The sequence below is a fragment of the Pagrus pagrus genome (genome assembly GCF_965226575.1).
Source record: "Pagrus pagrus genome assembly, contig: HAP1_SCAFFOLD_36, whole genome shotgun sequence".
Taxonomy (NCBI): domain Eukaryota; kingdom Metazoa; phylum Chordata; class Actinopteri; order Spariformes; family Sparidae; genus Pagrus; species Pagrus pagrus.
The window spans coordinates 365,372-437,460 of record NW_028175427.1 but is presented as its reverse complement, the minus strand read 5'-3'; the positions used below and the strand labels follow the sequence as shown (position 1 = coordinate 437,460).

The 72,089-nt window shown below is 41.2% G+C and overlaps 1 protein-coding gene and 1 long non-coding RNA gene across 3 annotated transcripts; both read left to right on the top strand.

The window, feature by feature from the left end:
- Positions 1 to 2,353: 2,353 nt before the first annotated feature.
- On the top strand, positions 2,354 to 5,856 carry LOC311253710. Its single transcript, XR_014621826.1, has 3 exons — positions 2,354 to 2,403; positions 3,886 to 3,994; positions 5,715 to 5,856. It is a non-coding gene; the product is annotated as an uncharacterized lncRNA (long non-coding RNA).
- Positions 5,857 to 40,509: 34,653 nt separating this feature from the next.
- On the top strand, positions 40,510 to 52,668 carry LOC311253714 (uncharacterized protein). 2 transcript variants are annotated; one of them, XM_084384200.1, is made up of 6 exons: positions 40,510 to 45,978; positions 46,516 to 47,632; positions 47,713 to 47,801; positions 48,840 to 50,907; positions 51,503 to 52,113; positions 52,200 to 52,668. In XM_084384200.1, exons 5-6 carry the CDS (start codon positions 52,086 to 52,088, stop codon positions 52,553 to 52,555), a joined length of 384 nt encoding a protein of 127 aa, XP_084240326.1. In that variant the 5' UTR covers positions 40,510 to 45,978; positions 46,516 to 47,632; positions 47,713 to 47,801; positions 48,840 to 50,907; positions 51,503 to 52,085; the 3' UTR covers positions 52,556 to 52,668. The 2 variants fall into 2 exon arrangements, 1 of the variants encoding a protein (XP_084240326.1); XR_014621829.1 differs by lacking the exons at positions 48,840 to 50,907; positions 51,503 to 52,113; positions 52,200 to 52,668 and having other exon boundaries at positions 45,765 to 46,145; positions 47,713 to 48,272.
- The last annotated feature ends 19,421 nt before the right edge of the window (positions 52,669 to 72,089 follow it).

Below are 72,089 nucleotides of genomic sequence, written 5' to 3'. Positions count from 1 at the left end.
TAAAGTTTTATGTCATTTGTTCATAAAATATGTGTTTTTCCTGTCATAACTTAGTTTTTGTCAACACCGTTAGACACAATAGAAAATTAATCATTTCTATTTGTTTGGTCTGCTATAGATTTAACCCTTGTGTCTTCACACATGTTAAATGTTGAATATTCCTTTTTATTCAATTTTTATGCTGTGTCACATTTGCTCTTTGAAAACTCTTATGTCACAAAAGTCTTATCATTTGCATTTAATACAAAGAATAAAAGTTCTGGACATAAAAGAACACATTATTTCATTTAAAGAAACAACTACATTAATAATTTGGCTGTTTTAGAGAAACAGTTTGAAAGTATTCAAAAACACATACAAAATACTAAAGATTTTCTCCACTCAAATACATTTAACTTTGCTCATCCACTTAATTAAACAATTTGGTACAACAAATAACTTATCATGTAAATTTTACTTTCTCTCACCACTGTCAGACAGAGAAAATGATGGTGTTGACAAAAACAACAAACCTATAGGAACTTTTTTGACCTTTTTATTTTAGCAGATGTGAAGAGTTGTAGGGGGGTCGTCAGGAATATAGCTGACTATGTATTTGTCTGATTTTACTGCTAAATTATAAATGGCTTTTTCCTGTGACGCTAGTTTGGATGCCTCTTTCCTTTTATTTTATTCCAGGCTGTTAAGGACAAACGCCTAAAGACATATTCGCCATAACAAACCCCTGCTTATGGTAAATATACCATATTTCAATATATTTCCATTGCACAGTCGTGTAGATGTCAGAGTTAGATGTTAATTACTATCTGATATTATTTTGCTTCTGGATTCTTTCTCTTCAGAAAAATTGGTCAGAGATTATCAAGGCCACGTTGCAGGTGCCAACCCCACAAAGAAAATGCTGGAGAACGCTAAACAGCGTGCAATGCACATCATTCAGTTTTTGCGGTTCATGGCCAACTCAAAAATCCCAAATGTGGATTTACTCTTTCTGAAGAATTATGGAAGAGTTTGAGAGTAAGACTACACACTTTTTAAAGATTTATCTCTTGGAATTAATGTGTAATTAAAATAAAAGACATGAACTTGAAAAAAATGTTCACCAAGGTTTGTGGCTGAACTCAAAGGGCATGGATTCAAACCGAAAACACAGAAAATTTACCTCACTGATGTGAGGTGAGGTGTGATTGGATAAAAGTCTACAGTAACTGAAGGAACTTACAGCACCATGAGTGAGGAGGACTTTGCTGTCCTTCAAGACAGTATTGAGGGCAAAATAGCTCCCCTGGAAGTCAAAAGATGTCATGATCATGATAATGATATATAGGAAACATTAAGGATAGATGAAAAAAGACTTGACTTTATTGATCCCTTTGAGATGACTTCCTCAGGAAAATTGAATTTCCAGCTGCTTACAAAGTAAGGAAGCAGCACACAAGGCAGTTTGCAAACAACAACAACAACTACTCGCAAACGGGTGTATAAATATATATATACATATAAAAATAAGAAAAAAAAATGAACAATAAACTCTTAGCTAAAAATAAACAATAAACAATAAATTCTTGGTTAAAAATAGAAAGCAGAGATAAGAAGAAAATGAAAATAAATATAGAGGACTGTATATGGCATTGTGTTATTGTACAGTGGATAAATACAAGATACAGTTCAGTCACCAAACACGCTTAATTTTGTGGATTGTTACTCTTCATCTTGTGCCCTGATCAGGTTAATTAATAAGAAAGACAGATGATAAAGCTAAGATTCAACTATAATTCTCCTTGAGCATTAACATTCCAGGTCTGTCCTAATGTATACTTGTTAATTGATAGTATCAAGGATCAGGTAATACTGTATGTACTTTGCATGTACTTTGTCTGAGAGAATGTGGTAAAATGAATCCTTTGTATTTTGTTTTTTGATCTTTTGTTTGTTTCAACTCACGCTTATGCACATAAATATGTTGGATGTTTTCCTCTTATATATAAAAAATATACAAAAAAAGAAACATTTTCAGTAATGGGGGAAAGCTGAAAATTCGGTATACAACAACTGTTGCCTGGGTTCTTCATCAGTCAAAGCTTTATTGTAGAGTGGCAAAGAGAAAACCACTGTTGAAGAAAGCTCATTAAATCTCAATAGTGTTCACCCAAAGGCATGCGGGTCAACTGGAAGAAGTTTCTTTGAATACAAAAATAATATTCATTTAATTTGCTGAGTAGCACGTTACCTTTCCTTCGTTAAATCGCCATTACATTGTGACTTCCGCCGGTATGCTTTTAATGTGAAATCTGACCGGAAGTTGGCTGTCATACAACCGCCAGCGTAACAACTCCGAGCCACAGCAACAGCTCCGTGCCACCGCTGAAGTCGATGAAACAGGGTAAACAAGCTGCGTGTTCAGTAAGTATTCAGTATTTTCTTGAGATATACAGTAGCGTAATGCCATGACAGTTTGATGCGTTGTGTAGCCATTTATTTATTTACTAAAACTGTCGGCTTTCTTGTTTAAGGGTCGCTAGCCGAACACAGGTGTATCACTAATTAGCACTTGCTAGAGTTAACAGTCAGCTAATTAAGACAGTTATCAGAGTTTTCGGGTACCATGGTGGACTGACTCGTTAAAATTAAGGTCATTTGCATGTTCGGGTGTCAGTTATCTTATTTATTTTTCTTTTTTATCTGTGCCAGGGTAGGAGTATAGCGGCCATATTCATCGAGTCCATCACACCTGGTGTGGGGGGATGGGTGATTGGTTTCGCAGCACAATGCACTTGACTCAATCCAAATTTAACCTGAAGTCATGCTTATGTGGGCGACGATAATCCAACCATGTTGAAGCAGGCAGAGTTTTTAGAGCCATGCTTTTCAGACAAGGCGCAGTTAATTTCGAACGATTTTAATGTTGGTTGGTTATAGTTATTAAGCAGTGTAGCAAGCCAGGTTTTGCTTGGAATATTACTTAAAAACGTAGTGGACGTGTAACCTAAATCATGCCAGTGGAAATTAAATTCAGAGAATATATATCTTTATATCATAGAAGAAAATAATAAACGAGCAATATGTTAAATGAAGGATTTAGGGAACCTACTGTTGGAGCCATATTGCTCATATATGAAATGTTTCTGTTTGAATACTGGTATTTATGCGTTTTATTTTTATGTTTAGAATTATTATATTATTGTAGGCTACATATTTTCATGAAACAGTGTTATGCCTTGGTTAGTTGAAATGATTGTTCCCCCTATGGTTTGCTTATGGTATCATCTGTGGCTTGATGATTAATTGTCAGGTGTGTTTAAACGGGAAAGCAGGAAGTGATTTCCCTTGGACATGGACGGGGTGATCATACAGTTTTTTAACCACCGAATACCATCAGTTTACTTTCAGTTTCGTTTCATTTGTTGATTATCCATTGGTTGATCGTTTGGAATTGTGCATCCTGATTTATGGAGTTCGTTTGGGATCGCAATAAATTGCTTTGGATTAATTAAGATAGACTACTGGGCGATTGTTGGAAGGTGCGTCTGAAAAGGTTTACCCTGATCTAGACTCGACTGTACTGATTGATTTCATTACACAATAAACTCAATATTTCACAACTAAGTTTAGGCTGGATTTAACAGAAATTGAGTTGGCATAGCACAATAAAAAGAACAGAAGACCAAGTACTCTGTTGTTTGAGTCTCGTCATCAGTTTAAATGCTTCAAAAGTGGCAGGTGGAGAGAGATGGTAAAAACTGAATGTTTGCACTTCCTGTTTCTCAGTTTGCTAAGGGGAAGAGTCCATATGTTACTCAGGTAACATATTGTTTAAAACCCTGTAATCTAATTTAACTAGAAGTGATGCCTAAGCTATCTCATTTTTTATTAATTTCTTTGCAGTTTGAAATGCCACCAAGGATCAGTCTTCTTAAAGATGCCTGTCACCATGTTGTTTTAAAGACTGACAAAACATGGAGATTGGAGGTGAAGTACATCAATGCAGTGAAAGGTAAGATGGTGTTAGATTAGATTAGATTAGATTAGATTGTACTTTATTTATCCCTTGGGAAGGTTCCCTCAGGGAAATTGAGGTTCCAGCAGCATCACAAACACCGACAGTACAGTAAAAAAGTAAAAAGAAAAGAAAAGCACACAGAGTTCAAATAGACAAAAAGTAGAAGTAAAAGCACAAAAAGAGCACAGTTGTGTGTAGGACAGGTACAGTGCAAGTATAAATATATAAATACAAAAATATAATAAATATAATAATATAAGAAAAATGGTACATTGCACAGTGGATATTGCACAGTTATTGTTGTTATTGCACAGATATTGTACAGTTATTGTAGTTACTGCACATTTACAGCACTACAGATCTAGGTGTTCAGGTCATGTTGAATGCACCTTCCCCACTCCCACTCTCCTGTTACTCCTCCCCCTCCCACCAAGTGCAGAGTTATAGAGTTTGATGGCTCGTGGGATAAAGGAGTTTTTGAGTCTGTTTGTTTTGCACTTAGGGAGGAGCAGCCTGTTGCTGAGAATAAATGTTATTGTTGTTAGTGTTAAATGTGTTATTGTTTATCTGGCTGTCTATCTAGATGTATAGATGGACAAGTGGTGATAAGTTTCTTATCAGTACATATACTCCTTATCAGTTCTTTTGCTTACTATTTTGTTTTTCCAAGAATAGATTCAGAAACAGATGATGATCATTTTTTATTCATTTTTATGTTACATTATGTTGTTTCTAGAGCAGCAAAAGTAAAGCTAACAGCAGGAAAAACCACTATATAAACTAATATATCACTAGAAATTAGTCAAAATGTCGGTAAAATAAATACATATTCTTGAAATCGTAATATTGAGTAAAGTTTAGAAAGGATACAGAATACAGACGTCATACAGTAACAGCCATTCATCCTGTCCTCCCTCTGCTGAGGTGATGCACTGCCTGCATGTATCACCTCAGCAGCAGCTGCGTGGCTGAACCGTATACCAGCAGGGTCACCTTAATAGCTGGCAGTTGGCAGCACATCTCAATCATGCAGCCATAAAAGAGAACTTAAATGTTGAAAAGGGAAAAAGCAGGAAGTGGAAGATAAAAATGATAAAAATGGATTTAAAATCCTTTATTCAAAACATGGCAAGGTACAGGAATGTGTTCTTGTGATGGATATAATAATGGATGCAATTTAATGTTTGGGTATTTCTTATAAGTGTAGGATGTACAGGAAGAACATGTGGGGGAGGTGTGTCGTCTTAAACGTGACTTGTATTGGGATGTCCTGATGTCAGCCTCCTGTATTCACCAGAGGTGGGAATTGTGGAGTCATCAATTCATCTCCATGCCATGTATTTGTTCTGCTCAGTCACTGAACCAGGTGCATTCACTAATTAGCTCACCTTCCTGGCTAAAGAGCTGTGCTGATTGGACTCAGCTGGTTTAATGCATGAAAAGAACACATACATGGCATGGAGATGATGTGATGACTCCACAATTCCCACCTCTGGTATTCACTCAGTCAGGGTTAGGTGGCCCCCCTTACCAAGGTTATAAACATTTTTGCCCTCTGTTCACCATTTTGTACCCTGATGAATGCCTTTTAGGTTGAAACAGGGCAGTGTTTTATCGTTCCATAAGTAGCCATTTTTTGAACAAAGACAGGGCATGAGCACACCACTACCACTTTTTCATAAATTCAAATTAGACATTAATTTTTTTCTTACAGGACGTGGTTCATTCACCCGAGTTTCATTCTGCAAAGGATACTTTGTGGTTGAATACAGGGGAGATTTGATTGATGATGACGAAGCCCAGAGGAGAAGAAGCTCTTACCACCCCTCATGCTCTACATTTTTGTTTGCATTCAAGTGGAGAGGGAAAGCATGGTGGTAAGAGTTTAAGTTACTGTACTGCTTTATAGTTATATACATTGTTAAATTTTTTCTTCAACAATATCTTTATTAGATTTTTTAACAACCATAGAGCTGAATGAAAGGGCAATGTACAACAATATGACAAATAGGTACCAGATCGGCCCATCCCCACAGGTCCGACCATACATTCCTACAGAGTGTGTACCAAGTCAGATTAGTAAGAATAAATACAAGCCTTCAGTATATCATAAAAGAAAGAAAGAAAGAAAGAAACAAACATATATAGCCTAAAACAAAACTGTTGCAGAGAGGGATTAAATGGCAGGGAGAGGTAGAAAAAAAAATTAAGACAAATAAAAATAAAGCACCAAATGATGAATAAGCATGTTTAACAATCGCATGACATTGTTTAAATATAAGAGGATTACTGTATTGTGGACTCCGTGTCCACATATGGTAGAAAACCACCCCAGATCTTTTGGAACTCTCCAGGTTTACCCTTCAAATTATACATAGTCTTTTCACCTGGTATGCATGATTCTAATACATCTTTCCAATGCATAGCTATACATTTGTTGGCTGTAATAAGGGCAATTCTAATAAATTTGAGTTGGTTTTTATTGACTTTCAACATAGATGTGTCACCCAGGAGAATTACTCTTGGCTCTGCGGGGATGGTTAGTCCTGTAATATCATTAAGCACTTTGAGTATAGACATTTTATGTAGTCTGTCAGGGGTATAGTATGTTCTATGAATAAGATTGTATTGTGTAATTTTATGTCTAGAGTTAAAAGAAAAACACTGACTACTAGTACACAATGATCCCCTTCTTCAAAATTACACTCCAGGTCTTCTTCCTGTTTACATTTCACTCTTAGCTCTTCCCAACCTCTAATCTGAGAAATTCCTGAGTAAGAGTAGTATATTTACGCTGCCTGTGACGCATACCGGGACTTCTGTGAGATCGAAAGCTGTTGTTTACTGTGTCTCTCTCTTTCTCTATCCATCTTAGCTGTTTTTCTTCGATTTCTGAGTATTTCATAGTCAAACTGGTTTTGTACTGCAGCTAACGTTAGACTTTATAACTTGTACGTACTTTGTCGAACCGCTTTTCTGTTACTGGGTAGTCTGTTACTGCCCGGTTAGCTTCCTCAGCTTAGCCTAGCTCACTGCTTTTTGCCTTTCACCGCAGTCGACACAGCCTCGACAAACAAGTGTTACGATGGCTTGTGCTGACTGTTCTGCAGTTGCAGATAGGGTGTCTCTATTAGAGAGACGTGTCCGTGAGCTAGAACAGCTTCTCTCAGTTAGAAACACGGGCACTGCAGATAGTGTTAGCCCCAGGCCTGATAGCAGGCCTGCTAGCCTTAGCACTAGCTCAGTCTCGTCGGCAGCTGCTGTGGAATTTGTCCCTGCTCGGTCGCGGCGTGGAAGGCGCGGGAGCAAGCCACTGGTTGTGTGGTCTGAGAGCAGATGGCCTTCATCCTACTGGAGTCGGCGCTGCTGCTTTGTCTAGCAATATAGACAGGTGTTTGATGCAGGTTTGACATCAGGGATGTAGCATTCGGCAGGTCACAGGTGACTAGAGAGCCTGCTAGCGATACAGTCAATGCTGGTGTGGAGTCTAGTTAACATGGTATTGTAGTGCAGAGTACCAGACTGATACCCTAGTTTGCAACATTGAGACTGTCACCTTCCCTCGCCACTCTCTCATTGAATCATGCTCCAAATATGTAAACCACTAGGGGTGTCAACGTTTACAATTTTTTCTATACGTGTACATGGGGCTTCTAACCGACGTGTACCCGGTTACACGTCTGAGATTTATGATCTCTTTCTATCGCAGTTGCCTCCATTCAACCGCCTCCTAATCCCATTAAATCAAAGCCATTCCAGTAGTTATCAGACAAAAACGTTTATTCAACGTTATTCTTGTAGACCTATTTCAAATAGGTATTAAATTAAAGCCAACATAACAGATAAATCACAGAGCTTCATTTAACATTTTAAGGCTTAGGCCTACTTATGACAGAAAGTAAAATGAGTTGAAAATAAAATCTATCATTTTGACAGACAAGAAAACGTGAGTGAAAGCTGAAAAAAGGTTTTACCTTCTTTTTTAATCATTGTTTTAACTATTTCTCACAGTTGTACAATTTGTTTTTAAACTTATAGTTCAAACTGCATCCCTCTCTCGCAACGGGAGCTGCGTCTGAATTTTAATACGTCTCATAGTAAAAGTAATCTGGAATTGGCGATAGAAAGAAACTAAAAAAGAAGCCAAAGTGTGCTGAAGTGAGAGGAAAAAACTTCACCTTTATATCCACAAAGCTAAAAAAGTAGAGGGGGGATCTCACAATTATTCACTAAAACTGAAAAAAAATGTTTTTTTTCCTCCTCTGTAGACGCGAGGATATGTGATCAGGTCGTAAAAAGCCGACACAGAACACCAACCAACAATATAATGTATACAACAACACGTAACAATAAAGGCTAAAATAACAAGCCATTACAGTTTTTTTCGATTGCTAAGAAGCATTGGTTGAAACTGAAGCGACATGTTCAAAACTCTTAACACAGTCTGCATTTCCATCTTGCAGCTCAGCTCAACAGTTAATCTCATGCCCAAAAGTGTGTCTCACCAACAAAGCGCTTCATACTTGTCTCAAGAGAAGCTCGTTCAACAAAACACTAGCACATTGTCTCACTTTGGAAACGCACACAATCGCTCTTAACAAACGGAACGACAAAATACTAACAACAAAGAACATTACATCAAATACATCTTATATTTCAAGTTTGAATGATTTGTCAGGTAAATCAGTATTTTATATAGGATCTTTTGCACTTTAATGGTTCTAAATTATAGTATATGCTGTAATATATTGCAACAACACTGAATCAGGAATGCAGAGATTTATTCAAGAACATTTGTGCTTTTGCATAAGTACTTCAGGACCATACAAAAAATAAAGATTACCTAAACAGAATAATGCAGAATCTCAGAATTCCAGGGGTAGAATACAAATTATAGTAAGAGATAAAACTAAACTCCTTCCTCTCCTTGCTGCTCTTCTCTCTCTACCAACTTCGCCCGCTGCTCTTTGATCCATACTTGCACAGGAAAAAGAATCAGAAGCCACTCCTTTTGTATATGCTGTTATGGCTACTCTTGCATTCAAAAAAGGTCAAATATAATATATAATATATATATCCTGAATAGTCATCCTTATCATTAGCATTATTTTATACCATTACCATATACCATTTTCCAAATAATTAATACAAAGAATCAATAGGCTCCAACATCCCGGCCCCTAATTGTTGGCTTTAGCAAAACAATTACATAAATAGGATTCAAAAGGAGCCAAAATAGAACAATTACACAAGGGAAATTAATTATGCTCTTTAAATTCAAAGTCCATTCAGTTACTTGATGATGACTATCTGTCTTCTCAAAGTTCATAATCGTGTCAGAATATCTGAAACAGTCCATAGTGAAGGCTGGAAAATCACGGCCTCTCTCCATTTATCCTGCTGCCTCCATTAGAAGACAGAGCTTATCTATTGGCCGTATAATCACACTGCTTTTGGTTTTAACCATAACACTTCTCACAAAGCCCTTGGCATCTGGAAATGTCTTTACAACACGGCCCATAATCCATGAGTTCCTTGGTGCTGTGTTATCAACAATGATGACCAGATCTCCAGGACTCAAGTTCCTTTTTATGCTCTTCCACTTGCTTCTTTCTTGCATGAGCGGAAGATACTCTTTTATCCACCGTCTCCAGAAGAGATCTGCAGGGTACTGTGCTTGTCTCCACCTCTTCCTTGAATAATGATCTTTTTTTTCCAAAGACTCCTGGTGGCATAGTTGTTTTCGCTTTCAGTTGGAGCAAATGGTTTGGGGTTAGTGGTTCCAAATCATTGGGTTCACTTGACACTGTAGTTATCGGTTGGTCATTCAGGATGGCTTCTACCTCACACAGTGCTGTTGATAGAGTTTCATCGTCCAGCGTTTGTTGTTTTAGAACAGATGTGAGGATCTTTTTGACTAGTCTGATCAGTCTTTCCCAGACTCCGCCGTGGTGGGCTCCCAAAGGAGGGTTAAAAGTCCATTTTACTCCCTCTGTTAAAAGGGTGTTTTGAATCTTCTGATGATTCAGTTCTTTCAAAGCTTCTTGTAGTTCCCTTTGGGCCCCGACAAAGTTTGTCCCACAGTCCGTCCTGATACTTATAACTGCTCCTCTCCTGCAGATGAATCTGCGTATAGCATTTATGCATGAGTCTGTGGTTAGGAAGTTTGCCATCTCCAGGTGGATAGCTCGACTCACCAGGCAGGTGAAGATGACCCCCCACCGTTTCACCTGAGCGCGGCCCCTCTTCACTTCAATGGGACCAAAGTAGTCAATGCCAACGTGACTAAAAGGAGGAAGGTCTGGATACAAACGATCCTCAGGAAGAGCTGCCATTTTCTGTTCTCCAGGTCTTGCCTGCATGCGTCTGCAAAATACAGTTTCTGATGATTTTCCTGGCTAAGGAGTTTGCATGAGGGAGCCAAAACCTTTGACCAAGCCTGGAAAGCATATGGCTTCTTCCTGAGTGCCCAACTTGATGATGGATATGTTGTAGGATGAGGCTAGATATGTGAGAACCTTTAGGGAGAATAATTTGATTTTTCTGGTGCACTGGCATTGCACTTTTGTTTATTCTACCTCCTACTCTCAAGATGCCATTATCAAGAATTGGATCCAGTTTGCGGATGGTGCTTCTTGAAAGGACGGTTTTGCCATGTTCCAGGTAAGTAAATTCATGGCTGAGGTAGCGTCTTTCCTCAAAACGAATGATAGCCCTCTCTGCCTCTTGCATATCCTTCACTGATAGGTTTTGCGTTCCGTGCTCATCTTTCAGTTTTTTGTTCCTCTCTGAAGATACGTGTGTCTGACTCCTTCTTAGCTGACTTAGCAGTTTAAGTAGTTTTTTCACCTTCAATATCCAGGCTACAGACCTCTGAAGTCGGTTACATGATGAGTGATACTTGATTAATGTGCATATCGGATGTTGGTTTTCAATCCTCACACTGTTAACTGTGATCTCCTTTTCCACACTGTTAACTGTGACCTCCTTTTTCACCTCAGGGTCATTTGCTGATATCTCTCCTAGACCTTGTGTGATCTTTGGCCATGTCTTTTTTTTCTCTGACCAGGTATTCAGGACCTCTCAGCCATCTTGATCTTAAGAAAGATTCCACGTGCAATCCTCGTGATGCGTCGTCGGCTGGATTGTCTCTTGAATTTATGTATCTCCACTGGCTTGTGTGAGAGAGATCATGGATCATTCCAACTCTGTTGGATACAAATGTATGAAATCTCTTTGTTTGATTGTGAATATACTTCAATACAGATGTACTATCTGTCCAGAAAGTTGAATCTGTGAGTGGTAAATGCAGCTCCTTCCTCAGCATCCGATCCACTTTTACAGCCAATGTTGCTGCAGTGAGTTCAAGCCTGGGTATGGTGATCTGCTTGAGAGGTGAGACTCTGGCTTTTCCAAATATGAAGGAGATATGGATTTTGCCTTGGTGATTTGTTAGTCTAAGGTAGCTTACTGTAACATAACCTGACTCGCTTGCATCGCAGAAGTGATGCAGCTCCGCGGTCGCCACTGGGTCGTAGTTCTCAGGCTTTATACATCTTGCTGCTTGAAACCCACGTAACTGAATTAATTCCCCGATCCATCTCTGCCAGGGCATTGCAAATTCCTGTGGAATAACTTGATCCCATCCATACCTGGATTTGCAGAGCTCTTGCAGTAGTTGTTTGGCTTTCAGGATGAAAGGAGAGAGAAAACCTAATGGGTCATAAACTGAACTTACTGTGGAGAGTATACCTCTTCTGGTTGCAGGCCGGCTGTTGACAGTTACTTTAAAGCTGAAGGTGTCACTGTGGGTGTTCCAGTGGATTCCAAGTGCAGGCTCGACTGTGATTTGTTCTTTCAGCTTTTCTTTATCCAGGTCCAGTTCCTTGACTGCCTTTGCTCTGTGATGCTCAGGAATGCTTGCTAACACCTCACAGTTATTGCTGACCCGTTTTGTCAATGTGAAACCTCCCTGATCGCAGGCTTTAGTGAGATCTTTGACGAGCTTTATAGCTCGGTCTGCTGTTGCCACAGATCGGAGGCAATCATCCACATAAAAGTTAGTTTTGATGGTTTTCATAACTTCATCAGAGTAATGCTTCTGGTTGTCATCAGCAGTTTGACGCAGGGCAAAATTAGCAATGCTCGGGGAGGATACAGCGCCAAAGAGGTGAACTTTCATCCTGTAAACATCAAGCGGTTTGCTGATATCACCCTCTGGCCACCACACAAACCTCAGAAAGTCTCTGTCCTTTTCATCAACATGTACTTGATAAAACATTGCCTCAATGTCTGCCGCAACTGCAATTTGTTTTTGGCGAAACCTTAATAGCACTCCGATGAGGGTGTTTGTTAAGTCTGGACCTTGGAGGAGCTCCTTATTCAGAGACTTTCCTTGAGATGAGGATGTACAGTCAAACACCACCCTCAGTTTGAGTTTTCGCTTGTGGTAGACGCCATGATGTGGGATATACCAGACCCGTCCATCCCCTCTGCGAAGCTGCTGAGGTGGAACCTTCTCTGCATAACCCTTTTTGAGAATGTCCTCCATGAAGGAGGTGTATTCCTCGGCATACGTCTTATCCTTCTTAAATTTTTTCATAAGGTGCAGTGTGCGTTCCTTTACCATATTATAGTTATCAGGCATGACCTTGTCTTTATCCCGGAAAGGCAGTAGTAAATGATAGTGGCCATCTTTAAGGAATGCTGAACTGGAAGCAATCTCCATAAAACGTTTATCCTCAACTGACATCTCAATTTTCTCCTCATACATGTTCTCAGAGAAATCCTGGTTATATTGTCTGATGAGTAGATCCTTCAACTCAACAACAGAGATTCTGTTACTTGACACTGCAATGGGCCCAGCATGTTCTGCAGGACTACTAACACTGAGTGGTCCAGTTACCACCCATCCCAGTAAGGTTTGGACTGCATATGGTCCATTATCATGACTGTTTATTATTTTCCATGGCTCCATTGCTCGAGGAACATCAGTCCCAATGAGGAGTTCAATGTCTGCCTCAATTTCCTTTAACTGGATGCCACTGAGATAAGGCCACCCCTCCAAATCAGCTTCTGTGATTATGTTTTCCTTTGAGACAGGGATTTTGTTCCTCCAGTCCTCTGACCTCATGGGTCCCTGCAGGGTTTTCCTGTCCCATTGTTCGCAAAAGTATCTCTGTTTTGCCTCCTTTCACATTCAACAGGTTCATTAGATTTTCTGTGCAAAATGTTGCTGTGCTGCCTGGATCGAGGAAGGCATAGGTCTGAATATACCTGCTCCCTTTTGCCACCTTAACTCTGACTGGAACAATCGCAAGTGCACAGTCTCTCCCGGCCCCAGTTGCATCACCTGCTGAAACGAGAGCACTGCTTATGGGGTTATCTTCTGTCTCAGCAGTGGCTTTTGGTTGATTTTCCTGTTTTGGGCCTTTTGCACTTTGAATATGAAGTACAGTAGGATGTTTCATTTGACACACTTGACACATTAATCTTATTTTTTCAATTGTTGCTTAGATGACCTTTTAGTAGGCAACCAAAGCAGTATCCATGGCTTCTTAAGAATTCAACCTTGTTGTCATGTGACTGTGTTTTGAATTGTGGGCGGTCGATCAGAGTGTGTTTTACAGTGCATCCTGCTTTCTCTGTATTCACTGCTACTGAAGTAGCGAAGCTGCTGTTTTTGCCTCTTATTAATTTTGGTTCACTTTTGCTTCTTGGGATAGACTTTTTTGTTGTCATTTGGTCTTGAATGTCCCCGAACAACGGATCCAAAAGCATCTTAGCATGTTTTTCCACAAAATCCACAAGGTGCTGAAATCTGATTCTCCTGCCAGTTCTCTGTTGTGTCTCATAGGCTGTGGTTCGCCACCTTTCCCGGAGTTTGTAGGGTAGTTTGGATGCTATTCGCCTTAGGTTTGATGGGATCTCGAGTTCCTCTAAATACTGTAAATCTTGCATTACATTACAACATGCTCTCAAATACATTGCATATGCATGCAGCGTTTTCCCATCCTCGGCTTTAATCGCTGTCCAGTTCAAGGCTTTTTCCAGGTAAGCTCCAGAAACTTTCATTTCATTCCCAAAGTGCTCTTTTAAGAGGTGTCTTGCTTCACTATAGCCCCTGCTCCCATCCATGTGCAAACAGCTGCGAACCAAGTCTCTTGGTAAACCAGAGGTAAACTGCTCAAGATAGTAGAGTCTGTCCCGATTATTTTTAGTCTTGTCTTCAATCAAGTGTTCAAATGCATGGATAAAAAACTGATATGCCAATGGGTTACCATCAAACACAGAAATCTCTCTTGCAGGTAACAGACAGGTTTTGCTGTGAGACAATGAGTTCTGCTATGTCATTTTGCTTTGAATAACCACATCCAAGTTATCATGAGCAGCATTAGTTATGGTGCGATTATGATTTGCAGTTTCATTTTTATGTTTTTCATTCAAATTCTTGTTTTGAGGTTTATTTTCTGGTGTTTTGGTACCCCTTGTAGGCGGAGGTCTTAAGATGGTTTGGTGAAGTGGAGTTTTTGGTATTCCACCTAACTGTGCAAATTCCACATTGCTCTCCATTGTTTCTGGTTCATGGTGAGAGTCGTAATACTCCTTCATGCCATCACCCAGAGCTTCCTGATCCACCTCATCACTTTGAAGGATTTTTATTTTAGCAGTTGATGCTGTGAGGTCTGCTTCTAGCTCCATTTGCTCCATCTTTGATTTCAGTTTTGTTTCCTCCAGTTGCAAAGTGTGTTTTTCTTTCAATGCAGCAGCTTGTTCCGCTTTGGCCTTTTTTAACTCTGAGGAGACTGAGGAAGATCTGGAGGTTGATGATCCAGTGGAAGTGGAAGACTTTGATTTGTGTGACACATTTGATATGCTGTCCAGTGGTCCAACTTTTGATTGTGCAATTTCTCTTTTCCATGTTTCAACATCTTTCATGAAATAATTCAGGTTAGTTATTCTGGGTTCATACCAGTCATAATAATCATTTTCCTTTTCCTCCTCTGATAAGAGCTCTTGCACAGATTTGTGAGCATTTTTAAATTCATCCACAGCTCCTTTAAACGCTTCAAATGTGTCATTGACTTTATCAACATTTCCAACGTCAGTCATCGAAGCCTTTATTTCATTTGTCCTCCTCGTGCATGCTCCCAATCTGCCTCTGCGCGAAGCAATGCGCGATTTCAACATGTCCTCAGACTCAGTTGCGGTCTCAGGTGTGTCAGACATCATCACTAATAACCACACAAATTCCTTTAATTTCCGTTAAGTTCATTCTTAAACATCATTCCAACGTCCCCGTTTTATTGCAATCCACAATCCACAACTTTGCCTGCCATAGTGTTCGATTGTTTCTTTGTAGCGCAACGGCGCATTCGTTCATAGAGTCGATCAGCTGATTTTAGTCACGGCCCGCCGGCTGCTTTCTTCATCTGTTGGCGAGTGATCCGCCGACTTTCCACTTTCCTTCCTTGCATTCAAAAAAGGTCAAAAAACTTCAGAGTAGTTTCTGAGGAGGAGGTCCACGACTCACTTAATAATAAGCACTCGCGGAGATGTTTCCAGTTTCAACAAAAAGTTTTGAATTTATTTACATAAACAGAAATATTCTCCGGGTTGACTTCAGACAATGAGCAAATAAAAAACGTAATTTAGTGGTTGATAAACTGTTTCACTCCTCACTCCTTCAACACAAAAAACAGACAAAAGCACAAACCAGCTGTCCTCTCTCCCTAATCACAGGAGGAGGATGGCCTGACTAGGAGGAGGGACCTGAGCAGCAAAACGATCATAAATAATAGTTCATGTACAATATATATCCTGAATAGTCATCCTTATCATTAGCATTATTTTATACCATTACCATATACCATTTTCCAAATAATTAATACAAAGAATCAATAGGCTCCAACATATGCTTTCTAATGAGGCCAAACGCAGATCACCTGAATCAGTTTTCAGCTGAAAACTACCATCAGCTGTTTGGAATTGCATCTTCGTTTTATTTAATTTTATTGTCAATATTTTGATATCATTTTCAATAGATTTCAATGTGGCTGCAGCAGAAATTCCTGGTGTTTTTTCCCCTATCATTCTGCTTTGAGTGTGTTTTTAACTGTTTTGAACAAAGTGTGTTAGCATTTGAAAAATGTGCTGTTAAAGCATAGTGTTTTGCAGGTGTGAACTAGTGAATGAGAAAAGATTTCATCCATTTTGGTGACTGTGGTCACTGAATGCACTTCGTCTGAAAGCAATGAAAAGTGAGACACAGTTAAGCCCACATGCATTTCTGTTTTGCAGACTGTTAAGAGTTTTGAACATGTCGCTTCAGTTTCGACCAATGCGTCTTAGCAATCGAAAAAAACTAACAGTTTTTGTTTTCAGCAGGACGACATTTGCACATGGAGAAGATGGGCGCCGCGCTCTTCTCAAGTCCTCCGCAGCCTATTCTACACAGCAGCTGTCTTGCCTTTAAGTGGTCTCGCTGGTCTGAAAAACACAAATGGCTGTGGCCACGGGTTTTTTTATATATCAACGTAACATTGTGCCCTATGCATCTATTATGTATGCGGATAACTGCACTAGTGGGAACATTTAATTGTATAGTTAGTTAATGTTTTTATCTGAAGCTTTTAGGCAACATTATCACCCCTAAAAATACTATAGGCCTATATATTGGTGAGAAATAAACGAGGAGGAAAAATGACGTGTTAACTTTTCTAAACGGTTATGATTTATTATCCGCGTACCCGTTTACACGTGTAGATGTTGACACCCCTAGAAACCACAATAATTTAATCTCGATCTCCACCTCTGACAGTGGGGAAATGTCTTAGCAAGCACCTTACACAGTCTTGCATAATAAAATACCAAAGCTAATCACAATGGCATCCCGGCATCCCGTCATCCCTACCTGCATAGGCAGCCAAATCTAACTACTAAAAGGTACCTTGTTCCAATTCCTTGGCTTTATTAATATTAGATCACTGTCAACCAAAGCCTTACTGATTAATGATTTGATTACTGATCATAAGCTGGACATGATTGGCTTATGTGAAACATGGCTGAAATCTAATACTTTTCTGCCATTAAATGAAGCCTCCCCTCCTGATTATAACTATGCCCATGTTGCTCGGGCCTCTAAACAGGGAGGAGGCGTTGCTCTAATCTACATCTATCTATTTTCAGTTTAAGCTCCAACCAGGAAATTAAATTTACTTCTTTTGAGGCCCTGGTGTTAAAACCATCTCCATCAAGTAGTAACGGCCTTGTCCAGGGAACAGGCTTTCCCCTGGTGGTAATCTACAGACCTCCAGGGCCTTATTCCCAGTTCCTAGAAGCATTCGGTGAATTTATTGCAGATCTTGTAACTAGTTCAGATAAGATCCTAATTATTGGGGATTTCAATATCCACTTAAATAAGCCTTCTGACTCTCCTAGTCAGTACTTCTCAAATGGTGGGGGGCGCGGTGAGGTGTCAGGGGGGGCGTGAGAGGCAGGACAGGACTTTCATTTCATTTTCATTTTTCACTGTCATTATTAGTAGCCCCATTCACACTGCTGTTTGCATGCGGGGATCCTGCGCCAATTCTCCCCATCTGCCTCTGTGTGAAAGTTTCAGATGCGGCGAGGGGTGAAATTTCCCTCCGCCTCTGATGCTGCTACGGAGGTATCAGAGGCACAGTATTGGCGAACCGAACCAGTGTGAGCAGATAAGCCGACGGTGGGGAGCGGGGGGTTGTCGATCTGATGGTGTTCACTGTGTGATAACTAAACAGGTCTGACACTCAATAAAATATAGAGAAATGTCCCACAAAGCAATGTTACAGGACCAAACAACAGTAACGTGGTAACTGGTTGTGTCTTTGGCAACTTATGAGGAAAAAAATACAGCAATTATATGTGGAAAAGTGTCTGTCAGCCTGTCGGTCCAACCGACTCTTCGTCACATTGCTGCCCGAAAAACAGCGTCTGTCCCCGGCAAAAAACTTTAACTCGGCAAGTGTTTGTCGCGGTGAAAAAAATCACTGCTAAGTCAGCCCTACTGACCGAGACTTCAGTGATCTTTCCTCCATAAAACAGCCTCCCTCCCTGCGAGTGACAGTCAGACAGCATCCCGTTTACTGATGGTGATTATGTAATTAAGAGAAAAATGTAACTTTGTCATTTTCCAGGATGTTTGGTGGGACAGGATCCCAATCACAACACATTAACTGCATCCATATGATGAAAAGTGTGTACATGTTTAGATTTGTCAGTGCGTAGTAAAATAACGTTTAAAAAAAAAGCAATATTGTTGCAAATTTTGCACAAAAAAAATTAAAAAGTCCTTTTTGAAAAGGAATAAGCTGATGAAGCTGACAAGTGACCAATGTTTACAGTTTAAAGTTTTGAATGTTACTGTGTTAAGTCTATAAAAATGCACATCCCAGTGAATCATTTGCGCTTTTTTCTCTGTTTTGAGAATCACACAGTCTTGTTTAAATGTTAATAATTGAGTTAATAAACTAAACTTGGAAATTGTTTTAAGTTGTTGCAGATGTTAACTCGGCTCATTTTTTTAATCTATTTTGATAATCAGGTGATTGTATGCAGAATGCTGGTGCCAGCAACTCATACAGTGGTTTATACAGATAAATGAATAAATATTATCAGGTTCTCAATAATATTTCAATTCAGGGGGGGCGTGAAAACATTTCTGTCCTCTAGGGGAGGGATGACAGAAAATAGTTGAGAACCACTGCTCTAAGTAAAGCTTTTTTGGGTCTGCTCGATATTTCTAGCTTTACTCAGCTCGTTCATGAACCTACTCATTCCAGTGGTAACACTCTGGATTTGATCCTTTCCCATGGATTAGATGTGTCAGCCCTGAATGTTGCTTCCGTCTCCTCTGCTTTTTTGGACCACTCTCTTATTACATTTGAAGCGTCATTAGCCTGTCCCTGTATCAATGACACAAATGTTTCCACCTCTCGTCATATCAGCCCGGCAATCATAGCGACACTCGGTGATAAATTGGCTGGGGTCCTGGCCCCTTTTGCGATTGCGACAAAGCCTGTGGAAAAATTCACCAATTAAGTTAACCCGGTAATCGTTTCTCTCCTCGATTCTGTGGCACCGGTCTCTACCAAGACAAGACGACCAAAGAAATCTTCTCCCTGGTTTACTGATGAAACCCGAGATCTCAAACAGGCCTGCAGGAAAATGGAACGTGCATGGCGAAAATCTAAATTAGTTGTTTTTCATCTTGCATGGCGTCATAGTGTACTTAATTACAAGCGTGCTCTTAATGCCACTAGAACAGCATATTTATCTGGCCTAATAAACAGTAATAAACACAATCCTATTTTTCTCTTTGACACTGTGGCTAAACTTACTCAGAAACCACAGTCTGTGAGCTGTACATCCTTTAATGCAAATGATTTCTTAGATTTCTTTTGCAATAAAATTGATGATATAAGAGCCAAAATTAATTCATCATCTCTGGCTTCCTCGTCAAAGTTGATTATAAAACAGCCTTCTGCCGATTCTCAGTTAGCCCCGGCTCTAAACAATTTTGAAAATATCTCCCCTGAGATATTGTCTAAAATTGTCTCATCCTCAAAGCCAACTACCTGCATCCTGGACCCCCTTCTGGCAAAACTGTTTAAGGATCTATGGCCAGCACTGGGACCTACAATGTTAAATATTGTTAACTTATCGCTCATGAACGGTGTTGTCCCTGCTAGTTTTAAGTCTGCTGTGGTTAAGCCTCTACTTAAGAAACCCCACCTTGACCCAGGATCTCTAAATAACATAATTTAGGCCAGTATCCAACCTTCCCTTCTTCTCCAAAATCTTAGAAAGAGTTGTGTCCCAGCAACTTTCAGGCTACCTAACTAATAACAATCTCCTGAAACCTTTTCAATCAGCTTTCAGAGCCTGTCACTCCACCGAAACTGCCCTTACTAAAGTGGTAAAGGACATCTGACTCTACCTCAGTGCTTCTGTTACTAGATCTCAGTGCTGCATTTGACACCACAGATCACGGCATATTGTTAGACCGAGAACACAATGTGTTTCTTATAAAAGTACTACATCAATATTTACTGATGTGAAGTATGGCGTTCCATACTGGGAGTTTGGGAATACGGAGTTAAGGAATACATTTCCACTGCTATGTGGACGACACAGCGACAGCTGTATGTGCCCATCAAAGCTGATGATAAATCTCAAATCGCCAAATTGGAGACCTGCCTGTGTGCCGTGAAGAGCTGGATGTCAGAAAATTTCCTGCTCCTAAATTCGGATAAAACTGAGATGCTGGTCATTGCTCCCCCTCGACAGAGACACCCCTTTGAGAAATAACACAATTGTCGAGAGTTACTGTCACGTGATCAAAGTTCAACTGTTAAGAATTTAGGTGTTACTTTTGACTCTAGCCTTTCTTTCCATCAGCACATAAAAGAAATTACCAAGATCGCTTTTTACCACCTGCGCAATATGGCCAAAATTAGGTCCTTCCTGTCCACGGCCTTTGTTTCGTCTAGGCTGGATTACTGCAATGCCTTGTTTTCGGGTCTTCCACATGGGAGCACTGAAAGTCTTCAGATGGTTCAAAATGCTGCAGCTAGAGTCTTAACACGTACAAGAAAATGTGATTATATTACACCAATCTTAGCCTCACTGCACTGGCTCCCAATACATATAAGATCAGACTTTAAGGTGCTGCTGATGACATATAAAACTGTCTTATTATACTGTATTCTCCAACTCGTGCATTACGCTCTCAAAATTCAGGGCTCCTGATGGTTCCCAGGGTTAAGAAGAAGTCAGCTGGCTGCAGGGCTTTCTCCTATCGGGCCCCCTTCCTCTGGAATAACCTCCCAGCTGATATTAGACAATCTGGCTCTATTGACGCCTTTAAATCTAAACTCAAAACTCACTTTTTCTGACTTGGCCTTTAATTAGTCCTTGACATCGACTGCTAGCTTCTTCTGTGGGTCAACTCAGTCTCAGTGAGTAAGCTATAGTATTAGACGCCACATTGTCCTGCCGACGAGTAATAATCTGCTTATTCTGATTAACATTGCATTTCTATAACCTTGTTTTTCTTTCTGTTCCCACAAGGTGCAAGCTGTGTCACTTTCTCCCCCTCTTTCTCCTCCTACTCTCTTTTCATTCAGGCTCCCTTCTGATGAACTCAGGCCCCAGAGACCATCTACCTCTCCTGGCTCCTACAGCCCCACATACTGTCAGATCTGGATTGTCACACCCGGGCTCCGTTGGATCGTTCCTCTCCTTGTTTCGCTATCTCCTTATAACTGTATTCCTGTAAATTTTGAGGCCATCTCATTCTGATCTCTCTCTCTACTACTAATTATCCTGTGTGGCCTGCCCTCTTCCAGGTAACCACGGTGGACAGGAGGTCGTGTGGCTCGGGCACCCCCTGACGATGCCTTGTCCTGCTCAGTCGTCTCCTGGATCCACATACTTTACATATATAATTTTTATCAGATTTTCTGTCAATGCAACCTGTAAACTGTGAGTGCTGTTCTTTCTGTACATGCGACATCTATTGCATGACTGTCCGTCCTGGAAGAGGGATCCCTCCTCTGTGGCTCTCCCTGAGGTTTCTTCCGTCGTCTTTTTTTTCCCGGTTAAAAGGGTCTTTTTTTTTTTTTTTTTTCTCCCATCAAGATGGCAAGTTTTTCCTCACTCGAATCGAGGGTCTAAGGACAGAGGATGTCGTTCACTTTACAGACTGTAAAGCCCATTGAGGCAATGTGATAACTTGGAACAAAACTTAATAGAATATGAACAGGTTATAGATCCGGAACATAATCTTTTTAAAAACAAACACCAGTTGCTGTTATTATACAGAAAACAGTTTAACAATATTACTGTTGAACATGGGATAAATATTATTCATTTTAACAGTAGAATTTATATGCAAACTTCCAAAGTATAAAAGAATATCTAATGCAGTTCAAAAAGCCTTTTAACATTATAGCCATCTTGGAAACATGGCTTAACGAAGAGAGAGGTACAGATTTTGATTTGCAGGGATAGGAACTTAATTGCATTAATAGAGGGAGCAAAACTGGAGGAGACGTGGCTCTATTTGTTGACAAAGGCCTCACACGGTTGTGGACAATATGTCAGTAATCATGGATGATGTAATGGAGTGTGTTACTATTGAAATATGTATTGGGGGAAAAAAAATGTCATTGTCAGTTGTGTGTATAGGAAACCTGGTTCAAACATTGAAATCTTTATAGAAAATATGGAAAGGGTATTCGCTAAAGAAAAGCAAAAAAGTCAATTATGTCTGTGGGGATTTTAACATAGCCTTGTTGAATCCCAACAACCATAAAATGACGGATGCATTTGTGGAAGCAATGTATAGTATGAGTTTATTTCCAACGATTACAAAACCAACCAGAATAACATCTCACTGTGCCACTCTGACAATATTTTTACAAACAATATGGAGAGTAGTACTGTAAGTGCATTATTATTTAATGACATTAGTGATCACCTGCCTGTCTTTGCGATTCATGAATGTAACTACAATAGGAACTGGGGGTGTAATGAAGTTAAATACAGGAGAGTAAGATCTGAGGAAACTATAGTTGCATTTAGGAATGATTTAATTAATTATGATTGGAAAGTTTGTGAAGACACTGATAATTATTTTTAGACATATTCAAAAATGAGTATGACAAAAGCTGTCATATGTATATATATATGCAAACAATGTAACAAGAATAAGTATTCTGAAAACCCCTGGATGACTAAGGGACTGCAAAATGCCTGTAAGAAAAAGAATACTCTGTATAGGCACTTCATAAAATATAGAACAAAAGAGGCGGAGATTAAATATAAGAAATACAAAAAGGCATTAACTAATATTATGAGAGTATGTAAGAAGGGTTATTATAATAAAATATTAGAGAATAATAAAAACAATGTAAAAAGTATATGGAATATATTAAAGGTATAGTTGGTAATCCTGTTCAGAAACACTTTTTGTTATACTGGGTGAAATGGCCTTTCCATCCTGAGAGTAGTCCATACATAATGTGTTCAGAAAAATAAACAAAATAAATCATACCTCTGTGGCAGCTGCAGGCCTGTAAAATCTCTGACCAATCCCTCCCTCTCAGTCAGAGTTTAAAGAACCGTTGCCGGATATATTCAACACAGTCCACATGAGCTGTGTCCAAATTCAGGGGCAGCATCCTTCAAAGTGCGGATTTGAAGGCCAATCACAACGCTGCGCGAAGGATGTCCAAATTCGAAGGCTCCTCCAAATGCAGCCCACAAATGCAGCCTGCTTCTCCCGCTTTTTGGAGGACGGACCGCTACTATCCTTCGCGGCCTCCCATATCCCAAGATCCTTTGTGCGCCGCTGCTCAGTCACGAAAAAGAAGAGGGAAAACTGAACAATGGCGACATCAAGTGGCGCGGACTTGACATTTAAATGTAAGTTCTGGGTTTATACTCGGTTTTTACTCATTTGATCATCCATTGCCAGATATGTTAAACTTCAGCGGACTTTCAGTTAAAATACGTGACCCTGGTAATGCATTAGCATACGGCATAAATTAGCATTATGCCGTTGGAAGTAAAGCTATAAAAGCCTTCGCTTTCAAAATGTTAGACGTTCAGAAAACCATAAAATCCATTCAGTCAAAACTCTTTCGCGGGCCTGGGCGGCATCAATCATGACATAACCGTAAGGGCGGGAACATCTGGTGACGCAAACCAGGAAATACGCCGAAGGCTGGACCGTCCAATTTAACTATGGTTGACGCAACCGTCAAAGGACTCTCCGAAGGACCCGGCCTTCGAAGGATGCGGCCCCTGAATTTGGACACAGCTATGGAGTTAGCAGGAGATCCACACTCCAGTTCAGAAGGTGGCGGTAATGCACACCTAAAGTTGTTTGCCAACAGCCATAAAACAGCAGCAGAAGAAGAAGCAGCAGAGTTACCAAGAGAGAACAATGGCAGAGAAAATGCAGCCAAAAGTAGCACTTCCAGAAGTGATGCAGAGGTTGCTGTCTTTCTGTTGGACAGGTAATTAGTTGTTTTGCTTCGGGGATTTGTTATTTTCATGAAATATGTAACGTTAGCCAAATTAGCTACTTTTGTCGCTTGTCTTAGCCCAATGCTAATGGCTCTCCTCTGCCCTGCTGATGGACTGGACAACTATTCCCTTAAATAATATAATTAGAAAAAGACAAACCAAACCAGATTACCCTGAATTGTTTACGGACAATGGCATAACAATTACTGATAGGAATGAAGTGGTTGACAAATTTAACAGTTTTTTTGTTAATGGATGGGTCCTAATCTGGCCAAAGAAATAAATCCGAGAAGAAATGTGTTGAGGAAAAATGTGTGGAGAGAAATCCAAATTCAGTCATATTGGGAACTGAAAAGTAAGGAAATTATTGATATTGTAAATAAGTGTATAAGTAAAACGTCAAAAGATTAGAATGATATCGATATGAGTCTTCTAAAGAAAATAATAAATGGAATTGTGGGTCTGTTAACACATATATGTAATTTATCATTCATAACGGGAACATTTCCAGATAAAATTAAAGTTGCTAAAGTAATTGTATAAAGATGGTGATAAACACCTTTTCACCAACTATAGACCTGTATCCTTGCTTTCTCAGTTCTCAAAAATTATTGAAAAACTTTTTGTTACAAGACTGGATAATTTCATTAAAAAAAATAATATATTCATGGACAGTCAGTATGGGTTCAGATCAGGCAGATTAACTTCTATATATTTGTTGACCTAAAAAAAGCATTCGACACAATTGATCATGGGATGCTACTTAAAAAACTGGAGAGGTATGGCATCAGAGGGGTTGCATTGGATTGGATAAAGAGTTACATTAAAAACAGGCTTCAATTTGTGCAGATGGGTCTTCACAAGTCAAAGAACCTGAACATTACCTGTGGTGTCCCACAGGGGTCAGTCTTGGGGCCGAAGCTAGTTATTTTGTACATTAATGACATTTGTAGAGTTTCAAATGTACTGAAGTTTGTTGTCTTTGCGGATGACACAAATATTTTTTGTTCTGGGGAAGACTTGCAGCAGCTCTTGGAAGTGGTCACGGAAGAAATGTATAAATTAAAAAGTTGGTTTGATATAAATAAATTATCATTGAACCCAGGGCCGCCCCTGGCAAAATTGGGGCCCTAAGCAGAATTTTATTTTGAGGCCCCCCCCCCCTTTACAAAATGACTGTATCACGGAATGCCATTTAGGTTTACAACCTTTTATAAGTAGGAACAAATCAAATGAACAGCCTCTTTCAACAATGGAACAAGCCTTTTACAGATGCAGGCTGCTTCAGTAGACATGGTGCCTGATGGCCCTTGTGACATACTGGGTGCTGGCTCCGTGTCACCCTTAGTAACAAACTTCAGCATTGACCCTGTTATGACAAGAAATCCACCATACAAGCAGATTATTAATTTTTGTTTTGGTCTTAATGGTAAATTACACAATGAAATTAATGTAAATACTAGCCTCACAAAGATTAAAATGCAATTAATGCAAATATGACTACAGCTAATAATATTCATTATGATTTGATTTGATGATATTTCTATATCTAAATATTTTTAAATACTTATTTTTACATTTAGTGCTTAGGTTCTATATTCCTACACTGCTGTTTGCTGCTGTAACGCTTTACATTTCTCCATTGTGGGTCAAGGATTATCTTAATTTTTCTTATTTAATCTTATATGACTGTTATAAATTAAATTCACCAAGAGATGGCGACATTTTACCTCCATAAAAATAGCCCAAAACTTCTATTGATAGCATAGATTGATAGGCTATAAACCTGAGCCAACATACGACCACCAACTGGTCAATTAACCGCTCCTTTTTCAACAGAGCTGAATGTATATGCAGTTAACAAGACATTCAATAAATGATAATCAGGGCCGCTGGAAAATTTCATCTCCAGTCCACATCTAGACAGAATTATCCTCTCTCCTGTCTCATGATTAGCATGCTAGCAGCTGGGGTGTTTATGCCACAAAGTTTTCTTTTTTATTTCAACAACATACCCACCTTCAAGTGAAGCACGAGCCTCCTCTTGTTTAGACTTTGTCTTTCTTTTGCTTGCTCCCGATTCATATTGCCGTTGGGAGGCCATCTCTCCACCTGCATCCAACTGCCTGTCGGCGCATCTGACCGCTGATTGGTCAGATGCTGCGTGCTGTCAATCATTGCGGCAACGTGTGCGGCGTCAGATTACTCGTCTCTTTTTTTTTCTCTCCTGCCTTTGGCTGACTTGGTGCTCTAAGCGTGCCTCACGGCAGCGATGCGCATCCTTTGCGCATTTGCGGAGAATGCGTCCCCTTGTGCAAAATGGGGCCCCCCACGGATCGTGGGGCCCTACGCACAGCGCGTGTTCTGCGTCTAAGGAGGGGCAGCGCTGATTGAACCTGAACAAAACTAAATTTATAAATTTTGGACATCGTAAAATGAATGAAGATGTTCACGTAGAAATGAATAATGTTGCAATAGAAAGAGTTTATGAAAACAAATTTTGGAGTGTTTTAATTTTTAATTTATTAATTTAGTTTTGCTGGAAGGCCCACATTAAGTATCTGTGTACTAAGATGGCAAAGAGCATTGGAGTGCTGAGTACATGTAGATATATCTTGAATCAAGCAACACTACACTTTCTGTACTGTGCACTCATTACAATATCTTTTTTTTTTTTTTTTTTATTATATCTTTATTTGGAATGGACATAAATACACCAGCATATCAACATTGGTAAGAGTGAAAACAAGTGTCCTTCCGGTTTTGTTTGTTTGAGTCCAGGAAAAACGCATCACCAGCCGTCCAGGCATGCGAGTCCAAAAAAGGTATAGTCATGGGTCGTGGATTAAATTACGTTCGGCCTTTGTAGTACCCACTTTCCTCTAATAACTTAAATTACACAGCAATTGTAATGGAATAATATCAGTGGATACAGGTTATCCTCTTAAAAGACAGTACTGATAATTTGCGTGAGGTACACAAAGCCAGATGAGATTTACATGCTCACTTAGAGAGAACTCTGGTACAACTTACTTGTAGATCTCATCTCTCATCTCACAGTTTAAATGGAACTATGTACAGGAACCAGGGTGGTCGCCCGCTGCTGCTGTCATAGAAATAATTAACAATAACCAGTCAGAAATTAAGTAAGTAATCTAGGAAGTAATATTACCAGTGAGATCAAATGAAATCTGCTCTCGTGGGGGTTATGAATGAAATCCAGTTGTTCCAGATTTGGTAAAATTTGTCCTTTTGGATTCTTAATTGATAGCTCAATTTTTCCATCCTAAATATCTCTAGGGTAATTCCAATCCAATCATCCAGGGTAGGCTGAATCGGGCTTAACCATCTCCTTGTAATTGTTTTCTTACTAGCCACCAAAAGTAATTGCAGCAGCTTTATCTCGGTCCTGCATTTCAAAAAAGAGACAAGACCCAGGTACAGAACATCAAAAACCAGAGGTATTTGAGTGTTAAAAAACGTGCTTAAGGAAGCCTGGATACCCCTCCAGAAATCATTTAACTTGGGACAATCCCAGAAGATATGATAGTGCTTAGCAACAGTTGAACCACATTGTCTCCAGCATGCCATATGTGTGGAAAAATTCTGATTCACGTTCTGTAAGGTCGGTCAATTTACATTCATAAGCAATATATGATCGTAATTGCAGGTATCTATGAAATTTGTTTCGTGCCAAGCCGTGATTATCCCGCAAGGTCTCAAAGCTGTGCACAGGCTTTCTTCGAGTAAGTGAAAGGAGTGTTGTGAGACCATACAATGTCCATGATTTAAAACTAGAGTTGTGCCTATTGGGAATAAAATCTGAGTCATAGGCAAACCATCTGAAAATTCTCAACATTCTATGCATCTCACAAATATTAATTACCTTCTGCCAGACTCTGAGTGTGTGGGATACCCAGGGGTTCGCCGACTTTTCCAAATGAGACGTTAGACCTTATCCGCTATTACACATATTACCATATCTGATCTATTGTGTTGAAATCTGGGGTAATACTTACAAGAGTACCTTAAAAAGGATATGCACATTGCAAAAAAGAGCAGTAAGGATAATAAATCATGCTGGGTATCTTGATCATACGAATCCTCTATTTTTTAAATTACAGACTTTGAAATTTATGGACTTAGTGAAAGTTAGAACAGCAATAATAATGTTTAAAGCAAGAAATAATGCACTGCCTGAAAACATTTAAAAAAATGTTTCAAGATAGAGAAGGTAAATATCATCTAAGAGGAAAATTAAATTTTAAAAAACCTTGTGTACGTACTGCTTTTAAAAGCATGTGCATATCAGTCTATGGGGTAACATTGTGGAATGGTCTTGAAGAAGAAATCAAAGTACTAGCTCTATACAGTTTAAAAACAGATACAAGAAAGCAATTCTTGACAAATATAATAAAAAAATAAGACCTCAAAACTATCTATTTTCTGGATGTAATTATTCTATTACATTTCTGTTCCTTATACGAAGCAATATGTATAATATAAATATAACTAATTGCAATCACGGCTGGGTTATGGAATACAGTACTTCACTTTGGTGGTATATGGGGAGTGACTGGGGAATTAACTTTTTCGAGTTTAGGATATTGTAGGAGGCTAGTTTAAGTATGCCTTGATTTTTTGTTAATTGTTTTGTTGTATTTATCATTTTGTCATTACTTTGTATTTTACTTTTATATATTTCTTTTTTGTTGTATTTATTTTATGATGTGAGGAAGTTGTGAAGAAGGGACAGGACTAAATAAGCTTTCTGCTTCCTCCTGTTCCCTCTCGAACAGATTATTTTGTTTGTCTGACATATCATTTTGATGGCTACTTGTTGTTCAAGATAAAATGAAGAATAAAGAATGAATTGTGATTTTGGGCTATATAAATAAAATTTGATTTGATTTGATTTGATAAACCCCCCCCCCCCCCACTCCCTGTTTACTACGCACAAGTTTATCTAGAGGCTGCTCTTTTAATGGTTGAAGATGGCCACCCTGTTCGGAGATAACAAAGTGCCTAACCTGGAGGTATTTGAAATAATGGGTGTGGAGTAGTCCATACTGAGATGAGAGCTCTTCAAAAGTCTGAAGGGTTCCATCTTTGAACAAATTCCCAAAAGTTGTAATACCTCTTGTAAACCATAGGTTTGTAATACCATCTCTAAGGGCTTTAGGTAAAGAGGGATTGGAGTGGAAAGGGGATTTGTCATAAATAGGTTGAATACAGCCCGTTTTCTTCCAAATTTGCTGCCATATCTTATAAGTATGGACAATAACTGGGTTTGTTGTTGTAACCAAAAGAGAGCTAAGCGAGCTGTTATATTGAACTGATTCCAGTTTGAACTCTGTTAAATGGTTCTGTTCAATTTGTTTCCACTTAGGTGAATGGGATTTGCACTGTTTGCCAGACCCACATTGCTGTAATTTGTGCTGCCCAATAGAAATGCTCAAAATTGGGGACTTTTCAGTCCACCTTTTTCTAGAGGGTTTTGCAATATTAACATCTTTATCCTGGGTGGTTTGTTTCTCCATATAAACTGTGTGATGCAAAGGTTGAGTTGTTGAAAAAATTGCTTTGGGACCAGAACTGGTAACATCTGGAAACCTGTACGCCTACAGGTGAGAGATTGACCATTTGGTGACCTGGTGCAGCCAGAACAACCTGGAGCTTAATGCTCTAAAGACAGTGGAGATAGTAGTGGACTTCAGAAAGAACCCAGCCCCACCCGCCTCCTTCAACCTGTGTGGCTCCCCAGTCAACTCTGTGGAGTCCTGCCGTTTCCTGGGCACCATTATCACCCAGGACCTAAAATGGGAGCCGAACATCAGATCCCTCACCATAAAAGCCTGGAATGGGAAATTGCATTACTATACCATTTTTATTCATTATGTCGTCTTACATTGTCTTCACTTTGTTCTTCCCACATCCTCGAATGTTTGTACTGTCAGCACAAAGAGAGATATGTGCTTCTTGTTATGGGAACGGAGCCTGGTACAGACATGAGAAGGACACAGGGCATTCCTTTCCTTTAACAAAAAGGGTTCTCAACTGTCTCATCTTGTTCTTCTTTCTGCAGACCGCATGCCACTCTGTTGATTGATGAACCTTTTTTATAAAGAATAAAATCCTTAAAAGACAACTGGTATTTCTTACAAGTTTGTTTCAGATATCTCACAAATAAGACAAATTTCCACAACAATTTGGTGTCAGAAGTGGGATTCCTTGTGTGACAGGATCTGGAGCCTGCAGCGGACTGTGACCGGCCAGCCTGGAGGAAAACTTCGTCCAGCCTCTACCTCGAGAAAAAATCTTAAGAGACGAGAGGACTGACCGCTGCGGCCCCGGACCGTCATCACTGGAATCCTTATTGAGGGAAAAAGGACCACGTTGCTTAACAAACGGTGAGATACTGAAAGAAACGAAACTTCTTTAAGAGGGAAAATAAATGAATAAATAATTATAATTATGTTTTGGAAAAAAAATAAATAAATTAAGTAAATTAGTAATTTTTGCTGGATTTCTGTTGATCATTGTGATAGTTGGGCGACTCGAACCAATTCAGGGCAGAGTAATACCGGGTTCTGGGAACACCGGCGCTAATAGGAAGAAAAGGTGTTTATCCTATTAAGCTGTTTTACCGCTGGATTGGGGGCCAAATCAGGGCCGAGTGAAACCAAGCAGAGACAAGGGGTCTCTTAAGGTTATCACCGCTGGTTGGCTGCTTTTTTTCAGAATTTGTAGCGTAATTAAACTGAATTCATGGTAATGACCGGGTCTTAAGGATAAATATAAAGTGCACTGGGACAAGTGACAAGTAGAACAATGGGAGGCAAATCCAGCAAAAAAACAGGAAGCTGGCGTAGGACCAGACCTGGCTGCCCCAAACATAAATTACATAAAGGTTAATGATGGTAATGAGGCTATAGAGCCTTTACATGTCTGGGTGAGAGAGTTTGGTTTTCCCTGCGGAGGGACATTCAGCATGAGACAGCTGAATCTGTTGGAGGAGAAGATTCATTTTAGAATAAAAGAGATAAAAGCAAAAAGAAAAGTGTCACATAAAAAAACTTGGGGAGGTTGAAAGGCATTTGAAAGCCTTTAGGATGTGGAAAGTGGATGCAGGGAGAGACGTAAATGTGCTAGTCAAAATGAGAAGGAAAAGAAGAGTGCAAGTGATGAGAAAAGAACAGAGTTGTCTTCTCAGAATCGGGTTTCTTCTCTGTATCCCCCACTTCCAGGTCCTATGCCTCAGTGTCTCAGAGTGGACTATGACCTCGACGCGTCCCTCCTGTTCAACCCATAGCACCGCCGAGACCACCACCGCCACTACGGTCTCCAGCACCACCGCCATACCCGGACGACCAGAAACCGTCATCGTCTGCTTCCCAACCAGATATGAGCGCAGCGGGACACAAACAAGGGGATGCGAAGCTCAGTGCCAACAAAGGACAGCTAACCAAAACCACATCTGTTGCTGCAAACTTTGGAGAACATTCCCCTCTTACTCCTCGACCTTACACCAGAAGCAAGGCCAACAAGGAAGATAATACAGGAGCCACCGGCACCTATCCCATGGTGGAGGTGGCAGGAGCCCGGGGCGTCCAAATGGTTTTCCGCCCCAGGTCTGATACTGATGTGAAAGAGGCCATGGCACACCTGCCACAGCCGAGTACATGTGGAAAGAAATTTGATGAGGACTTAGAACTTTTCTGTCGAGAATTCAGCCCAACCCTTCCTGAACTGAAACGCCTGCTAATCCTGAAAATGGGAGCAGCAGATTGGTCAAAGCTTTCAGAAAAGTTTCCAAGTGGCGACACGTGCTGCTCACATCATGACTGGGACGACGTGGAAAATGAAGACTATAGACATGCTGTTACCGCGCTGTATACAGTAATTACAGCTGCCTTCCCACCTCGGATGAACTCTGCTAAGATCTCTGACTGCGTACAGGCGAAAGGTGAAACTGAGGCTGCATATCGAGGACGAGGTCACAGAGGATACGGTGACTGGAGACGCTCTTATTGTGATCCAGAAGTGTGTCTCCGATGTGAACAAAAAGGACATTGGGCCAAGGATTGCACCAAGACTCTAGCTGCGACCTCCAGCCAGGCGGACTGAGAGAAGGGAAGGGGGGTGCGGCCGGACAGCTCATTCTCCACTCTGACTCACCCGACGCATCTGGAGCCTGGTAACACACCCACATCGCACACTACAGATCACACGTTTGAATTGTTATGTGATGCAATAACCTTCCTTGAAACAAAATGTTCACCTCCAGCTGGTACATATGTGAAATATGAAAACAATGCCTTTAAGAAAATGCCAACATATTCTCTATCTGTGAATGACAGAATGGTTTCTTTCCTTGTTGTCTCTGGTGCCACACACTCAGTGATCAAAGGAAAGGAGTTTCTGAGCTCTCCTAAAATGTCAGTCTGCTTTGTCAACTCTGCAAGTGCTTCTGGTGTAGTAGTACGTGAACATTTTACTGTTCCTCTTAAATGTTCCGATGATAACAGCACCAACTTCAAACATGCATTTCTGTTGTCAGACTGCTGCCCTATAAATTTATTGGGCAGAGATCTCATGTGCAAACTGGGAATAACTCTTATTCCCACACCAGATGGTGTTCAAGTCATAAAACCTCATGAAAATGCACAGTTGTTTGTGAAATATTGCCCTGATCAGCTGTTGTATGCTTATCAGTGGAAGCTACCGTAGAGCGATATCTGCAGTCTATTTTTGGAAGAGGCCAGAAAACACACACCCCCTGGCCCACCACACACGCACGTGCAGTGCATGCCAAATGACTCACTTCAGTGTACATCTTTTGTTTCAGTGGGTCCAGATAGACAGTATGAAAAGAAATGGTATGATGACAAATACAAAAATGAACGGTTGTGTATCACACACCTATGTTGGACAGAAAACAAATGCATTGCATCTGTGCAACTTACACCCACTCAAAAACATCAGTACTAAGTAAATAACTCTGCGCCGCACATTGCACTTGAAAAAGCAAACACTGATAAATGGGAGGATTTGGGTCTTTTTGCACGTGCATGTAGATCAACCACTAAGTGGGACCCCACAGATGACCCACATGTGTTTTACAATCCAAAACTGCATGCATTTAGAAAGGTTTTTCTGCAACCACTCACACACAACGAACAGTTCAGTTAGTTCCACCTATAACATCCTCGCACATTTTTCTGTCAGAGACTGAGGCTGCAGCCATCCCAGCCCTCCAGGAAGTCCTAAGACTCTGTGGGCTCGAGGAAAACATGATGTTGGTCTAATTAAAACAGCAGAACCAGTGGTGATCACCCCCAAATCTGATTACAGACCTTGCCAACACCTTGCCAAACCTGAGGCTATTGAAGGTTTTTGAGTCCCTGAAAAAGGCAGGAGTAATTGTGCCTTGTGACACTTCTCCTGTGAGGACTCCTATTTTTTCCTGTGAAGAAAATAAGAGACAAAGGTCAACCAACTGAATGGCGTTTTGTACAAGACTTGCAAGTCGTAAATGATGCTGTACAGCCGAGAGCTCCTCAAGTTCCTAATCCTTACACAATTTTGTCACAAGTGGTTTTCGGTGGTGGACCTGGCCAATGCATTTTTCAGTGTTCCTGTTCATCCAGATAGTCAGTTCTGGTTTGCGAGTCCCGTACTGTTTACGACGCGTTGCGGAAAAGTCTAGAGCCTCTGGCTTTGTCCGAGGGCTCTGCACTTTTGCAGTATGTGGACGACCTTGTGATTTGTGCGCCAACAAAAGAACAATGCGAACGCGATACGATCCGACTCCTAAAACATGTCCGACAAAAGGTCACATTTTTGGGTCATGAGATTTCCAGCGACGGGAAATCCCTTTCACCCAATCGTGTTGAGGCAATTCAGAACATTCCCAGGCCTAGAACCAAAAAACAAGTTCTTTCGTTCCTGGGAATGTGTTCTATGCAGTGTTAGAAGCACCACTTGGTGCCACGGTGCATGGTAAAAGCCCACAATCACATGATTTAGTGACATGGACTCCTGAGGCTGAAAAGGCCTTCACTGACCTGAAACTAGCTCTACAGACAACACCTACTTTAGGGCGACCTGACCCGAGCAGACCATTCACACAGACTGTTGATGAGAGGAATGCATGTATGACATCAGTGCTGCTCCAAGATCATGGGGGGAAACTTAGACCTGTGGCTTATTTCTCTGCTAAACTCGACCCTGTAGCTGCTGGGTTGCCACGTTGTCTCCGGGCTGTAGCAGCAGCTGAGAAAGCTGTTATGGCTTCAAGGGATACTGTAGGTTATTCAGATCTGACTCTCCTTGTTCCTCATGCTGTTTCTCTAATTTTGCTTGAACAGAAAACCTCACATCTCTCCACAGCACGATGGCTAAGACACAATACTGTTTTGCTTGACATGCCTAACATCAAGATCAAAAGATGTACTGTTCTTAACCCTGCTACATTGCTTCCCATTCAGGGGGAGGGTGAAGATCACAACTGTGTTGCTGTGTTGGACGAGGTGTGCACCCATTGCACCGATTTGTCTGAAACTCCACTGATTAATCCTCACTTTGTTTTGTTTGTTGATGGCTCAGCATCCCGTAACCCAGAAACCGGTAAAAAAACAGGTTGGTTATGCTGTAGTCTCACTACATGAGACTTTGAAATCAGGTTCTTTGCCGCCTCACTACTCTGCTCAAGCTGCAGAGTTAGTTGCTCTCACAGAGACCTGTAAACTAGCAGAAGATAAATCAGTAACGATCTGGACCGATAGTCGTTATGCTTTAAGCGTTTTGCATGATTTTGGTGCTCTATGGAAGCACAGGAAATTCATAAAATCTGATGGAAAGCCTATTCTGAATGGTGACAAAGTTTCTGCATTATTGGATGCTGCGTTATTGCCCAGAGCCATTGCTGTGTGTAAATGTCAGGCTCACACTAACAACAGTGATTCAGTTTCTACAGGGGGGTATTTCAGAAAGTGGGTTTTGTGAAAACTCTGAGTTTGTTAACCCTGAGATGAGAGAAACTCTGAGTTTTTAGTTCCAGAAAGAGAGGTAACTTAAACTCTGAGTCTGTTACTGCGGTAACTGACTCTGTGAACATAACCTGCTCACTGGCAGGTTTACCTGAAGAAACCCTGAGTCTGACGGAGCTGTCTGACAGCAGCTGTCCTTTCCTTCAGTCCGATCATGTTGAAGCAGAAATAATTCACATAGTTTTACACCAGGAGGAGAATTTAGATTCATTTAGATGAGCTCTCACTCCCCGACGAGGACTGAACCGAACAGTAGACCGCTTCTCATCAGTCCGTCATTTATATTCTCCGGCCGCACAGCGAATATCAGGCTACACATCGCTGACGTGCTCTCAGATCTGAACAATCCTCTTTGTTTGTTTTTTTTGTTTGTTTGTTTTTAATCACTTCGCAGGTTAATCAATCACCTTCAGCAACCAGAAAAAGAGAAATAACTCACATTTCATTTGACTTTCTTTATTTCCCACAGATAGCTACAAAAGTAACCATCAGTAGAGCCTATTGTATTTTTTCCAACAACGTAATTTCAATGTCCGTGTTTCTAGTTTGCAGCCGCATTGAGTATAAGATTAAATGACTTCTAGTTAAATCTGTAGACAGTAGGCTACGTGTGTGTCTGACTCCAATGTTGGGTACTGGGGGAGAGTGACGCCCTCAGCCTCTGGTCACCCAGCGACCTGACTCAGGACCAGCTCCTCTGTCTCTGGCGGACGTGGTGGAGGTGAGCACCACTTCATGTTCATCTACTCAGCAGGATGTTAGGACACAGATGTGTGTTAAACAGCATCTGTTGGTGGTAAAAGCTACTACAAGTTAAAATATCCACTGAATAAACTTTTACTTTGTTTAATATGTGAAATAAAACCAAAGTGAGGAGCCATCGTGAGACTGTTTTTATATTTTCAGCCGATTTGAATTAAATAAAATAGCCTAAAATAAAATAAAACACTGAACAACATTCAACCACTTCCTCAAAGGCTAATATAAAAGAAAGTGATGTTAAATTCAAAATGAAAAGACGGCCGCATCTAAAACTCTGTCAGTGATTTTTATTACGGCTGCAGCCGTGTTACTTTTTTTCCCCACAGAAAATGTCTGCTTCCTGTTTTCTCCCCTGTTGCCATGGTGAATCACAGTATCGGAGCTCCATTGATGATGGCTTTTTACTAGTCGTCAGGCACGAGCTCAACTCAGAGTTAACGTACTCAGAGTCGACTTACCTAACTCAGATCAGCTATCCTGGAACTGAAAACTCAGAGTTTCACTTCACAGGGTAAGTCAACTCAGAGTTCAGGGATAGACTCAGAGTTTGTTGAACCTCCTTTCTGGAATACCACTCTGGAAATGCACGAGCAGACGCAGCTGCTAAAGCTGCTGCTGGAAAACATGGAGTAAGACACACCCACACCCTGCTTCACTCTGACCCTGAAAAACACACAGACACTAGTGCTTCCAACTCTGACACACACACACAGATATTAGCGCTTCTGCTGATGAAAAAGGAATCTGGCGATCACTCGACTGCACATACACTAACGGCATCTGGCACGGACCTGACAGTAAACCATGTTTACCAAAACACTTTTTTCCACATTTTGCCAAATTTGGGGGGGAATGGGGGAATGTTTGATCTGATAAAAAAACATTGGTTCACAAAAGGCTTTACAGCCTATTCTCAAAGATTTTGCCAATCCTGTCATATCTGCACTACACATAATGCAGGTAAAACTACACGACAGCCACAAGCAGCACATCCACAACCAGAGGGACCTTTTGAACATGTCATGATGGATTTCATTGAACTAACCCCAAGTGAAGGCAAGAAATATTGCCTTGTGATGGTTGACATGTTTTCCAAATGGGTTGAGGTGTTTCCCACCTCAAAGCAGGACAGCGCTGCTGTGGCCAAGGCCCTGATGACGTGTGTGATACCACGATGGGGTATCCCCAGGAAAATAAGTAGTGATAATGGTACACCATTTGTGAGTGAAGCTATTAAACAGCTAGGAGGTTTTCTTGGGATTGACTTGAGACAACACTGCTCCTACCATCCAGCGAGTGGGGGTGCAGTGGAAAGAGAAAATTGCACTTTGAAATCAAAACTTGCAAAGTGTTGTGAAGAAACAGGTCTCTCATGGACTAAAGCCCTGCCGATTGTGCTAATGTACATGAGAATGAGAAAAAGAGCGCGCGCAAATCTAAGTCCCTTTGAAATCCTCCTTGGCAGGCCTCCCGAACTGGGAGTAGGGCCTGTTAATAGACCACTCCCTGAGACCTGTTTCTATGAAAATGATATGTTGCAATATTGCCAGACGTTGTCCTCTGCTTTATCTCAAATCCACAGACTGGTAAAGGACGCCCTTCCTGCTCCGGCCAACCATCCTCTCCACAGCCTTACTCCAGGCGACTACATCGTGATTCGTGACCTCAGGCAAAAACACTGGAGGTCCAAAAAGTGGAGCGGCCCGTTCCAGGTCCTCCTCACCACCCACACTGCCGTCAAAATCGCTGAGAGAGCCACCTGGGCACACGCCAGCCACTGCAGGAAGGTCCCAACTCCACAACACGCTGAGGACCAGGAGTGTTCATAACGCCAGGAAGAGAAGCAGACGGTCACAGTATTGACATACTGTGGGAGGAAACAACTTTCGGAGCGCCGATTGATCAAAGCACTGATTCACCTGTGTGCAACATGGAAAGACGTCAACGTCCGTGGCATCCATTCAGGCAGCCAGGCATGTGCGGTCTCCGAGGCACCTTGTGCTGTCTTGTGGGGATCGCTGTCATCATAGTGGTACCCATATTATGGCCTTCGACTCATCCCAGCAAAAGTGTCTCACAAAACACTACCACTCACAACAACACTGCACTTCTACACAGAACCAAAAGACACCTGACCTCTGACCCCTATGGACCAGACAGGGCCCCTGAAGAATCTGTGGATGCAGTATGTCAATTATACTGCACGCACAATGACAAACTCATCATGCCTCATCTGTCAAGGCTACACAGCAAACCTGTCACTGGTCAGTCTGCCTGGAAATCCTCATTGTCGCACTGAACCCAAACCAAGAGTGGGTCCCTTTGTAGTGTGTCTGGTGGACTGTTTGCTCACTAGAATATCTACACAACCTCACTGGAGGTACAGCCACTCACTGTTCAAATCTTGCCCTCCGCTGCCCCGTTTCTCAGTTCCTTCACCACCATTACCAGTTGCAGGACAAGTTGAAGTAGCATCGGGTGCTACCTTTATTTGTTTCAACCGCACCTATGGCAGTATCAGTGTTGGACAGACACGTCTTAAATGTGCAAAAACTCATATCCTGTATCCTCCTGACAGCAGCAGGCAAAGAACTAATCGAGGATGGCTCTTATGGTCGGCGCTGGAAGCGTGATGCGTTTGACTATAAGATAGAGCCATACCCAGACATCTACTGGGATTGCGGTAGAATTCGAAAATCTCTACCTGCTAATTGGACTGGTTTGTGTGCAATAACCATGTTTGCTTCGCAGGTACACCTGTGGCCGGTTTGAGAATACCATCACTCCCAAAATTACAGGGTGAAACGTTTTTCTAACCCACTTGGCAGTTTTGACAAAACAGTGTACATCGATGCTATAGGGGTGCCTCGTGGTGTCCCTGATGAATTCAAAGCTAGAAATCAGGTTCTTGCAGGCTTTGAAACAGCTTTTTGCTGGTGGTGTACACTGAATAAAAATGTGGACTGGATTAATTACATCATTACAACCAACAGAGGTTCATAACTACACACATGATGCCCTCACTGGACTAGCTGAGCAGATGTCAGCAACATCTCTGATGTCTTGGCAAAACACAATGGCGCTTGACATGCTGCTGGCTGACAAGGGGGGCGTCTGTGTAATGTTTGGTGACTCTTGCTGTACTTTCATTCCCAATAACACAGCCCCAGACGGATCTGTCGCCCAGGCTCTTGAGAGACTGAGGTCTCTTCGTGGAGAACTTTCTGGTATTAACAGCACCTTTGGCTGGTTTGATACAATGTTTGGTAAATGGAAAGCACTGATCTTGTCTCTGCTCACTGGGCTCATTGTAGCATTAACTCTCATGGGACCAGGGCCGCCCCTGGCCAAATTGGGGCCCTAAGCAGAATTTTATTTTGAGGCCCCCCCCCCCAATTACAACATGACTCTTTCAACAATGGAACAAGCCTTTTACAGATGCACACGTCTGCATTTTCTGGATGCAAAGTCATCAATGAAGTCATCATATGACAGCTGCTGTGCCACTTCTGAGTTGATGCTTATGATAGCCAGGCCACTAAAGCGTTCTTGCGCCATTGATGAGCTTCAGTTTTTGCTCAGCAAAGGCAACTGTAACAGGGAGAGTTCCTGCAATGGTGCTAGCCTCCTCACAAAGATTAAAATGCAATTAATGCAAATACGACTACAACTAATAATAATATGCATTATGATTTGATTTGATGATATTTCTATATTTAAATATTTTTATATACTTATTTATACATTTAGTAATTAGGTTCTATATTCACACTGCTGTTTGCTGCTGCAACGCTTTAAATTTCTCCATTGTGGGTCAAATAAAGGATTATCTTAATTTATCTTATTTTATTTTATCTTATATGACTGTTATGAATTAAATTCACCAAGAGATGGCGATATTTTACCTCCATAAAAACAGCCCAAAACTTCTACTGATAGCATAGATTGATAGGCTATAAACCTGAGCCAACATACGACCACCAACTGGTCAATTAACCGCTCCTTTTTCAACAGAGGTGAATGTATATGCAGTTAACAAGACATTCAATAAATGATAATCAGGGCCGCTGGAAAATTTGATCTCCAGTCCACATCTAGACAGAATTATCCTCTCTTCTGTCTCATGATTAGCAGGCTAGCAGCTGGGGTGTTTATGCCACAAAGTTTGCTTTTTTATTTCAACAACATACCCACCTTCAAGTGAAGCACGAGCCTCCTCTTGTTTTCACTTTGTCTTTCTTTTGCTTGCTCCTGATTCATGTTGCCGTTTAGAGGCCATCTCTCCACCTGCATCCAACTGCCTGTTGGCGCATCTGACCGCTGATTGGTCAGATATTGCGTGCTGTCAGTTGTTGCGGCAACGTGTGCGGTGTCAGATTACTCGTCTCTTTTTTTTCTCTCCTGCCTCGGACTGACTTGGTGCTCTACGCGCGCCTCACGGCAGCGATGCGCATCCTTTGCGCATTTGCAGAGAAAGCGTCCCCTTGCGCAAAATGGGCCCCCCCCACGGATCGTGGGGCCCTACGCACAGCGCGTGTTCTGCGTTTAGGGAGGGGCAGCGCTGCATGGGACTGTGTGGTTGTTGCATCATTCCTTGCATTTTTTTTTTTTTATTATTTATTTAGCACAAACAATATCATATAAAGAAAAAAACCAACATGAACAATCAACATGACAGGGATGTGCAAAGGGGAGGTATGAAACCCAAAAGGGCTTATATGAAAACCTCACCCACATATTCAAAGATCAAATTTAATACAGTTTAAAAACAATAACATAGGAAAATAATTAAACAATAATGAAAAATAAGTAGAAAAGTAAGTGATTAAACAGTAAATGTAAGGAAGTAAGGGGAAAAAATACATACATAAATGAATAATACAAAACAGACATAATGAATGAGATGATAAGGAAAGAATAAGAAGTGTGAGAGAGAGAGAGAGACAAAGGAAAATCATGACAATAATTGTCTTATGTTTGATGGTACATGGTTTGACTGATTAGGTACTTTTTGAGAGCCTTTTTAAATGACGATAAATGAATAATTTTTTTCAGATAGTCGGGTAGCTGATTCCAGAGACGTAATTGCATTAGAGTCTTAATTGTTGGAGCCATAGATAGGTCCATCTCAACGTCAACTGGAATGGCATCACTGGAACCACCTCCATATTCAGAAGATAATTCCCTTGATCTGTTCCCTCACCCTGGTTGGTCCCCTCCTCCTTATCCTGACTCTGACGATGAAGACGTGTAAGGTGTGGTGAGTTGAAAGAACACACAGAGACTAATGAAGTCACTGTGTGTGATATCAGTATTATTTTTCTCAAGCTTATACTATTATGAAAAGTTTTGACATTTAGTAACAAGTTCACTAATCATTTTTTCTCAAATGTTTACAGCTATACTTTTATGATTATTGTTTACCCATTTCTAGTCATAAAATATGTGATGAATAAAGATCAGGGATTTGCAGCAGAAGACGACATCATACTACCTTGTGATCGTGCTCGTAACCTCTCCAAGGTAGTGGCCCCCTCTACGCTTGCAAAACACAGGGGCTGGAGAGGAGCAAGCCTGCGTCCCTGAATCTATTTTAGCATGATAAATTGAAAAATATTCTTTAAGACACATAGATGATTAAGATGTGTTGGTCTATTTTATTAGTGGATGTTTGCTTAAGAATCAAATATATGCAGTGTTCTATATTTTTGTTAGAAATAATCACATGACATGATCAGTAATTCACATGTGTTTTGCCTCCTCCCAGCTTGCAATGAATACTAGTAATGTCTATGTTCCACAAACACAGCTATTATTGATTTTCAACTATACAATATGTGATAACTTAAATTGAATCCTGAGTGAATTTTTAAGTTTGATGTCTAGTGTGTAGTTTGTATATACTTAAAGTGATCAATAAATGATCAAAAGGGAGGAGTGTAATGGGAAATTGTATTACTATACCATTTTTATTCATTATTATGTCTTACATTGTCTTCACTGTGTTCTTCCCACATCCTTGAATGTTTGTACTGTCTGCACAAAGAGAGATATGTGCTTCTTGTTATGGGAACGGAGCCTGGTACAGACATGAGAAGGACACAGTGTAGGAGATACACTAGTAATAATTGTAATTTATTAATCACTGGCGATTAATAAAACACTCGTTAATGGGGCACCACCGCCGATGTTTTGTCTATTTGAATAATCCGGAGGTAATTAATCAAATCCGACTAAACAAGGTTAACTTGTATCAATTCTAATCAATTTTAAATCAATTTATTCAATCTCATAAATGAAGTAGTGAATTCTACACAGTTTCCATCGGTTCTCCACATTAAAAACAAACCTGCACAGACAACGACATACGGTTAAATAGGTTTATTGACTAAATAATTCAGATTAAATAAATGAAATGGCAATTTAAATGAATAGCAACAGGTAACAGGAAATGTTACCAAATTTCTCTTAAACTAAAAGATCAGAACCCTAAGACACCACTCATTTATCATGTGTGAATCCAGCTGTTATGGGTGATGGAGAGCCTACTTTCTTAGCAGAGTGGCGGAGTCAGCGGCGGAGGGTTTCTCTCCGGTGGTTTGCGACTCTAGCCGGAAGTCCCGGTCCAATGGCCGAGTGTCAGCTCATCGGGAATCAGCCGGTTGGGGACCACGGTCCGATGTCTTAGGAAGAGTGTGGCTGGTCCAGTACTGAGCCGGTGACGATTCTGGCTCACTGCCCAGCGGGGAGTTACCGCTTGAGAGTGTGCTGTCTTTCACAGGAACTCACTTAAACTAAACTATAGTTTTAAACGTTTCAAAACCGTACTTCACCTTTCACAGAATCTCACCATGGCTCAATAGATGAACTTTGTCTATCATGAAAAAGGATTATGTCATGATTAAAAATCACTGAACAATTAAAGGAAATTAAAACAGGATCAAAATAAAAACACACTTGAATATACCGTAGAACTAGTAGAATTGATCACTTACTTATTCCTCCTGGTTCTAGCTTAATACTTGTTAAAACAAAACATATCAGAAACATTTACTAGTTATCAAGGAACTTATTACACAAAAGATCTCCTGAAGGTCTGTCCCAATCGTACCAGAGCTTATCATCAGGAGGTGCTGTGGTTTCACCGAACACAGGACACATTAAACATTAAACTTGATTTTAATCAAATTTCATCACAGAGACACGGGGAAAAGTTCAGTGTTATCAACTTCTTTAGCTGTTTCTTAATCTGTTAACATTAAGAGCATAAGTTCCTGGTTTAATGACAATTAGAACTTGCTTAAAATCTGGATGAGTGCAGAAACCATTATAGGATGGAATGTGTGATAAGAGAGGCATAGTCCTAAACCATTTGGGCAGGAGGGCTAGGAAAACAGAGGAGAGGCCCAGAGTGCTTTTACTCTGGAGGGTGTACTTGATAATTCTTGTCACAAGAAGACAAGAAGACACAGAACATCAGAGTCGTTACCTAATTTACAATTGCAAAGAAATAAGTTATAACACATGATTATGACAGTTCTTCTGTTCCTCATCATCTCTGAAAGGAGATTCATTTGATGATGAACTCGACCTACCTGAGAGAAAGGAGTGTTCATCTTGAGTGGGGGAAGAGGGCAAAAAGGGTTATTCAAGCTGTAAATAAAGAAGAGGGGTTTTTCCTGTGATGCGTCAATCTGACGGTTTCATTGGAAGCAAAACAAGTCAGGTGAAGAGGTGAGAGACTTCATAGCGTCTTTTTCCTGAAAACAGTCAGCTTGCAGATGAGAGGAGTAATTAATGCAAGAGCAGAACCTCAATGGAATGTAGAGGCGATGGACATGTGTTCCTACAACAGGGCATTCCTTTCCTTTAACAAAAAGGGTTCTCAACTGTCTCATCTTGTTCTTCTTTCTGCAGACCGCATGCCACTCTGTTGACTAATGAACCTTCTTTATAAAGAATAAAATCCTTAAAAGACAACTGGTATTTCTTACAAGTTTCTTTCAGATATCTCACAAATTAGACAAATTTCCACAACAAGCCCAACAGAGGATGTTCTTCCTGCGGCAGCTGAAGAAGTTCAACCTGCCAAAGACGATGATGGTGCACTTCTACACTGCCATCATCGAGTCCATCCTCACCTCCTCCATCACCATCTGGTAAGCTGCTGCCACTGCTAAGGACAAGAGCAGACTACAGTGTATCATACGTTCTGTCGAGAAGGTGATTGGCTGCAACCTTCCATCCCTTCAAGACCTGCACAGCTCCAGGGCTCTGAGGCGTGCAGGTAGGATTGTGGCCGACCCCTCCCATCCCGGTCACAGACTATTTGACCCTCTACCCTCTGGCAGGAGGCTGCGGTCCATCAGGACCAAAACCGCCCGCCACATGAACAGTTTTTTCCCCTCTGCAGTTGGGATCCTCAACAAGTCCCGGGTCCCCCACCCCCACTGACACTGACTCTTTCACTCCTGCACTCAAACCCACCTCTGCCCTTGAATCTTTGCATTACATTAATGCAGAATTTGTACATCCTGTATTTTTAATATCTTCTATATTTTATCTTCCGTCTTTATTTATCAGCCATCCCACACTTTTTGCCTCTGTGTGTTGATAGCGTTTATATTGTTTATATTGTATATGTTATAGTCACTGTTTGTTTGTTTATTGTTTATTGTCTTCAATGCATGCACCTTATTCACCAAGAAAAATTCCTTGTCTGTGTAAAATCCCTCTTGGCAATAAATCTGTTTCTGATTCTGATTATTATGAATGCAGAATTGACTTCAACATAACACTGTAATGTATCTTATATTAGTGACAGGGGGTTGTAACTGCATGTGTTGGCATGTGTTGAAAGGCGTGCAAGATTACAAATTGTTATGTGTATGTGGATGGATTAGTATTTTGCACTGCATTGCTTTAGGCTCAAGTTCACATAGAATTGTTACGTTTATGAAATAAGAAAAAGTTTGGGAAATACTTCATACTTCAAGTCTCATGTGCTGATCAGAGTTGTGATTAAAAATAAGGGCGGGCCCCAGATGATTTCCAAATACCAATAGGGTCGCGTCATTCTTAAAGTAGGGAATGACTACACTCCCATTAAGTGTAATTGTTGTTTTTGTACACTTTTGTGCAGTTATGGTTACACATACCCTTTTTCCACCCTCCCACTCTTGTATTTCGTTTGTTATTCATTTGACATAAAAGAGAAAAACACACAGTAAATCATGCAGTGAAAAGCTGACAGCCCTATGCCAAACACATACTTTATATGACTTGTTAATATGGATTCAAATGGGCAAGCTGAATCATCAAGATACACATTTTGTAAACAACCCTAACCTGAAGCTGCACTTGTACTACTGGGATTGCTTTGAGTGTTGCTGTATATAATCTGAAACCATAGACAGCTGTTCTTGATCACGGAGACAAAGATCACAAACAACAAAGCATCAGGGTACTGTCAGTCCAATGGCCATTGTTCTCGAACATTTTTCAAAACAATTGAAGCACCCAGCCTTTACACCCACTGACTCATCCTCAGCATTTTTTTAATGTACCACAGTAATTTAATTTTTTTTAATGTAAAGTATACACTTACTTACTGGACAAAAGATTATGAGGTGCACACTCCACAGTAAACTGCACCCCAATAGACCCTAAAAATTGCTTCTTTTTTTCTTTAATGCCACCTAAAGATGTGCACTGAGCTCAAAACTCATATCTGCATATTTTGTTGTAGCCACACAGATATTGGCCGCGTTTCCCAGATACCATAATTCTTAAGGACTTAAGAAGGCTTGTAAATGACCTTTAATATGAGCATAGTATTTCTATAAATGTGTTTTTATGTTTACTTATTAACATTCTTTAAAGCCAGGCTTTTATTTTTTATATATTAAGCAGACGTTACATTCAGTGCTTTTATTTTGAAAGCGTCTCGCCGAGACCTCGTACACATCCGGTGCTTCGGACTTTACCTGCAGTAGGAAAAGTGTGTCTGCAAGGCCAAGAGTTTGTCTTCAATGCTAAAGTGTGCCTAACTCACATGAAACGCCCTAGCACCTGGCTAATAAGGGGCACAAGGTTTGTTTTGTTACCTTTTCATGCCATATTTATGTCCGGCTCGAGTTTGGTTGCCGTGGATATTTTCATGTATAGAACGTGTTGTGGTTAACGGTAGCTACTATTAGCAACGGCCAAGCTGTCGTGTCGGTCTGTATTGGAAATAAGATGAAGCTATAAGCTAACTCGTAGGTTGTTTTATTAATGCAACAGGATGTATTTTGTCTGTTTTATGTGAGATCTGCTAAGGTTAAAAACTGTTTTTTTTTAGTTAGAAACGAACGGTTAAAAATGCTAATTTCATGTTAAATATTGTTTTATATTTCACTCTATGGGAGGTTGTCCTTCAGTTAAAATATGAATTTTCCTTCATGATTGTTACATCAATCGTAGCAGTTAAAATATATATTTAAATTCATGGAGTAAAACCTGTGAGTCTACAATGAGTTTATTAAAATAGTTAAAAGGAGAGTCAACTTACATGATTGTTTATGGGATAAAAGCAGTTAAAAGTAATTTCATTTAAAGGTAACTGTATTTTGTTTTCTTCTTTCATAGCTCTTACGGTGTGTTTACATTGAATATGGTCCAAGGAGTAAATCATTGTGAACCATAAGTTTGAGAGTTCGACCATCATTTAGCCGGGGATGCTACAAGGCTCTTAAGAAGGGTTCGGCTAAGAAGGAGCGCTAATACACGGGTGTTTCCCAGACGCGTTCTGAACTGCCTTCTTAGGAGAACCTTAAGATCAAGCAAAAGAAGCTCTTAGTGGGAGCTGTCCACCGCAGTGGTGCTGAAACTGAATCAATCGATGCCAGGCAAATTGATCACCCACCTCTTTATCAGCACAAAAGTCACACACAGCGCCCCGTGGTCCCCCCACACAGTGCAATTAGGCTACGCATGTATCGTGTGTGTGTGTGTGTGTGGGGGGGGGGGGGGGGGGGGGGGGGGGGGGGGGTTGCGGGTGTGTGTGTGTGCCAACAGGTGTATCCAAGTAGTAATCAAGCCCATTAGCGCATATATACCCCTGTGGATATAGCCACACACGTGAGAATGGAAGAAACTGGCAGCAAAAGAAACAAGCGGGCGTCTTAGTGGACGAGGTCTGGCAGCACCGTGATGTTTTATTCGGGGGAACAAGGGGCAAAAAGAACATCACAGTGAAGAACAGTGTTTGGCAGGCCATAGCCGAAAAGATCTCCCCCTCCAGCCCATGTGGCCTGCGTGAAAGTCCTCTCCATCATCGAGAAGACGGCCTCTGAATGCATTAGTGGGGGCATCGATGTTCAGGGGGACGAGGGGCTCTCAGAAAGTGAGGATGAAGAGGAGCCATCCGGGAGCGGAGCAGGGGTGTGCCCGCCCCCAGGAGAGGACGACCCCCACAACAGTGCCCTGTCCCTGCGCCAACCAGCAGGGCCTGCTGTCTGCATGCGGGGAGGCTTAACAGGGCAGCCCACAATAACGACCTGCGCCTGCAGCGAGATGCTGGTGGAGAAGCTGGTGGTGCTACGGGGGATAGAGGGCCGACTCGAACGACAAACTGCCCTGCAGGAAGAGATGGTCCGGATAAAGCAGGAGAGGTTGGAGCTGCACCGGAGACAGCTGGCGCTTGCCGAGGCGCAGTTCAACCGTCCCTCCATCTCGGTTCCAATCATCCTTCCCCAGGATTCAGGTACGGGGCATTTCTATTTTGTATCTGCATTATGCAATGTATCCCGTTCAATTTTACTAATCAATCTTCCTTCATTGCAGGTGATGCAGACGCCCAGTAAAGACAGTGCGGAGCCATAATGCTATCCGCAGCTCGAACATCTGCATCCCAGCTGACTTTGCTATCATTAGTAAGAGGATTTAGTAAATCTAATGCTGGGATTCAAAGGAAAATATCTGTGAATGAATGTTTAATTTTCATAGTTTTGGGGGACCATTTCGATAAATTATGATAGTCTAAATAATATAATATAATATAATATAATAGTAGTGACCAAAATAAATTTTGAAATTAGCGCTAGCTAAAAGTAAGTAAAGATATTTTACTGATACTTTTCTAAGTTTGATATATTCCAGGTATGTTGTGCCGTTCTCACTACCAGTGAGTCAAATACAGCAGCCTGGTCAGTTGTCCTATGCTTCTGAGTACGACACTGTAGTTACCCCTCTATCCCATTGTACAGTGATTCCCAAAGTGTGGGCAGCAGCAGGCTGTGGCCCCTGGTGGGCTGTGAAGGTAATTCACAATAAATAAATATGGTTTAAAAAACATAAACACACACAATAAAACTAAAATCACAGGATCGTGACAAGAAATTTCATTAACAGTCTGATGATTGCCTTAATAGATGTGTTCAAAATACACAAATCACAATTTCCCTCAAGATACAGTAGAGGATAAGGAAGATACGATTTGGATAAGGAAAAACTCCCAGCTTTGAATTTACAACTGACAACTTAAGAGCTATTTGAGAAGGTGGTTACATGCTAAAGTTGATACACAAACAATTACCTTACCAACATACAGTAGGCTAGCAAGGGATATTGAGCGGTAGGATAGCAGATAGGGATGCTGATTATCAATCACTGATCGAAACACCGTTAAGAATTTTTTGTCGTATTTAGTTTATTTTTCATGTAACTTGGTGTATACCTTGTCTGTTCCTTTAACTCATAATGTAGCCTTATGTTGGGACCCACAGATGAAGTCATTCATTGTGGATTTCAAAATGGACTCTGAACTGAACTCAGTGTCCCAGAATTCCCCATTCTTCACACCTAGGTGCAATATTTAGCTTTGAGCTACTATTGGTCAGGGTGACAAACCCCCCTCTGATCAGAGAGTCAAAACTCCAGCGCCTTCCTTTGTTCTCTCTCTTCTCCTCAAGCCTCTCCGCTCCTTTGACTTCTTATCCTCAAGGGCTCCTCTCCATCCCCCCCCCACCGGGCTGCCTGCCCTCAAGATCTCTTCTTCCGGGCTTAACAGCTGCGGAGAGCTGCAAGCTTCATTTGCAGCAGGCCCAAAGAACTTCTCCTCACTGCAGCGGCACGAGGTCCTGCCAGTATTCCTGATCAGTTAGCACCAGCAGCTGCGACACAAAGCTTGCCAGCTAACTTCACCATCTGAGGAACACCAAGCAGGTTAGCACTGAGCTGCTACCCTCGCAAAGGACAGGAGCGAACCTTTTCCTCCTCTGCTGACTTTCATCGGTCCTTGCACAGCAAGAACAGCATTCATTGGAATCCCAACGTTCTCCTGCAACCACCGACACCTTTTCCTTAAAGACTGGTAACATTGAACTGGGCTTAGATAGCATAGCATAGCACAGCTAAGCACAGGACTTTAAACTCTGATTGATGTAATGCATGTGTGTTCAATTTATGTGTGTCCACTGTTTGAGTGTTATTGTAATCTCAGGTCAGGTTATTGGTAGTTTGCTTTCCTAGACGGCTAATTCTACATTAGTCGATTGATGCTTCACACAGACTCAGGGTCTTTGCATGCAACTAACCATCTTCTATAACCTGGCATCCCGTCACACACACACACACACACACACACACACACACACACACACACACACATTCCTTGAGCCTGGAGCATATCAAACCCACATGTGATATCAGTGACCACCATTGTTTCTTTGTTCTGCCAGACACACACTCACACACACACACACACATACACACACAAACCTGTATATAGTACATGGAAGTTAGTGTGTTTCATCTTTGTAAATAAAAGACTTTTGAACCCACATGTTGTCTATTTAATATTGTACAAGAGTGATTGTTGCCAACTTCTACTTTGTCAAGAGCTCCAAAATCCTTCAACCATTACTAGCTGTTATGGTAATTGGTTGTAGTTATTAAGTTCATTATTAATCAGAGTTACAAACAGTTTAGTACCTTTTCTGAGACTGATTTGGTGAATTGGCTTTTTTTCCCTTCTTCAAGGGTGGTGCCCCGAGGTGATCTAATGTAAATTGGAACTTATTAGTAATCATAATTTATAATTATCCCTGATAATCATTAATTATTATTGATAGCCAAATTTAACCCCAAACTCCCTATTACTGTTGCATGAAGCACTACATTATGGTGGCTCGTGTGTTGTGAGCACAACACTTATGTTTAAAGTGTTTTCCATAAAACAATGTTCATATTTCATATATTATTAATGATTAATTGATAATCAGCAAAGTATCAATTAAAGAAATTGTTTAAAATGTACATCCCTAGTAGCAGATACTACGAGCAGTGTTACTTTTAAAGCCCCACTCCAATATCCAGTGTTACTTCATTATTAACAGTTTTGTTGTAACATTCTTTTCTAACAGACTATGAGCATTTCTCAATACCAAGAATGCAAAGAATGGACTTGTGTTCTTGAGGAGAATGTTCTTGCTAGTCGTTCTCCGAAGAATGAACTCCGGAGATCACAAGAATACAGAATGCTCCGTTTTCAGTTTTGAGACGATGCATTCTTGTGGAGCCAAATGCAGCCTGCACTGATTAAACAGCTGGGCGTTATCATCCAAAACAAGTGCTCTCTCTCTCTCTCTCTCTCTCTCTCTCTCCTGTGTATGTGACATGTAAATAAATAAATACACACGTACATAAAGCAGCAACAACCTTCATTCGTTGTACATAAGTATGTTATTTTATTTTTAAGTGCTTCTCAATCTCACGAGCCAACAGCGGGAAAAAAAACCCGCGAAAAGGCTGTTGTTTGTAGATGATCGCCATTGTGGATTTGTGGATTGTGTAGTTAGTAGAGTATTACCACCGTTAAATATGGACCGGCAAGTGTTGCTAGCTGTCGCGGTCGGTATTCTTTACTGGGAGGCTGAGGAGGAAGCTGCTGAGCTGAGGGGGCGTCTTCAGCGGAGGAGAGCCAGGATGAGGAGGAGGAGTCTGGAGAGACCTCGCGCTATCCTAGCCTTTGCTGGATTCGTAAGTTATCTTTTCTTCGGGAGCACTTGGTTTTCCATTCATATTAAAGTTAACAAAATAAATATGGTACGGTTTAGAAGTATTATTATAAATATTAATGTATGAAACAGGATTAACAGGGTCCGCCCCAAACTGTTTAGTAATAGTAACGCTATAGACCCACCCCTTTCATTCATAAATTTCCTACTATGCTACTATACTTGATATGTGATACCTATCACCACCTACTGGTGAAATCATGGGGGGACCCAACAATTACAGGTGAAATAGAGGAGCATATTAAGTTGTATAATTTCTTTATTTCTGATATCTGATACAAGTCTGATAAGTCTTGTGTAATGAATCAAGTGAAGCTCATTTGTATAGAACACAAAACATACATTAAGTTTCATGAGAGAACTATAAATACATTTTTACAGCATGTGTTTAAATTCATCAGTCTATTCAAATATTCATAGTTGATAGTTAAAAGCAAGTCATTAATAAATAAATAAATACATTCAAATATTATTTCATAAAGTAATAAATAAATAAATAAATTCAAATATTATTTCATAGTTTTACTAATTAAAAAATATTTTTTATTTTACTACAGGATCATTCTCCTCGAATGTATGCACAAGTTAACAACACTGTGCCCATCCTCTGCGCCTTCTTCTCTGAGGAGGCTGACCTCAAACCAGCCTTCAGGCTGTCAAGGGAGACCATCAATCTGTTGGTCCAGATGTTGCCCCGGCTAAAGCCACATGGCTGGAGCCACGAAATTGAGGTGGCTGTCTCTCTGTACTGGCTGGCATGTGGCACTTCCTACAGGGTCACGGCAGACATATTTGGAGGCCATGATGGGCATCCTCCACAAGGCTATCCATTTCCCCAAGCCTGAGGAGATGGAGGAGGTGGGAGCAGGTTTTGCTCGGCTGGCTGGGCATGAGGCTTTTCCGGCGTGCAGTTGGAGCCATAGATGGATGCCACATCCGGCTTGTCCCACCTGCGGAGCAGAAGAAGAGCAACAGGGGATTTTTGCATTTTTGGATGTTTACATCGGCAACACGGGGTCAGTCCACGATGCCCTTGTCCTCCAGAGGTCTCCTATGTACAAACAGTCCCTCTACTCACCAGCTGGCTTCTTCCTCCTGTGAGACGGGGGGTACCCTTGCCTGCAGCATCCGGTGGCCCTCATGACTCCCTACCGTCAACCTGTAGCAGGTGAGAGAATAAATTATTTATTACAGTTGTTACTTTGAATTTGAATTCCTGGATGTATTCTACATTACCTGTATTTTAATCAACAGGCCAAGTTGAGGCCCGTTTCAACAGGCATCACGCCAAGGCCCGCAACATTATTGAGCGCACCTTCGGGTTGCTCAAAACCCGCTGGAGAGCCATCTTCCTCCGGGCTTTGGAGATCCGGGCTCTGTTCGCCCCCAAGGTTGTTGGAGCATGCTGCATCCTCCACAACCTTTGCCTGTTAGCTGGTGACATCCAGGAAGAGGAGGAGGCAGAGGAGGATGACTGGGAGGATGAGGAAGCTGGGGGGAATGCTGCCCAAGGTCAGGAGCTGTCGGGAGTCAATCTCAGAGGCAGACTTGCTGCCGAAGAGTCTGCCCCTCAAGAGCTCCCGGCATTTCTGAGGGAGCATGATTACTAAAGAAAAACCCCAAATTCATAATCAGTTCAATAATTATTTGTAATTTTAATTAATGTTAATTGTAAATATTGTTTTGCTGATTAATTAAACATATAACAATGGTTAATTGTAAATATTGTTTTGTTGATTAATTAAACATATAACAGTTAGTTAAACATATAACAATGGTTAATTGTAAATATTGTTTTGTTGATTAATTAAAAATGATTGTATAGTTTATCTCAATTAAAAATGATTATATTATGTGTATAGTTAAACATATAACAATGGTTTGAAAAAACACCTGTAAGTAAAGTCAACCTCCCAATCAGATTTCAGTTTCAGAAGCGTTTGTTGTGACCACCGTTACAAGCCTTGGTGCCTCGATTTGTCTAGGAAGACGTTTTACCTCTCATCCAAGAGGCTTCATCAGTTCATGTTCGCTGACCAGGCTGAGACTGGTCCAAGGTCCGAGGACCAGTCTCAGCCTGGTCAGATGCGAACATGAACTGGCAAATAACTGACAGATAACCAAGTCCAGTTGCGTTTCGAATTTCTTTGAGACCACTTCATTCACAACTCAATACTCACACTATTTAATTGACAGAATAACAATAAAACAACAACAAAGAACTACATTTAAAAATTACCTACAACTACTACGTATATACACTATTTACATTTTCTCCACAAGCCTCTCAAAGAGAGACAAATACTTGTCAGCTCTCTGACTTGCTGCCCTCTCCCTCTCTTCTTCCCTCGCCTCTGCCCTCTTCTCCCTCTCTTCCTCTTTTTCTGCCTGCTCTCTCAGAAAGTCCATCAGCTGCCCACTGGCCCTGGCCCTCTTGGGACCTGGTGGCTTTTCCCCTTCTCTGGGAGGGGCAGAGGACGGGAGGGTGACAACACCACCTGTAGCGGGGGTCAGATTGGCCGCAACTACCAGGGGCGGACTAATGGAGTGCTGACCCTGGAGTGCGGCATCCATCTGACCATACCATGGCCAGGTGGCAGCTGTCACCCCTCCTGCCTCCACCCCTTTCCCCGTTGGTGGGTCCCTAAGCTCCTAAAAAAATAAAAATTCACTGAATGAATGTTGCCATGTCCAACTTGTTTACTGAAAAGTAGATAGAATGGTGGTACCTTGTACTTTTCTTTCAGGTTATTCCACTTCTTTTGCGCCTGTTTGGGGGTGACAGGCACAGCACTGTCTCTCACAAAGACTCTGGATAAAGCACACACATTCACACAAAAAAGGACAACTTAAACATATTATTACACATTGAGAACACGTTAACAAAGATATTACAGTGACTAACACACAAGCTGACAGAGACTACTGAATGTGATGTAGAATAGGGATTCTCTATTCTCTTCCTTGCATGCATGTAAGTGCAATCATATTATATAGTGAATGTCTGTGTAAATACAAATACTTCATCAATAGTTATATTGATAATATATAGTTAATATTGTTAGTACAAACTAGTATATCACTTAGGTTGATAACTACACCTGTACTATTGCTGTTGCCCTTCACTTGTACTTTGTGGCACTTTAAGTCATTTTTGTTCACCAGGTTACAATTCACACTACTTATTTGATTTGTAGTATTATAAACATTTAGTTTAGCTTTATACTATATTTTCCTTTTATTCATTTAGGTTGCATCAAACTATTTTAAGAGGCTGTGAAGTCTGGCACAAACAAACACACCACCGGACCACTGCTCCTCGTATAAAAACACATAAAAAGCTTACTCACTCCCATCCGGTTTTAGACGAATTCCTCCATCTGGTGAAGAGGGCTTCGTTAGCGGCTCTCCATTTTATGAGAGCTGCGGTTTCGTCAGTTGTCCCTTGATTGAAGTTAAAACAATACAAAAATCAACCAAAATACAGGTCGTTAAACATTTGGCTAGGCTAAGTATAATCTCTTGAACTGACGTTAGTTTACATTATAATTACTCGGATATTAATTTGACGGAATGGCAGCTGTACGAATATGAATTGAAATCGGGGAGAACGGAGGAGCCTGATCCGGGGCCGGGGAGCGACTGAGCAGGAGAGGGAGACCAAAAAAAAGACATAACATACACACACATGCGGGGCCGTAACACCATGCATGATGTACACTTATTTACGTTTGAAGGCACGGACCACAGCACCAAGCACGCAGCACGAAATACACAGACCACAGTACGAGTGGACAGACCACAGAACGAGAGCACAGTATACAGTACACAGCATACACACACAGACCACAGTGTACCGTGTAGATAGATAGTTTATTTCGAACATGTAAAAACCAAAATTATCATGTACAAAGTAAACATAAACTGAAAACTATAAATTCTGTTTACATATCCGAAAAGGAATGGGAGGAAGGATAAACTTATTTTATTCCACCCCCTTTTAATAAATAATACCACTGAAATACTTAAAAACAATATACCCCTATTGATTATCAAACACCTGCCTCATTTCTGTACCTTGTAAAAATCATCTCCTTATTTTTTTTTAAAAACTGGTTTATGTTTGGACATTCCCTGAGCGTCCCCTCCAGACTGTTCCATACCGTTCTAGTTTCTTGAATAATATATCATGGTTTATTGTGTCAAAAGCTTTTTTTTTTAGGTCTATGAATATCTCAACTGTATACTCTTTTTGGTCTATTGAATTTGTTAGTTCCTCAACTGAATCGATTAATGCCAGTGATGTTGCTCTGTTCGATCTAAATCCATATTGACTTTTAGTGAGTAATTTGTGTTATTTATGAAACTGTCCAGTCGGTTATTGAAATGTTTTTCTAGAATTTAAGAGAATCTATAGTAATGACACAGGTCTGTAGTTTGTGAATTGGTGTTTGTTCCCAGTTTTGTACAGAGGTATGATCTTTGCTATTGTCATTTTGTCTGGAAATGTCTGGATCTGGGATTTCAGAATCAGAATCAGAATCAGAATTCCTTTATTTGTCCCGCAAATGGGGAAATTTCTTTGTCACAGCAGCCAAAGGACAGTATCACACTTACAGTAATAAAAGTAAAACATAAACAATATAATAAGACATAAGAAATAGAATTTAACTGGTATATACATAATATCTACAATATGAAATTGGTATTTACATTATGACATAGTATTTATTATTTATAATATGGACAGTGTAAGTTTAAACAGTTGATATTTTTATTTACAAACAATAAATAATAAATATGGATATTAAAAATTGTCCAATTTGTGCAAACCAGAAAGTGTGTGGATATGTGCAGAGTTTTTTATTGTACAGTGCACAGTGAGGTCTACTGGGAGCAGTGCTGGTTGTAGACTCTGACAGCAGCAGGAAGGAAGGACCTGCGATACCTCTCCTTCACACACTTGGGGTGTATCAGCCTGTCACTGAAGGAGCTGACCAGTGCTGTGATAGTGGCCTGTAGGGGGTGGGACTCCTCCACCAGCAGCGATGATAGCTTGGCCATCATCCTGCTGTCTCCCACCACCTGCACTGGGTCAAGATTTGTTCTGCTAGGTCAGGTCCAACACTAACAAAACATTTATTAAAGCTGTTAACTACTTCATTCATATCGTACTTTTCAGTGTTATTGATAATAAAATACTTAGGATAACTTGATTGTTTAGAGCTATTTTTTATTACGGTCTTCAGTATGTTCCATATACCTTTAATGTTATTCTTATCATCTAATAGTTTGTATACTATTCTTTCCGAGCTCTTATAAAAAATATAAAAACAAGTTAACTAATATTATATTTTTTTTCTGCCTCCTTGATTCTCTGTCTCATACTTTCTCTGTACAGTATATTTCTCTTTTTGCAGGCATTCTGCAAACCCTTTGTGATCCAAGGATGATCAGCATATTTTAGTTTCCTATTAATTTTTATCATAGTGTTTTAAATATTTTTAAGAATTCATCATATGCACTATTTATATTATTGCTATTGTATACAATATCCCAGTTTTGCACCATTAGGTCATTTTTGAATGCCGTTATCGATACTTCTGTTCTCACTCTCCTGTACACAGTTTTATTGTCAAGTCAAGTCACAAGACAAGTCACAATTTATTTATAAAGCACATTTAAAACAACCTCAGTTGACCAAAGTGCTGTACAATTGCAAAAGCACAACAAAGTTAATCACAAACACTACAACAAATAATTAAAACAACACAAGGGATAGTAGTCAATTTAAAACAAATTTAGATTAAAAAGAGAGAATAAAAAAGGAGTAAAAAAGAGAGAGAGAGGGAAAGAAAAAGAGAGAGCCAAGATTGCTTGCTTTGCTGGGAGTGAACGCCAAGGAGAAAAGATACGTTTTTAGGAGTGTTTTAAAATGTTCAACGGACTGTGCAGCTCTAACATGGAGAGGTAGGCTGTTCCACAGCTTAGGAGCCGCGACTGAGAAGGCTCTGTCTCCACGAGTGGAGAGTCTGGACCTGGGTACTGCCAGGAGCACCTAAGTGCCCTAGCAGTGGTGTGCAACTGTAAAAGCTCAGATAAATAAGGTGGTGCCAGACCATTCATACATTTAAAAGCAATTAATAAAATTTTAAACTGAATCCTAAAATTAATAGGCAGCCAGTGCAAAGATGCAAGGACAGGAGTAATGCGCTCGCGTTTTTTCCTTCCAGTCAGCAGGCGGGCAGCCGCATTTTGAACAACCTGCAAGCGGCGCAGTGCTTTCTGGTCAAGGCCAACAAACAAGGAATTACAATAATCTAAACGTGATGTAATAAAGGTGTGAATTAATCTCTCAAATACATTTTTTGGGAGATAAACATTTGCTTTTGCCAACAGCCTTAGTTGGAAGAAGCTTGTTTTGACTATGGAGGATATCTGCTTGCCTAAAGTCACTCTCTAAAATAACACCAAGGTTCCTTGCAAAAGAATGACAGTAAAACTTAAGGGAGCCAATGGCGCCGTCACATCCATCAAGCAGATTTTGTTGACCAAATAAAATGATTTCAGTTTTGTTTTTGTTTAAAGACAGAAAATTAACTTCCATCCAAGTTTGGATATCTTTAAGGCAGTCTAGTAGAGTCTGAACAGAGGCTCGCCCATTTATCTTTAGGGGTAAATAGATTTGTACATCATTGGCAAAACAATGAAAAGAGATGTTGTAATTTCTAAATATGGATCCCAGAGGCAACATATATATCGAGAAAAGGAGTGGGTCCAAAACAGAACCTTGGGGCACTCCACAACTTAGAGGGGAAGTGGCTGAAAAATGCTGGCCAAGCTGAACAGAGAAGCTCCGGTCTGAGAGGTAGGACTGAAACCACTTAAAAACAGTGCCCCTAATGCCCACACAGGTGTTCAAACGTGACAGAAGAATTTTATGATCCACTGTGTCAAAGGCAGCTGTCAGATCTAAAAGGACCAGGACAGCAGAGTTACCAGTCAGCTGTCAAAAGAAGGTCATTAAACATTTTTAAAAGCGCTGTTTCTGTGCTGTGGCGTGACTTAAACCCAGACTGGAACTTCTCTGAGATACCATTTTGATCAATAAAAGACTGAAGCTGTTCATATACCACCTTCTCCAAGACCTTAGAAAGAAAAGGAAGCTTGGAGATGGGCCCTAAAGTTTGATAAAACTGTTTGGTCAAGGTTATGCTTTTTGATGAGGGGCTGGACCACAGCATGTTTTAAAGCAGCTGGAACACAGCCGGTCATCAAAGATAAATTCATCAGGTCCATAACACGAGGGCCAATGATATGGAAAACCTCCTTGAAAAGGCGGGGGGGGGGGGTGGTGCTGTCAAGAGGACAATAGAAAGGCCTGAGGTGCTGTACAATATCAGTTAAAGATGGGAGGGAGACTTGCTCAAAATTCTCAAAGACAGCAGGGCATATAGGAGGGACAGCAGGATCTGATGCAGACGGCAAAAGAGAGGACCTAATAACAGAAATTTTATCAATAAAGAAATTCAAGAAATCTTCACACAGTTTGGATGAAGGAATAATAGCACTGTGATCACAGGGGGTTCAAAATATTATTCAAAGTACTAAAGAGAAACTGAGGCTTATGGTTGTTAGCTGACACAAGATTGGATAGAAACTGACTTTTAGCAAATTTGACAGCATTTTGATATTTGATCAGACACTCATTTAAGATTTCTATGGAAACTTGTAGATGATCTTTTTTCCACTTTCTCTCAGCAGGTCTGCATGTGCGTCTTAACGTGCGAGTGGTGTCATTAACCAAGGCTCTCCTACTCGCTTAGAGCGTTTGCACCTAAAGGGAGCCACTGACTCTAATATGTCAATACAGGTACCATTAAACATGTCCAAGAGCTCATTAAGAGTGAGACCACAGTCGTGATCCTGCAGTACAGAGTCGCAAAAGGCTGCAGAGAATTCGCAGGCAGTTGAAGGGTTAATTGTGCGCACACGGAGCTCCGTGGCGCACAATTTAACCGGGGGATGAGGCAGTGTGATATTGAATAAAACAGCAAAGTGGTCGGAGATGTGTGTGTCAACAATCTCAATGACATTTAACTCCAGACCGAATGACAATATGAGGTCCAGTGTGTGTCCCTTTTCATGTGTTGGGTCAGATACAGACTGAGTAATATTAAGGTAGATTAGTCTTGTAGTCATTGTCATACACTGTAAAAACTGGCAGATGGTCACTGATGTCACTAAAAATCTCACACACACACACACACACACACACACACACACACACACACACACACACGTAGATGTTGCTCGCTGCACTATACTGTATAGTATACTGTAATACATACAAGCAATGATATATACCTATAAAGTCTCCCTAAATGTCCCACCCACAGCACTCTTTGTATATATAAACTGTATACACACAGTCCACATACACAGTATACGTATACAGTCCACAGGATATGAAAAGAAGGATTGGCTGACTTTGGCTATCCTGAAGAGACTGTTGCCGGTGTGGGGAAACGAACCCACCATAGATGATCCGTCAGATTCATAGTCCAGTATTTCAGTTTCAATTAAATTCTTTATTGGTGATTGAGCATGATTGCAAACTTAATTAGGTGTGGTTTTCCTATAAAAGGAAATAAACAACAGAAATAATAGCGAAGGCTTTGACCATCTGGAAGCCCCCGGCAAAGGCACGGACCGCCGGTGGCGAAGGCTCGGACCCTCTGAAGCCGGAGGCGAAGGTGGCTAGAACCCTCTGTAAGCCGGCAGCGAAAGGCGGCTGGAACCCTCTAGAGGTCGGCAGCCAAGGCTCAGACTCTCTGGGAGCCGGCGGTGAAGGCAGCTGGAACCCACTGGAGGCCGACGGCGAAGGCTTGGACCCTCTGGAAGCCGGCGGTGAAGGGGGCTGGAACCCAATGGAAGCTGGCGGCAAGGGCGGCTAGAACCCACTGGAAGCTGGCGGCAAGGGCGGCTAGAACCCTCTGGAAGCTGGCGGCCAATGATCGGACTCTCTGGAACCCAGTGGAAGCCGGCGGCGAGGGCGGCTAGAAACCTCTGGAAGCCAGCGGCCAAGGCTAGAACTCTCTGGAACCCACTGGAGGCCGGCGGCCAAGACACGGACCCTCTGGAAGCCGGCGACGAAAGTACGACCTGCAGCGTGAAATACACAGACCACAGAACGAGTACCCAGTACAAATGCCGCATACACAGACCACAGTACGTACACCGAATACACAGAATAGAGTACACAGACCACAGTAAATAGTATACAGCATACACACAGACCACAGTAAAAATCCACGGTATACAAAACAGTCCACGGTATACGTATCAATCTGAAGTGCACATACACGGTATACACAACAGCCCACAGAATACATACAGTCCACATAATAGTCCACAGTATGAATACAAAGTATATATAACAGTCCACGGTATCAATCCACAATATACATAACAGTCCACGGTATACACAAGAGTCCACGGTATACACAAGAGTCCACAGTGCACAGACACGGTACACATAACCGTGCACACAACAGTCCACAGTATGAATACAAGGTATATACATAACAGTCCACAATATGAATCCACAGTACACACAGTCCACATAATAGTCCACAGTATGAATACAAAGTATACACAACAGTCCACGGTATAACTCCACAATATACATAACAGTCCACAGTATGAATACAAGGTATATACATAACAGTCCACGGTATAAATCCACATACAGGGTATACATAACAGTCCACATACAATATACATAACAGTCCACACAGTCCACATAATAGTCCACAGTATGAATACAAAGTATACACAACAGTCCACATACATAAAAGTGCACACAACAGTCCACATAATAGTTCACAGTATGAATACAAAGTATACATAACAGTCCACGGTATAACTCCACAATATACATAACAGTCCACAGTATGAATACAAGGTATATACATAACAGTCCACGGTATAAATCCACATACAGGGTATACATAACAGTCCACATACAATATACATAACAGTCCACACAGTCCACATAATAGTCCACAGCATGAATACAAAGTATACACAACAGTGCACATAACAGTCCACGGTATAAATCCACAATATACATAACAGTCCACAATATGAATCCACGGTACACACAGTCCACATAATAGTCCACAGTATGAATACAAAGTATACACAACAGTCCACAGTGCACATACATGGCATAACAGTGCACACAACAGCCGACATAATAGTTCACAGTATGAATACAAAGTATACACAACAGTGCACATACATGGCATACATAACAGTGCATACAACAGTCCACAGTATGAATACAAAGTATACACAACAGTCCACAGTGCGCATACATAACAGTGCACACAACAGTCTACATAACAGTCCACGGTATAAATCCACAATATACACAACAGTCCACAGTATACACAACAGTCCACAGTATACACAACAGTCCACAGTATACACAACAGTCCACAGTATACACAACAGTCCACACACAGTGCACACAATAGTCCACAGTGCACACAATAGTCCACACAACAGTCCACAGTGCACACACATGGCATACATAACAGTCCACATAATAGTTCACAGTAGGAATACAAAGTATACACAACAGTCCACAGTGCACATACATGGCATACATAACAGTGCACACAACAGTCCACGGTATAAATCCACAATATACACAACAGTCCACATAATAGTCCACAGTATACACAACAGTCCACACACAGTCCACAGTATACACAACAGTCCACAGTATACACACCAGTCCACAGTCCACATAATAGTCCACAGTATACACACCAGTCCACAGTATACACACCAGTCCACAGTGCACACACCAGTCCACAGTGCACACACCTGGCATACATAACAGTCCACATAATAGTTCACAGTATGAATACAAAGTATACACAACAGTCCACAGTGCACATACATGGCATACATAACAGTGCACACAACAGTCTACATAACAGTCCACGGTATAAATCCACAATATACACAACAGTCCATATAATAGTCCACAGTATACACAACAGTCCACACACAGTCCACAGTCCACATAATAGTCCACACACAGTCTACATAATAGTCCACAGTGCACACACGGCATACATAACAGTCCACATAATAGTTCACAGTATGAATATAAAGTATACACAACAGTCCACAGTGCACACAACAGTCTACATAACAGTCCACGGTATAAATCCACAATATACACAATAGTCCACACACAGTGCACACAATAGTCCACACACAGTGCACACAATAGTGCACACACAGTGCACACAACAGTCCACAGTGCACACACATGGCATACATAACAGTCCACATAATAGTTCACAGTATGAATTCAAAGTATACACAACAGTCCACATAATAGTTCACAGTATGAATATAAAGTATACTCCACAGTGCACATACATGGCATACATAACAGTGCACACAACAGTCTACATAACAGTCCACGATATAAATCCACAATATACACAATAGTCCACACACAGTGCACACAATAGTCCACACACAGTGCACACAATAGTGCACACACAGTGCACACAACAGTCCACAGTGCACACACATGGCATACATAACAGTCCACATAATAGTTCACAGTATGAATTCAAAGTATACACAACAGTCCACATAATAGTTCACAGTATGAATATAAAGTATACTCCACAGTGCACATACATGGCATACATAACAGTGCACACAACAGTCTACATAACAGTCCACGATATAAATCCACAATATACACAACAGTCCATATAACAGTCCACAGTATACACAACAGTCCACACACAGTCCACAGTATACACACCAGTCCACAGTCCACATAATAGTCCACACACAGTCTACATAATAGTCCACAGTGCACACACGGCATACATAACAGTCCACATAATAGTTCACAGTAGGAATACAAAGTATACACAACAGTCAACATAATAGTTCACAGTATTAATACAAGGTATATACATAACAGTCCACGGTATAAATCCACATTATACATAACAGTCCACATACACGGTATACATAATAGTCCACAGTATGAATACAAAGTATACACAACAGTGCACATACATGGCATACATAACAGTGCACACAACAGTCCACGGTATAAATCCACAATATACATAACAGTCCACACACAGTCCACATAAGTCCGCAGTATACACAACAGTCCACATAATAGTCCACAGTGCACACACATGGCATACATAACAGTGCACACAACAGTCCACACACATGGCATACATAACAGTCCACAGTGCACACAACAGTCCACAGTATGAATACAAGGTATATACATAACAATCCACGGTATAAATCCACATACACGGTATACATAACAGTCCACAGTATGAATACAAAGTATACACAACAGTCCACACACATGGCATACATAACAGTCCACATAATAGTTCACAGTATGAATATAAAGTATACACAACAGTCCACAGTGCACACAACAGTCTACATAACAGTCCACGGTATAAATCCACAATAGTCCACACACAGTGCACACAATAGTCCACACACAGTGCACACAATAGTGCACACACAGTGCACACAACAGTCCACACAACAGTCCACAGTGCACACACATGGCATACATAACAGTCCACATAATAGTTCACAGTATGAATTCAAAGTATACACAACAGTCCACATAATAGTTCACAGTATGAATATAAAGTATACACAACAGTCCACAGTGCACATACATGGCATACATAACAGTGCACACAACAGTCTACATAACAGTCCACGGTATAAATCCACAATATACACAACAGTCCATATAATAGTCCACAGTATACACAACAGTCCACACACAGTCCACATAATAGTCCACACACAGTCTACATAATAGTCCACAGTGCACACACGGCATACATAACAGTCCACATAATAGTTCACAGTAGGAATACAAAGTATACACAACAGTCCACATAATAGTTCACAGTATTAATACAAGGTATATACATAACAGTCCACGGTATAAATCCACATACACGGTATACATAATAGTCCACAGTATGAATACAAAGTATACATAACAGTGCACACAACAGTCCACGGTATAAATCCACAATATACATAACAGTCCACACACAGTCCACATAATAGTTCACATTATGAATACAAGGTATATACATCCACATACACGGTATACATAACAGTCCACAGTATGAATACAAAGTATACACAACAGTCCACAGTGCACATACATGGCATACATAACAGTGCACACAACAGTACACATAACAGTCCACAGTATAAATCCACAATATACACAACAGTCCACACACAGTCCACACTATACACAACAGTCCACATAATAGTCCACAGTATACACAACAGTCCACACACAGTCCACAGTGCACACAACAGTCCACACACAGTCCACAGTATACACAACAGTCCACAGTATAAACAACAGTCCACACACAGTCCACAGTATACACAACAGTCCACATAATAGTCCACAGTGCACACAACAGTCCACACACAGTCCACAGTGCACACAACAGTCCACATAATAGTTCACAGTATACATATAGTCTACATAAATTGTATACAGAACAGTCCACATACAGTCTACAGACCACAATAGACATAGCACAGTCTACATACCACCGACCATAGTATACATACCACAGTACGAGGATCTTCTGGAAGCCTGCGGTGAAGGCGGCTGGAACCCCTCTGGAAGCCAGCGGCAAAGCAAGCAGGAACCCTCTGGAAGCCGGCGGCAAAGCCAGCAGGAACCCTCTGGAAGCCGGCGGCAAAGCCACAGACCCTCTGGAAGCCGGCAGCAAAGCTGGCTGGAACCCATTGTAGGCCAGCAGCGAAGGCTTGGACCCTCTGGAACCCGGCTGGAACCCACTGGGGGCCGACGGTGAGGGCTTGGACCATCCGGAAGCCAGCGGTGAAATCAGGGACCATCTGGAAGCTGGCAGCGGAGGCTCGGACCCTCTGGAAGCCGGCTGGAACCGGCTGGAACCCACTGGGGGCCGACGGTGAGGGCTTGGACCATCCCGAAGCCGGCGGTGAAAGCAGGGACCATCTGGAAGCCGGTAGGAACTCGATGGAGGCCAGTGGCGAAGGCTCGAAACCTCTGGAGTACACAGACCAAAGTATGAGTACACAGCATGCAGACCACAGCAGGAAATACATAGAACGAATGCTGAGTACACAGTGCAAATACACAGTACCAAGTACACAGACCCTCTGGAAGCCAGCGGCGAAACTGGCAGGAACCCACTGGAGGCCAGCGGCGAAAGCTCGGAACCTCTGGAATACACAGCACGAGTACACAGCATACACACAGACCTCAGTACGAATACACAGTATGAGTATACAGCATATATACAGACTGCAGTATCAATACACAGTACGAGTACATAGCATACATGCAGTCCACATACCACAGAACATAGTATACATAACATAGTATACATACCACAGTAAAAAAGGATTGAATCCTCTGGAAGCCAGCGGCGAAACTGACAGGAACCCACTGGAGGCCAGCTGGGAAGGCTCGGAACCTCTGGAAAACACAGTACGAGTACACAGCATTCACGCAGACTACAGTACAAGTACACAGACCACAAAACTAGTACACAGATCACAGAACAACTACACAGTACGAATACAGAGTAGACAGGCAGACCCCAGTACCAACAAAGAATACACAGTACGAGTACATAGACCACAGTACATGCAGTCCACATACCACAGAACATAGTATTCATACCACATAAAAAGGATTGAATACTTTGGAAGCCTGCAGCAAAGGCGTGGACCCTCTGGAAACCGGCAGGAACCCACTGGAGGCCAGCGGCGAAGGCTCCGAACCTTTGGAATACACAGTATGACTACACAGCATACATACAGACCACAGTACGAATACACATCATACATACAGACCACAGTACAAGTACACAACATACACACAGACCACAGAACAAGTAAACAGCACAAAATACAAATTATTATTATTATTATTATTATTATTACATAAGTTTATGATGAAACCTAAATGCAGTTTAATTCATGGTTCTGCCATCAGACTTTATTGAAATGTTTAAGTTAAAATAGTGGTGAGAGATTACTTCCTGTCGGACTAATGTAAGACGTGAGCCGGAAGTTGTGAGTGAGAATTGAGGAAGAGAAAAAGAGACGAGAGAAACTACTGGCTAATCAGGCACACACGTTAATTATTCTGTATATTTGTGTACGTTTTGTATGGTAAATAATTTCTGAGAGTGATGTATGTGAATTGTGTTTGTTGCAGTTTTCACAGTGCTCCGTAACTTTCAAAGAGAGAAAATAAATTGATTGTGGACATCAGTAAGAGGCGTGATTCCTTTAACCAGAGTAGATACAGTGAAAATGTGTCCTAATCCATCACAAGGCTTCAGAGTTTCTCATCCGACTACGGCTAAGACGAGTGGCAGTGCTTACATCCTGCAGCAAGCTACAGGCAGTGGTGCTACACATCCTGCAGCAAGCTACAGGTTTCGGTGGGCAGCAGTGCTTCTCATCCTGCAGCAAGCTACAGGTTTTGGCGGGCGGTGGTGTTTCTCATCCTGCAGCGAGCTACAGGCATCGTTGCTACACATCCAGCAGCAGCTGCAGGTTTCAGCGGACACGCCGTGGAGCAGTTTCGGGCTACAACGTGAGTCCTCAGGTCAGACTGCAATTATTATGCCTCAGGAAATCGATGGATAGAACATAAACTACCGTTTAATCTCGACAAACAGGAGTAAAGGGATCCTGAACATCAAAAAAAAAAAAAGGGTTCTATTGAATGCTTTAAAAATAACTGCTATTGTTTTGCCGAAAAGACTGCTCAATATTACTTGATTTCATCAAGTTGGGAAAGTTAATTTCAGGTACTAACTAAATATTAAGGTGTCACTTTTGAGTGAAAGTTCAAAATGTCTCAAAATGGTGATAGTCAGTCTAATGTCATGTCACAAGGGCAAGATGCAGGAGAGTTAGATGAGGAAAAAAAGAAAATCCTCTCGTGAAAGACGATTAACACCTAAAATGCAAGAACTGAAAGAGTAACAGTTAATTCAAAATAAGAAATTTAAAGTAACATGAGAAATGGAAAAATATAAAGGAGGTATTAAGCTGGTTTAGATCCTACCTATCTAACAGAACTCAGTTTGTACATGTTAACGATGAATCCTCTTTGTACACCAAAGTGAGCTATGGCGTTCCACAAGGATCAGTACTTGGTCCAATTCTATTCATTTTATATCTGCTTCCTCTTGGTAGCGTTATTAAAAAATATGACATTAATTTTCATTGTTATGCGGACGATGTTCAGTTATACTTATCCTTTAAACCTAAGGCAACCAACAAAATTTCTAAACTTCAAGCTTGTCTGCAGGATATTAAAATATGGATGACTCGTAACTTTCTGCTGCTCAACTCAGATAAGACTGAAGTTATTGTACTGGGTCCTAAACATCTTAGAAAACATCTAGTCAATGATACTGTTATTTTAAATGACATCTCTTTAACTTCAGCCCTCACGGTCAGAAATCTTGGTGTTACTTTTGATCAGAATTTATCATTTGACTCTCACATTAAAGAAATCTCAAGAACTGCCTTTTTTCATCTGCGTAACATTTCCAAAATCAGATCCCTTCCATCTCTAAAGGATGCTGAAAAATTAATTCATGCATTTGTGACTTCACGACTTGACTACTGTAACTCTTTACTGTCGGGTTGTCCGAGTAAGTCACTAAGGACACTCCAATTAGTTCAAAAACACTGCTGCCCGTGTCCTGACTGGGACGAGAAAAAGAGACCATATCTCTCCTGTCTTGGCTTCTCTACACTGGCTCCCAGTAACTGCTAGAATAGATTTTAAAGTTGTCCTCCTAACATATAAAGCACTACATGGTCAGGCACCCTCATATCTTTAGGACCTTATAGTTCCCTACCACCCAAATAAGACTCTGCGATCCCAAAATGCAGGCTTGCTGGCTGTGCCTAGAGTATTAAAAAGTAGTATGGGAGGCAGGGCTTTTTGCTATCGGGGCCCAACTTCTCTGGAATCAACTCCCAATTCAAATTCGTGGGACAGATGCTCTCTCTATTTTCAAAAATCGACTTAAAACATTCCTTTTTAAAAGAGCATATAATTAGGGATCCGAGTATGGTATCTTATCTTTTTATTTTTTCCTCAAATTGATTTGTTTTTACCTTGGCCTAATTTTATTTGTATGATTGTTTTTTTGTTTTATCACTGCTATTGTTTTGTTGTCACTGTGTATTTTTACTGCCTGACTGTTGATTAATACTGTTTTTAATTGTTTGATGATTTGTTTAAAGCACCTTGAGATGCATTTCATGTATGAAAGGCGGTATATAAATAAAATTATTATTATTATTACTCGGACAAGGTTGAAGCAAGAGTGCTCTGAGGGCGCCATGTATGACATGTTGGATAGAGCTGAGAAGCTTGGTTCCCAATTAAAGGAGCTGTACGATACCATCCGACTCCAAACTACACCAAGTCAAGAAATTTGGAGGAAAGTTGATGCATGCTCAGCTGTGACAGCAGACTTACCGCAATTAATGAGTACGCCTCACTGGAGGAGGAGATGAGTTTGATGCTCAGGCAGAAAGATCAAGGTTACGCATGCTACTTGATAACGACTATGCTAGGTCCATATATGGATCCGCAGCCTCCAGAGTTACTGCAAGCAGCTGCCACCATTCTGACCATCTCTCAGAGTCACCTAGCATTTCGGCTAAGAGGGCAGAAACAGCTGCTCAGTTGGCTGCAAAGAGAGCTGAAATTGATATGGAAGCTGCCATTGAAGCAGGTGAAAAAAGTGAAAATCAGAGAGACATTGATGTTATTCAAGCAAACTAAATGTTTACACTGAAGAAGAGACAAAAGGAAAGGATGGATCATGCAGTCCTGTATGCAGCAAAGTTAATGATACGAACCCACTCACTCACTCACTCACTCCATCCCAGGCCAAGAACAGCAAGCTGTAAAAAAAAATGAGACATCCCTAGTCCAGGCATTACAAGAGTCATTAGCTCTCACTCGCCTTCCAACCCCAGAACCTACCGTATTCTCAGGTGATCCTTTGAAGTTCACAGAATGGAGTACAAGCTTTAAAGCTCTTATAGAAAGACGATGCTCTAATCCTGCAGATAGGCTGTTCTACCTGCAAAAGTACATGGCAGGGGAAGCTAAATCTTTTCTTGAGGGCAGCTTCTACAGAAAAGACGAAGAAGCCTATCAACAAGCATGGAATAGGTCGAACGCCAGATATGGCCATTCCTTTGCAGTGCAACGGGCTTTCAGAGAGAAGCCAAGGATCGGTGGAAAAAGAGTGTCAAGCTGAGAGAATTCTGTGATTTTCTCCAAACATGTAGTAATGCCATGTCCCATGAAGAGTTTACAGGTTCTGAACGACTGCGAGGAGAACCAGAAAGTGCTGGTCAAGCTTCCTGAATGGGTGACATCCAGGTGGAATTGCGTCACAGAGCAGCTGGATCAAGGCCGTGACTATCCAAGCTTTCATGAGTTTGCTTCATTTGTCGCTAAAGAGGCACATATTGCATGTAATCCAGTGTCATCCTTACATGCTTAAAGGCACTCTGCAGAGACACCAGCAAGAGAGATGAAGCGCTCAAAAGCGAATACGTTTGAAACAAATGTGAAGGCCCCAGTTTCATCGAGCTCCACATCCAAACCAGACCTTAATGAAATCCGGTTGAAAGATGCTGGAAAATCAAAGCAATGGAGCACACCGCTACAAAACTCAAACATAAGCAAGTGTATTTGCTGTGGAGAAAACCACTCCATACAAAGATGCAAAAAGCTAACAAATGTCTGCAGGAAAAGAAAAAAAATTATACATGAAAATAAACTGTTTTGTGTGTCTGAGAAAAGGTCACAATTCTAAAGACTGTAGAAACAGAGCCATGTGTGGAACAGGCCCGGACTGGCCATAGGGAGAACCGGGAGTATTCCCGAAGCGCCGGCCTATGATTGGCCTGCTGGCCTGCATCTCTCTCTCTGGTACCTGCTGCGGTGTGTGTGTGTAGCGAGTGGACCGGGAGAGGAGATGAGGCTTCGTCGATGATGGACCCTAACCCGGGTAAAAAAAAGAGGAAAGGCGGTGCCGAGAGGGAGAGAGAGAAGAAAAAGAAAGGCGCTGGAGGATGACGCGGCCAAATGCCTAAAATTGACTAATTTATCCCCCCCCCAAAGCTAAGTTATCTAAAAAAAACACTGGTTCTTGTCAAAAGCTACAGGCAGCAATGGAACCAGTAAAGCTGAAGCTCTCCACCATGATGGGGAAAGATTCAATTGTGCAGAGTCAAAGAGTATGTGATCTCAAAGTCAGAGGTCTCTCCTCAAACATTTCCATCAACTTACCTCCAGCCTACACGAGAGACTTCATTCCTCTTGACCGCGCACATATCCCCACTTGTCAAACAGCCAACAAATGGAAACACCTGGTCAACATAGCCCAAGAGATACCCCCATTAAAGGACTGTGGTGTCGGATTATTGATTGGCTATGACTGCTCCAGAGCGCTAATTCCAAGGAAGGTCATCCCTGGGTGTGACTGAGCCCTACGCTATTAAAACTGACCTTGGTTGGAGCATTGTTGGAAGCGCACCACAGCGTGCGACTGCTAAAGAGGTGACTGGTCTTTGTCATCGAGTATCTGTCAGAGAGCCACCACCTATAACACCATCTTCTGAATATTTGCTTCCTGCAGATTTTAAAAGGGAAGAATCAAGCAAAACAAGCATGGTCACCTTGAGATGCCTCTTACCTTTAAGGTACGTCCTCACCTCCCAGACAATAAGAAGCTGGCTTTGGCTCGGCTGAAGCACCTCAAAAGGAAGCTGGACAGGGATCCCAAGTTTCAAAAACGACTATGTGAGGTTTACGGAAGGCGTTTAAGGATGAGGATGCAGAGAAAGTAGACACCCAACCAGAGCCTGGGAAAATCTGGTATATCCCACATCAAGGGGTTTACCACCCCAGGAAACCAGACAAGTTTCGGGTTGTTTTCGACTGCTCTGCAAAGTACAAAGGCACCTCATCAAATGATTATCTGCTAACAGGACCCGATCTTACAAACGGTCTCACAGCTGTACTGTGCCGTTTCCGTAAACATCCCATTGCAGTCATGTGTGATGTGGAAAAAATGTTCCACAGGTTTCATGTCAGCAAAGAAGATAGACTATTTGCGGTTTCTCTGGTGGGAAAACGGGGATACAAACTCAGAACCCACAGAATACCGCATGAAGGTGCACCTGTTTGGAGCATCATCTTCCCCTGGATGCGCCAATTATGGCATGAAACACCTCGCTAGTCAAAATGAGAAAGAGTGCCCCTTGCAGCTAGCTTCATCAGGAAGCATTTCTACGTCGATGATGGCCTCATAAGCGTGAAATCGGTTGGTGAGGCAATTGAGTTAGTGAAGGAAGCCCAAGTTGTGTGTGCTAAAGGACAGTTGCACCTTCACAATTCCTTTCAAATAGCCGAGAGGTACTAGATTCCATTGACATTGCAGAACGCGCTGTGGAGATAAAAAATGTTGATCTCAACCATGATGACTTACCAGTGCAAAGAGTGCTAGGTGTAAGATGGAACATTGAAAGCGACAGCTTCTCCTTTAAGGTGATACTTGATGAGAAATCAGCGACATGACAAGGGATTCTTTCAATCGTGGCCTCTTTATACAACCCTTTGGGGTTTCTAGCTCCATTTATCCTTGAAGAAAAAAAAGAGTACTGCAGGAGATGTGTCAGAGAGGTATGGGGTGGGACGATTCACTACTGGATGAAGGATTTGGAAAACCTTGAGAAGATCAAGATTCCAAGATGCTTCATACCTGATAGCTTTGGTGAGGTCCAGAGAGTTGAACTGCATCATTTTTCTGATGCGAGCAGTCAAGGATATAGCCAGTGCTCTTACATCAGGTTGTTGAGCAAAGAGAAAGTGCACTGCTCCTTGGTCATGGGCAAAGCGAGAGTCGCGCCAACCAAAATAGTCACAATACCAAGGTTGGAGCTAACTGCCGCAGT

Bases quoted from the DNA above. Each gene is read 5' to 3' on its own strand.
- LOC311253714 (XM_084384200.1), top strand. From the start codon at position 52,086: ATGACTCCCTACCGTCAACCTGTAGCAG. The intron at 52,114-52,199 runs GTGAGAGAATAA...TTTAATCAACAG, and splicing joins CTACCGTCAACCTGTAGCAG to GCCAAGTTGAGGCCCGTTTC.